Source organism: Loxodonta africana, chromosome 16 (assembly GCF_030014295.1).
Source record: "Loxodonta africana isolate mLoxAfr1 chromosome 16, mLoxAfr1.hap2, whole genome shotgun sequence".
Taxonomy (NCBI): domain Eukaryota; kingdom Metazoa; phylum Chordata; class Mammalia; order Proboscidea; family Elephantidae; genus Loxodonta; species Loxodonta africana.
In genome coordinates, this window is record NC_087357.1 from 18,656,601 (window position 1) to 18,728,689 (window position 72,089).

The following is a 72,089-nucleotide window of genomic DNA, read 5'->3' on the forward strand; positions in this document are numbered from 1 at the left end:
ATACTGAACCCTCACTTTTTTCTGAAGTTTAATTCATATGGCTCCTGATTCCATTATTGAATATTTAAATCTAGATATTCTATATAACACACACATGAAATAACAGTTGTATCCATAATAGTTTATTCTCCATGTAAGCCATCGGGTGTTAGTTATGCAAATAAGCAGACAGATCTCTAGTTCACGTTAATATTTTATCTATAAAACCAGTAATGAACAACAATTAATGGTAAGTGGAAAAAGGCTTTATGTGTAAACTCAATCTGCATATTCATAACAAGATACACACATAATAGATATTCATAAAACTTAGAATGTGATGGATAAACAGACTAATATAAGATAGAATTAAAGTCATGACTGATCCCAATAATCATCCCACTCCCTATTTGCAAATAATAGAGACTGTGATTCCCTGGTACCATTAATTTTTTTTCTTCTTAAGCAAAAATAATTTACTATTAATTCAAATATTTTAAAAATCAAAATAGAAATCCCTTCTAAGAATACAAATTATTTAAACAGATGGCAACTGCTACACATCCCAAGGAAGAGTGTTTTAACTTTGCTAATTAAAAAAAATAAGTGTGGAGAGCATGTACAAAAAAGCTATGGTAAAATAAGACTTGCTCTGAAAATTACATGTAAGTCCTGTACTCAGTAAATATAAGACATTTGCAAACACTTCATATTTAATGTTAATAAGCTAATTCAATTACAACCACAAAGGAAAACATAGCTCTAACATTCTCACTCAGTGCTTTGAAATATATCCCAAATGAGTTTTCTTCTCCTCTGTATACCTCCCCCATCAAGGACTTTGAGGGTCACTGAAAAGTTTAAACATACTTTTAGAAACTACTGAAAATCTTCCTAGTCAGGAGTGCTAACAGCAGAAAGAAATTGTAGGCAATACTAAGTTTGATCCAACCCGTCCTCAGTTGCACTGTTTCAGGTCACCAGGTAAAATGAGTCCCAATGGTCATAAGAAGATTATGAACCTCCCCAAGTGGATAACTTATTTCACTGGAAACAACACTGGCATTAGAAAGTAAACTGGCAGGCATGAACTGCTAGAAAATGGCTGCAGGTGTCCCAGACTTTATAGTCTGATGAGACACTTCAGAGAAAAATGGAGAAAACCAGCTTTGGCAGATAAAGGCCTCAGGGAACTTCTGTCAACAGACATCTTATGATTAGTGGAGGATTAAAACAAAAGTAACCACCTTTATTGGCAGAAACAGCACCAACAAAATTGGGTCAATAATCTGAGCACTTCTTCCTATGTGTGTTTGATTTGACCCAAGTTAAGCTGCAACAAAGAATGAAAAGTATAGATCAGAAAGTATAGATCACCTTAAGGGTCATGGGGATATAAGCAGCCCAGGAACAAAATATCTCTTATCGTTTCTCTTCCTCTAAAAACAAAATCAAACCATGCATGAAACCTTAAAGATCCAGTACATGACAGGAGAAAAAAAAAACAAAAAACATTATTTTAAAGTGACAATAAAACAACTCTAGATATCAACAATATCTCTGAACATCTGGATCACATGGTTTACACAAGAATCTGTCGTAATGGAGACCATTTATGTATCTATAACAAAGGTTTGGTTCTAAGATGCTTTGATCAATTCTCAGATGGCCAATCAATTCTCTACACATCATTTTCCTGAAGTCCTTTCTGTGCCAAAGTCTAAAAAGAAAAAATATAATAATTATTCATAGATACAACTAAATTCTTTATGAAAGAATTACATAAAATTTGCCTAAATTTAGAACAAATAATAACTCTAGGCTTTTCTGAACTGTATTTTTTGAAAGTTTTTTGAAAAAATATAAACCCTGACATATGCTACTAGAACATTTTTGAACAAGCAAATATTTACAGAAAATAAACATGAAACAAAATGTAATACATCAAATTAAAACTGTATTTTAACTTACATTAAATTTATGTATGTCTTCTATTAAAATTGTTGTTAGGTGCCGTCAAGTCGGTTCTGACTCATAACGATGCTATGTACAACAGAAGGAAACACTACTCAGTTCCGTGCCATCCTCATGATCGTTGTTATGTTTGAGCCCACTGTTGTAGCCACTGTGTCCATCCATTTCATTGAGGGTCTTCCTCTCACGCTGACCCTCTACTTTACCAAGCATGATGCCCTTCTCCAGGGACTGATCCCTCCTGATAATATGTCCAAAGTACGTGAAATGAAGTCTCTCCATCCTTGCTTCTAAGGAGCATTCTGACTGTACTTCCAAGATATATTCTTTCGTTCCTTTGAAAGTCAATAGTATATTCAATATTCTTCACCAACACCACAATTCAAAGGTGCCAATTCTTCTTCGGTCTTCCTTATTCATCATCCAGCTTTCACATACATATGATACGACTGAAAACACCATGGCTTGGGTCAGGCACACCTTAGTCGTCAAGGTGCTATCTTTGGTTTTCAACACTTCAAAGAGGTCTTTTGCAGCAGATTTGCCCAATGCAACGTGTCTTCTGATTTCTTTGACTGCTGCTTCCATGGGTGTTGATTGTGGATCCAAGTAAAATGAAATCCTTGACAATTTCAATATTTTCTCCATTTATCATGATGTTGCTCATTGGTCCAGTTGTGAGGATTTTTGCTTTCTTTATGATGAGGTGTAATTCATATTGAAGGCTTTGGTTCTTTATCAGTAAGTGCTTCAAGGCCTCTTCACTTTCAGCAAGCAAGGTTGTGACATTTGCATAAAGCAGGTTGTTAACGAGTCTTCCTCCAATCCTGATGCTCCCTTCTTCTTCATATAGTCCAGCTTCTTGGATTATTTGCTCAGCATACTGATTGAATAGGTATGGCAAAATGATACAACCCTAACACGCACCTTTCCTGACTTTAAGCCACGAAGTATCCCCTTGTTCTGTTCGAACAACTGCCTCTTGATCTATGTACAGGTTCCTCATGAGCACAATTAAGTGCACTGGAATTCCCGTTTTTCGCAGTGCTATCCATAATTTGTTATGATCCACACAGTCAAATGCATTTGCATAGTCAGTAAAACACAGGTAAACGTTTTTCTGGTATTCCCCACTTCCAGGCAGGATTCATATGACATCAGCAACGACATCCTTTGTTCCACGTTCTCTTCTGAATTCAGCTTGAATTTCTGGCAGTTCCCTGTCGATGTACTGCTGCAACTGCTTTTGAATGACCTTCAGGAAAATTTTACTTGCGTGCGATATTAATGATATTGTTCGATAATTTCTGCATTCAGTTGGATCACCTTTCTTTGGAACAGGTGTAACTATGGATTTCTTCCAGTCAGTTGGCCAGGTAGCTGTCTTCCAAATTTCTTGGCATAGGTGAGTGAATTCTTTCAAAGCTTCATTCATTTTTTCAAACATCTCAATTGTTATTCCATCAGTTTCTGAAGCCTTATTTTTCACCAATGTCTTCAGTGCAGCTTGGACTTCTTCCTTCAGTAACGTTGGTTCTTGATCTTGTGCTACCTTCTGAAATGACTGAACATCAACCAGTTCTTTTTGGTACAGTGACTCTGTATATTCCTTCCATCTTCTTTTGATGCTTCCTGCATCATTCAGCATTTTGCACATAGAATCCTTCACTGTTGCAACTCAAGGCTTGAGGTTTTTTTTTTTTTTTCCTAGTTCTTTCAGCTTGAGAAATGCTGAGTGTGTTCTTTCTCTTTTGGTTTTCTAATGCCAGGTCTTTGCACATGCCATTATAATACTTTGCCTTCTCAAGCCGCCCTTTGAAATCTTCTGTTCAGCTCTTTTCCTTCATCATTTCTTCCTTTCACTTTAGCTACTCTAAGTTCAAGAGCAAGTTTCAGAATCTCTTCTGGCATCCATTTTTGTTCTTTTCTTTCTGGTCTTTTTAATGACCTATTGCTTTCTTCGTGTATGATGTCCTTGATGTCACTCCACAACTCGTCTGGTTTTTGGTCATTAGTGTTGAATATGTCAAATGTATTATTGAGATGGTCTCTAAATTCAGGTGGGATATACTCAAGGTCATACTTGGCTCTCGTGGACTTTTTTTCCTAATTTCCTTCAGCTTCAACTTGAATTTGCGTATGAGCAATTGATAGTTCTGCAATTGGCCCCTGGCCTTGTTCTGACTGATGATATTGAACTTCTCTGTCGTCTCTTTTCACAGATGTAGTCAATTTGATTCTTGTGTATTCCATCCAGCAAGGTCCATGTGTATAGTTACTGTTTATGTTGAAAAAAGTATTTGCAATGAATAAGTCATTATTAAAATAGAGCATGGCAAATATCCTGTTCATTTTACAAACACCCAAAGTATGAGGTGAAGAGCAATTTAAAGTGCTCCCACACAATCTGAAAATACATTTCCAATAATTGAATCCAAACTTTTTGAGATCATAGAGATCTGTAATAAAGAAAGCTTTAGAATCAAATACAGTAAAAGTATATTATGCCTATTCAAAACCAAAAAGCTCTGAAGCATTATGATAGTTAACCTCCTTCAGTGTATGGATCCTCTAACAACAGCTTGAAGCAGGCAATGTTGTGAGGTCACATTTGAATATTTTCTAACTTGTTTGAAACTGAACATATTCTCTTTGAATACATTTTGGTTTATGTAGCATCTAACTCTCCAGAAACACAAAACACATCACAGATTTACACTCTGATCGTAGTTTTATTTTTGTTGCTATCTTGTTTTTTGTATTAATAGTAATCCACACGAAGGGCAAACACCAGTTCAATGATATGTATACCAGTAAAACCACTCTTACCAGTAGGTAAAATAATGCTGAACTGAAGTAAAAGAACTGATGACGGCTTACCAACTCCAAAAATTCTATTTCTGTTTGGAGAGCTTCGTAAATACTTTCCACGTCGTCTTCTTCATAAAGTTGTAATTCTTTTTTAAGTCTGTTTTCAAAGAAAAATTCACCTTATCAGTTTAGCAGAAAGCCATGTATTATAATACTTCTTTGTTACATAGAAAGTGCCATGTTTGCAACTTCTGTAATTAGAATCTCAAGTTAAAAATAATTTGGTAAGAAAATTTAATTCTCTGTAATTCTATACGGTATAAAATTTTGGGGAAAAAACTCCCATAAAAAATAAGCTAAACAACTAGATGGTGCCCTGCTACCAGCACCGACTGCTCTGACAAGGATCGCGGTGGAGGGTCCCAGACAGAGCTGGAGAAAAATGTAGAACAAAATTCGAACTCACAAAAAAAGACCAGATTAACTGGCCTGACGGAGACTGGAGAAAGCCTGAGGGTATGGCCCCCGGACAACCTTTTAGCTCAGTAATGAAGTCACTCCTGAAGTTCACCCTTCAGCCAGGGATTGGATGGGCCCATGATAGAAAACAAGACTAAAGGGGAACACCAGCCCAGAGGCAAGGACTAGAAGGCAGGAGGGGACAGGAAGGCTGGTGATTGGGAACCCAAGGTTGAGAAGAAGGAGTGTTGACATGTTGGAAGGTTGGTAACCAATGTCACAAAACAGTATGTGTACCAATTGTTTAATGAGAAGCTATTTTTTTCTGTAAACCTTCATCTGAAGTACAATTAAAAAAAAAAAGCTAAACTGAATAAATAATAGACATTTAATAATTTCATGGTAAACGCTACATGATAAAAAATTTGATTTCTTCAACAAATAAATTGCAAGTTAAAAAAAAGGAGAGTGCGATGGGGCATGTCTTCAAGCACAAAAGAGATTTAAAGATATATCAGCTAATTGTTAAGTGTGGACCATATCTGGAGCCTAATTCAGATAAACAAACTGTAATAGAAAAAAGATGACATTTATAGATAATTGGAAATTTGAATACTGACTAGTTATTTGATGGTATTAGTTCACTGCTGTTAAATATTTTAGGTGTAATAGTTGTACTGTGGTTATGATTTTTTTACAGTTCTTAATTTACAAAAACATAATAAAATAATGACATGATGTCTATTATTTGCTTCAAAGGAATACAGAAAGGGAGAGGTGAGTGGAGATATAGACAAAACAAGATTAGCATGAATAACTGTTAAAACTGGGTGATGGGTGCAAAAATTAATAAGTCTGAAATCACAAAGTGTTGAAGAGGATGGAGATCAACGGGAATTTTTATAATGTGCTAATGGGAGTAAGAATTGGTTTAATCACTATGGAAAACAGTTTGATATCTTGTAAAGTTCAACATTCATACACCCAATGAACCAGCAATTCCAACAGGCTTATATCCTAAGGAAACTCTTACAACACACGAGCACCATGATGTTCACACCGGCACTGTCTGTGATGGCAAAAACTTGGAAACAACTCAAATGTCCATCAAAAGAGGAAAAAAAAAAACTGGTACATTCACACATCTTCACTCAACAACATGGGTAAATCTTAGAAACAATGTTGAACTAAAAAACAAGCCCTTGACAGTATGATAGCATTTTTACATAACTCAAATGAGCAAAAATAACCAATACATTGTTGGAACATGCATATATATGATAAATGCATCATATATAAATATACCATATAAATTTAAATAAATCATCTAGTGTAACAAAATTATAAGAATGAATAAGTCGTTTCACACAAACATGGAAATGAAACATAGAGCAGGACATTAATTATATCTAGGATAAAAAAGGGAGTATGGGATAGGGATGAGCCCACAGCTAATGAAAGTTACTGGTAATGTTTTAGTTTGGTTCACAGGTGTTCATTATATTAAACCTACTCCCACTTACGGCTATCTCAGTATCTGACATTTCGCATTTATGATAACAGTAAAAAATCTACTACCTGACTATTTTGTGCATTAACAATGTATGTCTGGTGGTAACAAACACCGAGGTGTGAGGCAAAAGTAACACTGGCTGTGACAGTCAAGGTTATGTGTCAAATTGGGTGGACCATGATTCTCAGTGGTTTGGCAGTTATGTAATAATGAAATTTGGCATTAAGTACTGATGTAGTCATCCTCCATTTTGTGACTGGATGTGGTCAGCCTCCATTTTTGCAAAGTGCCAATTTTCACTTAATGACCTGTTCTTTGGAACCTAACCATGTTGATAAGTGAGGAGTGGGTGTATTATACTCTACAACATATACATAAAAAAATAGGTTATATATATTATTATTTTTTTTTAATAACTTTTATTAAGCTTCAAGTGAACGTTTACAAAACCAATCAGTCTGTCACATATAAGTTTACATACATCTCACTCCCTACTCCCACTTGCTCTCCCCCTCTTGAGTCAGCCCTTTCAGTCTCTCCTTTCTTGACAATTTTGCCGGCTTCCCTCTCTCTCTATCCTCCCATCCCCCCCCAGACAAGAGTTGCCAACACAATCTCAAGTGTCCACCTGATATAATTAGCTCACTCTTCATCAGCGTCTCTCTCCCACCTGCTGACCAGTCCCTTTCATGTCTGATGAGTTGTCTTCGGGGATGGTTCCTGTCCTGTGTCAACTGAAGGTCTGGGGAGCATGGCCGCCGGGATTCCTCCAGTCTCAGTCAGACCATTAAGTTTGGTCTTTTTATGAGAATTTGGGGTCTGTATCCCACTGATCTCCTGCTCCCTCAGGGGTCCTCTGCTGTGCTCCCTGTCAGGGCAGTCATCGATTGTGGCCGGGCACCAACTAGTTCTTCTGGTCTCAGGAAGATGTAGGTCTCTGGTTCATGTGGCCCTTTCTGTCTCTTGGGCTCTTAGTTGTCGTGTGGCCTTGGTGTTCTTCATTTTCCTTTGCTCCAGGTGGGTTGAGACCAATTGCTGCATCTTAGATGGCCGCTTGTTAGCATTTAAGACCCCAGACGCCACATTTCAAAGTGGGATGCAGAATGATTTCATAATAGAATTATTTTGCCAATTGACTTAGAAGTCCCCGCAAACCGTGTTCCCCAGACCCCCGCACTTGCTCCGCTGACCTTTGAAACATTCATTTTATCCCGGAAACTTCTTTGCTTTTGGTCCAGTCCAATTGAGCTGACCTCCCATGTATTGAGTGTTGTCTTTCCCTTCACCTAAAGCAGTTCTTATCTACTGATTAATCAATAAAAAACCCTCTCCCACCCTCCCTCCCTCCCCCCCTCGTAACCACAAAAGTATGTGTTCTTCTTAGGTTTACTATTTCTCAAGATCTTATAATAGTGGTCTTATACAATATTTGTCCTTTTGCCTCTGACTCATTTCGCTCAGCATAATGCCTTCCAGGTTCCTCCATGTTATGAAATGTTTCAGAGATTCGTCACTGTTCTTTATCGATGCGTAGTATTCCATTGTGTGAATATACCACAATTTATTTACCCATTCATCCGATATATATATTATTTTAAGAACCTACTCATTGCCATTGAGTCAATTCAGACTTATAGTGACCCTACAGACAGAGGAGAACTGCCCCATAGGGTTTCCAAGGAACAGCTGGTATATTCAAACTGCCAACCTTTTGGTTAGCAGCCATAGCTCTTAACCACTCTGCCAGCATAACATTTATATTGGGGATATATGGGGAAACAATACATTTATATATGTGAGGTACACTGTGTTCTGAACTTTTAGGAATTTAACAGTAAACATGAATTCCGAAGAAATGTTCAATCAGGAATGATATAACAAGTTACTAATTTTGAGCATTAGATTACATGAGCATAAAAACCCATGTAATAAATATTTTTAAAGAGAAAGTGGAAGATTAAACAGACAGTTACAAACTACTGTGGATGCTGCTATGTTTACACTTAAGGCTTCATTTTAATATATTAATTTTTCAAATGAAATGACAAGGATTTTTCTTCCCCCCATATCAGCGACAATACATGTCCCTCCTCTTTTCAGTTGAGATGGACCACAAATTGTTTAAGATCTTTCGTGCCCACCCGAATTGGGTGGTGACCATGCTCCCTTTTAGTTAGTTAATAATAAGAATGAGAGACTACTGAAATTAAGGAGGGCATTTGAAGCAAATTATAGAAAGTATTTCTCTATTCAGCATATAATCAAGCTGTATAATTTAGATTTGCACTTAAAGAAAAGATTGCTGTTGCTAGCTTTAAAAGAGATAGGATGATAATGGTATGAATACTAATATATTTGCATCTAGGCAAAGCAATATAATGGTAAGCAGATCTCATGCTTCAGTGCATGGACTGATTACCCGCTGGAGTCAAGAAGGACTTCCCTCGCCCACTGCACAAGAAGTGAAGGCAGCTTACACTGGCTACTGTCACCTTTTCCTCAATCATCAAATAATGACCAGGATGGCCAACATTGCTAATCTAGCAAAACTTATGTTCCATGTATTTTTATCACTACCTGCACCATTCTAAAACTTTTTTCAGTTACTTCTCAGTGTCATAGAAAAGCATTAACACTATTTTAAGCTATAAAAAAAAAAAAAAAAATAGAACTATACAAAACTACTATTTAAGTAGAAAGAAAGAAAAATTTTACCCAAAGTCCTATTAACCCAGCTCAAATACTGTTAAAATTTAGGTGTACTTCATTTCAGTCTTTTGTTTCCATATATTGTGATTATACAGTCTGGACAGTTTTGCCTTCTATTTTTTCTTGTGGTTAATGCTATCATATACATTTCCCCTGTAAACTACACATGCCACATTAAATACAATTTAAAATAAATATTAATCCAAGTGGCTACATCACTGTTAACTTATTCATTTGTGGTAGGATATTTGTTTCTATTTTTTTCTATCAAAAATAACATTAATATGAACATCTTTATGCATAAAATATTCTGTATTTAGAATTATTTTCCTTGGGATAGAGCTCATAGTGGACTTAGGTCAACAGCATAAATACTTTTAATACATTTACAATAATTTCTATACAACAAATTGCATTCCAAATATATGCAATGTATACTACCACCAGCAATGAAGGAGTCAACTCTTATAACACACCCTTGTCAATTTTGATTATGGTCATTTAAACAGTCTTTCATAATCTGATAGAAAAAATAATAATCAGTAGTTTTAAATTTGCATTTCATTGATAAGCAGTGTACCTATTCCTTGTTATCCGACATTTCATATTTACGACAACAGCAAAAAATCTACTATTCGACTGTTTTTTGCTTTAACGATGTATGTCTGGCAGTAATGAACACAGGTGTGAGGCAAGAATGCTGGCTGTGATGGTTAAGGTTATGTGTCAACTTGTCTGGGCCATGATTCTCAGTGGTTTGGCAGTTGTGTAATGAAATCTAGCAGTTATGTAATGATAAAATTTGGCAGTTATGTAATGATGTAATTAGGCAGTTATGGAATGTAGTCATCCTCTATTTTTGCATAATGACTATTTTGCTTAACGACCTGGTCTTTGGAACCTAACCATGTCAGTAAGTGATGTGAGAGTGTATAACTGAAATTTTCTTCCACTGTTTATTAAATGAGTTACATCTCTTTGTTAGTGACTTCTCTGTTTAAACATTTCATTTTATCTATTTCCATTATCACAAGCTTTCTGGGAACAAGAAAACCTTGTCTTATTCATCTTGGTATTCTCAGCAACTAGCATACTGTACGGTACAAAGTAGGCGTTTAACACGTTTGTTCGAAAAATATGAATGAAAAACTATTGATTTTAGTATTTTCTTATTTTTATCAGTTCATTATTTAATAAACTTGTTTGTTATAATTACTACAATTTTCCCCTAGTTTACTATTCATGTTCTTTACTTATTTTTCTGACACATTGAATTTTTAATTATGTATCTATTCATCTTGTCCTTTTTGGTTTCCTTAATGACTCCAAAGGTTTAATAAGTACTCATTTCTACTTTTGTCCAGTTTTCCAATGGATTAACTTTTTTATACCATTGCTTTATATTAATTAACATGGAAATTATTTCAGTGCCATTTAAACACAAAACTGTTTTTAAAATTACATGTGGTCCTCTTTCATATATAGTTTATTTCTGATCATGAGTTTGAAAGCTGAATTATGGAAGCAGAAATACCAATTTTCTAATTATGCCTTCCTCAGCCCAGGCCAAGAGCCCCAGTGGCACAGTGATTAAGTGCTTGGCTGCTAACCCACCAGCTGACACAGGTAAACTTTCATAGGCACCCTGGGCTGAACCAGAGGCAATTGCTGAGTAGGAAGAGGTGGAGAAAGGGGTCTTGCCAGCATCTTCTTTACTCTAAAACCTGGGTTGGTTTTGTTAGACATTTCCATTTACCATATATTTTTTGTCTTCCCTTCCCAGCCCTCAGACCAAGAGATGTTTCTCTATGAAAATAAAGAAAAACCCATAAATGGTATTATGGTATCAAAGGTACCAATAAATTTGGAACATGGTCATTGAAATACTGTATTTAGGTTGTACAACAAGCAAAATTATTTCAGTTTGGGGTCAAATAGGCACATTTATATCAAAATATACCCTTTAAAATAATCAATTGGTTCTAACATCAAAATTTTCACTGTATATACTTAGAAGCTTTAATAAACTATATATGTGCCAAGAATTCACAAAACAAGCGATCTCTATTAGCTAGAAGGCAACATAATCAATGCTGTAGAGACACTTCTGTTAGTGAATAAATGATGAAGTTTTCCCAGAAAAGATGCAGAGTCAACAGAAACATTCAACATAATACACAGCTAAGAATGATCCTGGAATTAAATGAGGATTTTTATATTTTATAACTGTTAAAAAATGAGAGCGGTGATATGGATTGGGTACAGATATATAATTATTTGATTATTATTTTTCAGAAACTTTAGAACTGAGTGAGACCTGTTGCACTTGTTCACTTTGAGTTCATTCTTGTTGATAATAGGACTTCGAGTAAAATTTTTCATTCTTATTAAATAAAATGCTTATTCTAAGCAATGTTATAGAAACACTTCCACAGCTATTTAAGGATATACTTATAAGACTTTTTTACTGTGACTAGTCAGGAACTGTCCTGGATATTTGTCACTGGGAGACTGGTAATATAAACAGTGCTTTCCATAAAATGGCAGTAATAAGAACGAAGTTGATCAGTACAAACTGACATGAAAAATGTCTATAATATTTTGGCAAGTAATAAAGCAAACTGGAGACCAGTGAGTGTGATCACACAATCCCATCTTTGTTGAATGCACAAGCACAGGGACATATAAACTCTGAAAGGACATACGTCAAACTTCTAACAATGGATCTACCTAGGATGTGGGAGTGAGGTGATGAAAAGGGAGGCTTCGACATTTCACATTTTTGTACTGTCTGAATTCTAATTCAATCAACATAACCTACTCTCATAATTTAGAAAACACATATGTACATACTTAGTAAAATAAATATATGGATAAAACCAAAAACCAGACCCACTGCTGTCAAATCAATTCTGACTTATACATATTTATCCGTGTATCTTTTAGAGAGGTTGAAAGTATTTTAATACCATAATCTGCTTATGCTGTCTTATAAATTGAACGACTATCAATGTGACCTCTATGACCAACTTAACTGGATGGCTTTTTCACTGAAAAGGCAACAGCATCGATTTACTACTTCATGTAAATGCATTAAGAGTCTCTCAGTACCAGGTGTATATTAACTTTTGTGGAGTTTCCATTGCAAATATGCTCTTCACAAAACCACACTATCTTCAGGTGGTCAGAGGGAAAACCCCATGCCGTTGACTTTGCAGCTTTATTTCTGAAACAAGCTTCCTGGTATATTAAATAAGTACAAATATTGGTTATAAGAAATGTAAATCATTTCAGAAAGAAGTTTGTGGGTGAAGAAAATGCCTGAAATGTTTAGTCTGTTACATTACTGTTTGGAGTAAACTAAAATCATATTTAAGAACTATATCCCCTGATTTTGGGTAATAATGAAAATAATAGCTATTGGGAGTTTGAGGGGGCCTATTATATAACACACTCCTGTCCTGCCTGAGTTCTGCCCAATTAAGATATAAGGAAGGCAGAAGGGTAGCCAAAATGTCACATTTATTACTGATACAGCAAATACTGGAAGGTGCAGCTTATATCTCTTATCACTGACATAAAGATATTGGAGAATGTGGCTTATATCTGCAGGCAAGGGGCTTTCAAATATTGAACCCCAGAATTAGACTAACTTAACTCACAGCATTAAAGGCAGCATTGGACCCCACAAACTTTCTCCCATAGAGTCCAACCACTGTAGAATGCAAGGGATGGAGGAGCAGAATGGAACACAAGCTCTCCAGAGCAGCAGCCCAACTTTCAAAGAGATAGGGAAAAGGAAGGACTGGGCTCCACATGACCTAGTTTACCCTTCCAAACTCACCAATCAGACTGAGTCACTCCTCCCCAATTCAGGAGAAAAGAGCAAGGAGTTGGAGGGAGGCAAAAAGAGTTAAACTAGTAAAGCCTTTTCCACATGGAACAAAAAATCAGGGGTGAAAAAGAAGCATTCCATTCTAAAATGGGGATACTTTGGTGGGTAAACACACCATACCTTTCCAAGTACCACTGAAAATATATGCAGAACTTTTATCTTCTTTGTAGTGAAAATTCAACTGCATGTAGATCCAACCACCGGAATAAATATTTACTGAACATAAACTATATGCCCTGACTGTGATAGATAGGAAGACTAATAGAAAAATGAGTAAGAAGTGGTGAGAGTGCCCAGTTCCATGGGATAGACTGATACACAGATAAATATCACAAAATGTGACTACTGATATAACAGAACCACAAACAAGTTCTCTGTGAACACAGAGAAAGGAATGAGGGGGAAAATTTTTCATACTTTTATTACATTCATTTATTCCTCCATTTATTTATTCAACACCTACTATATATGTCAAGCTGTCTACCAAGGTAGTAGATAATGAGTGTAAGATGGTGAATAAAATAGATAAGATCACTCCTCCTATTGCTCACATAGTGGCAACAGATGTTAACAAACTAAGCATACAAATACGTAATTACAAAATAGAATATGTGTTATAAAGGGAAAAATACAGGCCACTATTAGGGAAAATAACAGAGGTTACATAATTTAGATCAAAGGGTAAGGGAGAGTTTCTCTGAGGAAAAAATTCCACTGAGACCTAAAGGTTGGGGGTATTGTTCCACCAGGCAGGAGACAGCAGAGAAAGCAGCAGACAGATAATTTCAGGAGAAAGAAGGGCATATGCAAAGGTCCAGAGGTGAGAGAAAGTTTGGAGAGAGCAGAGAGAGAAGGGATCATGGATGAAGGTAACATCAGGAGGGAGGTCAAAACGTCATATTGTGAAGAGCCACTTAGGCCACCTTAAGAGTTTCATTCTAAGGTCATTATGAAGCCACTGAATGATTTTAAGGGGAGTGACATGATTCAATTTACAATGGACTGAAGGGTATAAGAGAGGGTGAGTGGAGAGCAGGAAAGAAATTGTTACAGTCATCCAGGTAAGAGAGGGTGCTGGCTAGAGCTAGGGTGGGAGCAAGGGACATGAAGAAGTAGAAGGACTCAAGAAATATTTTGGAGGTAAAAGCAACAAGACTTAGTGATGAATTGGGGCAGGGTAAGGATGGTGAGATTTGTGAACATATTGAAATGTCTGGTACCTTTCTAACTTGTGCAATACACAGAAAAAAATAGCATCTGAGCTGGGCCTTGAGGACTGAGTTGGGCTCCGCTGACAGAAAAGGAGAGAAGGATACATAGATGTGAAAGCCTACGGCATATCTGGGATAACACAAATAGTATTCTGATGTACTAGCAGTATAAAGTATGTGATAAAAATACAAGGAGATGATGCGTAGGCAAAGATTATGAAGGGCCTTGAACTTTAGATAAGGTTGTTTTTATTTGTGCTTAATTCAGGACAGCATCACTTCAGATCTACGTCTATGTTTATTTTAGACTATTGTCAATTTAGGACTGGAGGTTAAGGAAGTGGAATTATGGACAAAGATTTGGAAATTATCTATAGATGATGACTAAAGTCATTGGACCAGATGAGGTAGCCCATGTAAAGTACAAAGTAAGAAGAGTACCAATGATTAAACCTTGGGGAGCATCTACATAAAGAACATTCAGGGGAAGAAATGACAAAGAAAGGGCATGAAATCTACCTGGACAGTATGAAATAAAAATGAAACCCTAGGTGATAACAGTTAAGACTTATAGAGTACTTACTACATGCCAAGTACTGTTCTAAGGGCTTCATACATATTAAGTCATTTATTTTTTACTATACCCTTGTGAGGTATGTTATTATAATTACCCCTATTTTATAGGTGTGATGACTGAGGCACAGACAAGTTAAATGGCTTGTTCAAGGTCACTAACCTAGTAAGTAGCAAAGCTGGGATTCGAAAGAGTCTGTGATCTTCACCACTACACTTACCACTTCTCAAGACCCTGAGCTTTATTATTTCTGTGCTCCTAAAAAAGAAAAAACAAACAAAACAGAAAAACAAACCCATTGCCAAGGAGTCGATTCTGACACATAGCAGCCCTCAGGCTATATGCTGCTCCTCAGGCTATATGAAAAAACTAGCTCAGTCAAGGTCATACAACCCTTTCAGAAGTTTATGAGGAACTAACACAACCCCTAGCTTATATGCTAATGACAGCCATATTCTACAAGTTAGCGGTTACCCCCTCCCCGCAGGGACATTTGGCGATGTCTGGAAACATATTTGTTGTCACAACTCGGAAGGGAAATGCTACTGGTATCTAGTAGGGTAGAGGCTAGGAATGCTGCTAAACATCCTACAATGCATAAGACAGCCCCCCACAAAATGTCAATAGTGCTGAGTTTGAGAAACTCTGCTATAAAAGCATCTATTACCTCCCCTGCAAAAAAACGAACCCGCTGCCATCCAGTGGATTCCGACTCATAGTGACCCTACAGGACAGAGCAGAGCTGCCTCATACGGTTTCCAAGGAGCAGGTGGTGGATTCAAACTGTTGAGCTTTTGGTTAGCAGCCGAGTTCTTCACCACTGCACCACTAGGGCTCCACATCCATACCAGTAGGAGGTAAGCCTGAATACTTAGTTAAAATGTAACTATTATATATTTCAGTATATGTGTGAACACACAAATGAGAAAGACTATTCAATTCCAAACTTTAAGGATAAAACTAACTTGATTTTGGCCTTCATGATTTTGTATGATAACGTAATATCATTTGTTGCCATCATCAGTTTCTTGTTATTGCATTAATTATAAGGCTGATGGCTGTCTTCCTAAAAGCTTCACACTTACTAGTTTGCTCTTCACACTTAGGATAACTTTTATGGAACATATTGATAGGGAAACTAAGCTAAGCTACACATATCTAATAATTTAAAGTGAGACTGGATAAATATTGACATTTAATTTATAAGTGCTAAAATGCAATGAATTGACTATGTATATGGACTGATGGTTTTTCTATCCAAATGTCCTCTGCCAACATTTGTGAAAGTAAAAGCACTCTCTAACATAATTCGTGTGTTTAATTTTAACCAAGAGAGAATTCTTATGACTAAGTGATGAACCCACAAAATTGGAGTTCACGTTGGACGCCCTTCCTCTACTAACTATAATGATACCAGTGGGCACTGCCATTTTCAAAAGCGTAAAAAAATCAATGAGCAGCTTGTCATTACAGAAACTCATTGTGCATCAAACATATCACTCAAGAGATTGATATTTTATGCTTATAAAACTTTACATAAAACTAAATTGCAAATCTTTTTTCACAATCTACTAAATTATGGCCTATGGCAATACACTGCTAATATGAAGCATTTGTTCAGCTCTAGTGGACATATTTCCTATATGATTTATGTGAAAGAAGGCTTCATTTGCTTCTTCATAGATTCAGTAACGTTTCTTTTCTTACGTTAAGCTAGGAAGTATAGCAAAGTCTTTAAAATTGAGCCAACAAACATAACACCAAATTATTAATAAATAGTAGTCAAATTAGTAAATGTGAGGCCTTATCTCCATGTGTTTATGAGCATGTCATTTCAAACATCAGCCATTCTTTCATTATCCAAATGTGTAAGAAGCATCTAAATATTCCATTAAGAAAATATTTTTTCATTTTTTAGGCACATAATCAGAGTAATAAATTTGAAGTAAGACAGTAGGTTGTGATTTTTTTTTTTTTCCTGGAATCTAGACTTTTTTTTTTTTAGTCATTTCTCAAAAAAGTTAAGACTAACAGAAGCGGGAGTTGAAGAATCAATACTTTGTCTTATCTACTGTGATGTCAGTAACACTGGGGCCACAGGGTACAAGAAAAGATAAAACTGATTTTAACGTTATCAACTCTGTGTATTCTGAAACTCAGAAGTAGCAATTTTTCAACCAGGAAAGTGTTTGCTTATTAGCATGTTTCAGAGTACTCACAGAAAGAAACAATGTCTCCATCTGGAACTTGAAAGCAAAAAAAAATCTACCCACTGAGCTTTAGTCTGAAATCTACTTGACAACTCGAAAAATTACCAGATTTTATACCAAAGTATAACAAGTAACACTTACCTTAAGCATTCGGCATCATTTTGAGGCTTTTCATTGATTTTAATTTTTTCTGCCTCTAGGTATTTGGTAGTGCAAATGGCTTCATTCTCCTTATCTTCAAAAACTGAACAATTAAAAAAATTCTTACAATCTTTTCAAACTAAGCATAAAAATTACCTTTATTCACTCATAAGAACGTTACTTTAATTTTCGGTGCTTGCATGTAAAGACAATACCAGTGATTTTAACAAAAGTTGTGATACTATAAACACGAGATGTAACGCTGATTTAGTGCTTTATTTCTTTTTAATGTGAATAATAGCACTATATCCCAAAAGGCTAATAAATATTTAAAGCATAATATTACTCTATCACGTGGGTATAACTAGTATTTTCATCAGCAAAATAAACTAATTCATAAAGGTAATACCTTTAAGTTTTCTCTGGAGAGTAAATAATTCTTGTACTAATTCATTCTTTTGCTTATGAAGTTCATTTAACAGGCCACTATCATGTTCCATTGACTTCATTTCTAGAAACAAAGAAAAATCGTATGTTAAGTATTTAGGCTTTGCCTTATACATGACAGCAAATATGTCAGTTACTTGTTACTAACTTTCTCTTATACAGGAAATATTTAAGCAGCATCTGGTCAATTTTAAGCCCGTCTTCCCTTGACCACCTAGGAACTCTTTTTAATAAATTAACCAGGATTCATTGTGCACCAACTAGATAAAAAGAGGAAATTAATTGATGGTTAGGCTACCAAAGGAGAACTGAAAACAATGTCATTAACACTAAGTAAAAGGAGCTTCCCAATTAGACAAGAAAACGCTATCCTCCCTAACTAAAAAAAAAAAAGAAAAAAAATTTTAAAGCATGTTTAAAAAGGCTTTGCCTAGTACTCAAATGGGTACAAGCTTCTGCAGTATTGTTGATATCCGTTCCTCTCTCTAGAATGTCCATCCTTCCTTTCTTCCTACAACAAACTCCAGTTCATTCTTTAAGACTCATCTCCTTAAGAAAGCTGTCCATGACCACTGTTCCTAGCAATGGCTCAGATGGCTAGGACATCCACTTCTATATTGAATAGAAGTGGTAATAATGAACATCCTTCTCCTATTCTTATTCTTTGGGGAAAAGTATTCAACATTCCACCATTAAGTATGATGTTAGTAATCAATATTTCACCATTAAATATGATGTTAGATGTAGGCTTTTCAGACAGGCTTTTTTATCAGATTGAGGACGTTCCCTTCTATTCCTAATTTGCTGAGCATTTTGATTATGTATGAAATGGGTGTTGAATTTTGTCAGATGCTTTTTCTATATTTATTAAAATTATAATTTCTTGTTCATTATGTTATTATGAAATATTGCATTGATTGCTTTAAAAATGTTAAATCAGCCTTATATTCCTGTAATGCATGCCACTATATCATTATGTATTATATTAGAATATTGTTGGATTATATTTGCTAACATTGTTACAATTTTTATGTCTATGCTTACGAATGACATGTCTCTGTAGTTTTCTTATATCAGGGTAATTCTGGCCTCACGAAATGAGTTGAGAAGTATTCATTATCTTCTATTTTCTGAACCAGCTTGTGTAGAATTGGCATTATTTCTTTTTCAAATTTTTTTTTTAGAATTTACCAGTGAAGCTATCTGGGCCCTGGAGTTTTCTGTGAAGGAGTATTTTTAACTACCAATTCAATTTCTTAAGAGATACAGGGCTATCTATTTCTTCTTGAGTGGGCTTTTTATAGCTAACTCTTCCAAGAAATTTACCCATTCTATTTAAGTTAATTTGGTGGTCTTGGGTTTGATATCCTAAGATTTTCTTTTGAGACTGGATCACATGTTCCTGGTTCTTCACAGGTGAAGTAATTTTGGATTATATACTGAACACTGTGTGTATCATGTTGTGGAGACTTTGGGTTCCACTACTTTGCTCAAGGAGTATTGACTTCTTTTTTTTTTATAAGCAAGCAATTAACTTGGTTGAATTTATACTGCACGCTGTCACACCTATGGTGGGCATTAGCTCAGGTCTCAGTTCTGGGAGGGTTTCAGTTTGTTCCACACATGCGTGGTTCAGGGGTCAACCAGAGACTCGGACTAAGTTTAAACACAGAATTTGGGATTCTTTCTCTGGCTGTCTCCCTTCCAGGGTCCTCCTCCCCTTCACTCTCCTATAGTACTGATGGCCAGAACTTCTTCCTCTGGACCTGTGGCAAGAATGATGGAGCTTTCTATCAGTGTTTAGCAATTCCTGTACAGCCACCCCTTTGACTGCATCTGCCCCCTCTGACTGTGCAATGTCACACACACAAAAAAAAAAAACACGCAGAATTCACTCCTTTCTAGTCTCTTGCTCCAAGTTTTACTCACTTGTCTGTTTTTGGTTCAGAGTTTATAGCTATAATTTGTGGGATGATTTGGTTGTTAGGTATCCTCTCTCCTTTCCTCCGTATCAGAAGCAGAACTCCCATCCATGACTTTTGAAAGAAAGTTAGTTCCAGAGTATCTTCTAAGCTTAATATCTATTTAACTCTGTTACACATCTCTGTTATTAAATAGGGGTACGCATCACATCAACAACAACAAAAACACATTCAATGGCCCTCAACCACAGAGATTCTGGTTCGATAGGTTGGGAATGAGACTTCAAAAGTTACAAACTTTTTAAAATCTTCCCAGGTTTTTGTAAGTATTTCTGGTTAAGAATCTCTGTCTTATACTCCTTGTCCAAAATAATTTTTCTCTGTGAACCTCATTTCCTTCATGTACAAATTGAAACTAATGAAGAACTATAATCTCAGTAACATTGAGGGCTTAATCATATGCCAAAGAGCCCTGGTGGCACAATAGTTAAGTGCTCGAAAGGTCAGTGGTTTGAACCCACCAGCAGCTCCACAGGAAGAAAGACCTGGCAATCTGCTCTCGTAAAGATTACAGCCAAGGAACCCTATAGGGCAGTTCTACTCTGTTATATACGGTCAGAATCAACTCGAAGGCACACAACATCAACAAATCATGTGCCAGGCAGTATTCTAGGAACTTAAATATTATTTCAATGAATCCTCACAACAATCTTATAAGGCCATTATTGTTTCTCCATTTTCATAGATGAGAAAACTGAGGCACAGAAAAGGTAAGCATCGTGCTCAAAGTAACACAGCTATTGAGGGGGAAAGTCAAGATTAAATTCAGTAAGTCTGACTTTTAGCATTTGTAATATTCTAGATGGTGGTTGTTACATGGTATAAAGCTAATAAATGTTACCTACAATAATAATCGTTATACTTAAAGCACAACAATGAATGATTTATAATAACAGCTACTGGTCAATAAAAAAGCTAAATGTGTTTATAATTCTCCATTTACTAAAGGCATAATATAAGTAACAGTACATTTTGTATAGGCTTCCCCTAAAAACTTGTTTTCCATTTAATATCATTTGTATTTGTACTCTCTACTTCCTCAACTCCCATTCACTCCTCACTCCGTTACTCTCTGCCTTCTGTTCCCACTGCAATCCATGATAATGCTCTTGAATAGTATAATAGTTATCTCTGTTTGCCAAATTAATACCCCACTTTTGATTTCCATTGATTTGAGGAAAACCTTTTGAACATCTGGTTTCCAAAATATTACACTGTGCTGGTCTTCCTCTTGCCCTCTTTTACTACTCTGTCTCAATCTTCTCATTTCCTTAACCACTGTGATTTCCCAGGTTTCTGGTCCTCATCCATGTTCCCTACATATGTTCCCTTTGAATGATGCCACCAACTCCTTTGCATTCACCCCCAAATCTAATCTCTATCTCTTCAGCTTCACAACCAAATTTCTACTTGCCCATTAGGCATCGCCACCTATATATCCTATTAGGCATGGCCAACTAAAAATACCTGAAACAACACTCAACCCTTCTGTCTGGATAAGGCTATAACTCAGACAGGTCTACCCCACCATTGTTTTTTTTAACTCCTGGTACCATCATTCTGTCTAATTTCTGAAGTTTGAAAACTGAGATTAATCTTTGACTTTCCCTATTTCTGTCCACATCTAATCAGTTGCAAAGTCCAGTCATTCTTCCTAAATGTCTCTTGAATTCATTCCCTCCTCACTTCGTGTATCCATCACATTGCACTCTGAATATCTACTTACACATATCCCTTCTCCAGTTTTTACTTCTATATCCCCAGGAGCCAGAACAGTGCCTATCACATAACAGGTCATAAATAAATACTTACTGAATGAATGACTAAACGCTCGTGTTACACCTACTTTTAAAGAAACTGAAACTGCTTACAACAAAGATACATAATGATTAGGACAATTAAGATAAAAATAAAAGAATAGCTATGCAATAAATCAATCTGCTTATGAAAAAAGTTCAATTTCTAGAAAATTAATTGATTCAAAATAAATAATTTCTCATTAATGCCAGACAAATGAGGTGCAATCATACCTTTTTTCAAAATGTTTGCCTGGTTTTCCAAGTCAGATATTTCAATCTTGACATTTTCTTTCATCAAAAGTTCTCTTTCCTTTGTTATTTCATATTTATTATTGAAGTCTGTAATTTCCTTAATAAATTTTTCCTCCTCCTCTTCCGCTTTTTTCTTTGTAGCCTCCTGAAAAACAAAAATGAAAGATCAAATGTAGGTATTAGGTACAATTGTATTATTCCTTAGTGATTTAAAATGCAACAATTTGGAATTAACAAAAGCATAAATTATACTTTCTAGTATTATCACAAAAGTGCTTCACTCCTCTAGTACTATTAATCAAAACCTGAAGCTGGGACCAAAATATTACTGTGTTTTTATAAGAAATGTCAACTAATTATAAGCAATATTCAGAAATTGGCCCTATCATTCAAAACTATTCCTTCTGTTGGCTCTGACTTCAGATAAAAAGATAAACAAATTCCATCTTTTCACCCACACCCATAAATATACCTCAAGCGTGAACTCTCTGCCTTTGAAAAGTATTAAAACCAAGTTCTGAAAGCCTGAGCAACTCCAATCAGTTTCATCATTTCTTTTATACTTACTACAATTATAAATAACTCCTATATAATTCTTTCTAACTATATTACCCTATCAATTGGTTTCAAATAGCTCTTAATACTTTTCCACATCTGAACAAGACTATCTGCCAATGTACATATGGATAATTTTCTAAAAGTACACAAAAAAAGTTCAACTTTCTGATAAAATTAGTGAAACAGATTTTTTAAGTGGCTGTCAACTTACAAAGGTTTGAAGAAGTATATTCCTTTGCTTTGTAATTTCACTATACTGTCTATTTATCGCATTTTCATGAGTTTTCAAAAGCTGTAAGAGGAAGGATTTTTCAGAACACTGTTGAACCTTCAAAGCAAAAAAAACACAGAAATTAGAATGAAACACTTAGACATTTTCAGGTACCTTAGTTAATAGTTTTTTTTTTTTTTTTAGTTAATAGAACAGATCTGCATAGTATAAAACGTTTTTTGTATTAGTCTTTAAAATGCAAAGTAAAATTCACTTAAAATACATTATTTTATATGCATTCTCTTGTGTTATTTCATAAGAGCTCCATGATTTTAATTTTATAATCCCTCCCCCCAATAAGCCTATAGGCTGCTGAAGAGCAGAGAATGTGTTCTCCTTTTCCCCTCTAATACTTAAGACAGTTCTTAGCTTTTGTACTCAAGTTTTTTGACTGTTTTTGGGTTGGTTGCTACTGAGTCAATTTTGACCTATGGTGACCCCACGTGTCACAGAACAGAAGAAACGCTCCTAGGGTTTTCTTGGCTTTAATCTTACTGAAAGGACCACCAGACCTTTTATTCCATGGTACCACTGGGTGGGTTCAAACTAGTTGAACGTGAACATTTAGACCACCTAGGGACCCTCTTCTTTGGACTACACACATTGAAATCAGCTTCAAGATAGTTTGTTTTAAAGAATGGGCTTTTGTTTTCACATGTTGTAAGGAAGATACAGATAAATAAATCGTGTCCATAATATGACTAATAAAAATGAGATAAAATGTATAAACCACGGGCAAAAAATCAGTCCCATGACTATAGTCCATATATTATATAAATAAAACATAAATCTGCTTAAGTCCTCAAATGGGCTTGAGAATTCATTTTTATCTTTGTAATTCATTTGGTTCCAAATAGCATAAGATATAATAAATATTAATATTAGACATACAACTGTTTTATTTCATTTGGGCCTTAAAGAATGGTATCACCTGAGACCATGAATATTGAAATGCAAGTCAGAAAGCTCTAAAATAAATGTTAAAATAAGTATGATGTTAGCCTGGAAATAATCTTCCTACTATGTTCAGTGTTAGCCCTCACAAGAAAGCATCACTTTCAGTTTAGGACTGTTCCCATCTCCAGAGAGAGAAGAAAAGGGAACAAATTCAACTTAAATTGCAGGATGCAAGATTTATGTTAGCTATAAGAACTTCCTCAAGGTGAGAGACAGGTTGTGAAATCTCTGTCCCGGAAGAAATTGAAGAGTAAAATGCTTAGGGATAGTCTAGTCCAGAGGCAAAGCGTTGGCCTAAAAGAGATTTTGAAATGTTATGGCTGAAAAGTCCAAAAAATATTGGCATTTAAAAAAAAAAGTAGCAGAAATAAACAAGATCGTGGCACATCTACGCACACCTCGGTACTTGGTGCTATTCTCATCAACCACATCTTAAGAAAGACATCGACAGAGAAAGAGTAGAGACATGCAATTTATACGATCAAAGGAACTGGGAAAATAATTTTAAAATTCAGCATAAAGGGAATGGTGCAGTTAGTATTTTATTGTCTGATAAGATAGAAATTAGAAAACTTACAGCCAAATCTATTAAATCAAATAGAAATTCGCAACAAGGGCAAATAAGCATATGATCATGAGTTCTTTCACGTGTATTTAGAATAAGGAAACGCTTCACGGCTTAGAACTTATTATATAAATGAGAATAAAACCAGGTCCAGAGAGGTTAAATGCCTTAACAAAGTTTATATAATCAGTTAGCGGCAAACCCAGGACAAAAATCCAGGTCTTCTGACTTCCCTTCTTCTGAATCATGACATTAACGCAAAAATAGGAGAACTATTTCAAAGTAGTAAAAAGGTAATTTTGGTGCTAAAAAAGACTTTGGTCTCTCACCACAGTAAAAATTGAAAGTATGTAAATTAAGAAACATTTTGAAAAATTATTGAATACTAGATCCATCAGAGGTTACTGAGAGAAGGTTGCTTGCAGTATATACCTAATTCTCATAGTTGCTATTTTGGACAGTAACCATGAGCCCCCACAAAAGTGCTCTAGAGACTAAGCACTGGGCTGGATAAACTTCGGTTTGATTCAGTAAGGTATGCGAGGTATTAGGCATTTCTGAATCAAAATTCCAGAGTTCTGATTCTGTTTCTGCCACTGATCTGTAGTAAAAGGCCTGTGTCAAAACCCTAAAATGAAGAAAATACTACTTATCAAACTAAGAAATTTTTAATAATTTAAGACCTAAGCAAGTTAATTATTCAAATTCAGAAAAGCCTTATGTTAAGGACTTGGAAGCGAAGGTGTTCTGCTCCATCGATCACCTACTAAATTCTATAAAAAAAAAAAAAAAATGCTAAAATAACCAAAATTTCCACTGAGCTCATTATCCTCTTTCTTAAAATGGAAAATAACTAATGTTAAAAAGACAGCTGTTAATGGCATATTGACACTTAATTGGTATATTTTTCCATAAGCTGAAAAAATAAAGCTACATACCAAAGACTGAAAAGTAGACAGCTGTTCAAAAGATGGAAACCCTGGTGGCACAGTGGTTAAGAGCTACAGCTGCTAACCAAAAGGCTGGCAGTTCAAATCCACCAGCCGCTCCTTGGAAACTCTATGTGGCAGTTCCACTCTGTCCTATAGGGTCGCTATGAGTCAGAATCAACTCAACAGCTACGGGTTTGGTTTGGTTCAAAAGATTTTATAAGAAGGGTATTATCTACAATCTTCTCTTCCCTAAAATTCTACGTTAATTATCCATTTTGAGGTCTTCTCTGCTTCTGTTTTTATTTTATTACATTTATTATTAATCTTCCTTCTTTATTCCTACTTTATCTCTCATCCTTTCACATTTTGCTTCCACATCTTCCTCTTTTAATCAAGACCTAAGAAGTGCCAGAGTCAACAACTACAAAAAGGTTAAAAACAAAAGCTGCTGTCGAGTTGATTCCGATGGCGACCCGTGTGTGTCAAAGCACAACTGTGCTCCACAGGGTTTGCAATGGCTAATTTTTCAGAAGCAGATCACCAGGCCTTTCTTCTGAGGTGTCTCTGGATGGACTTGAATCTCCAACCTTTCAGTTGGCAGCTGAGTGTATTGACCGTTTGCACCACCCAGGGACTCCACAGAAAGGTTACAGTGACATTAAGTTTTAAATTTACTCAGGACTTATCATGAAAACATTTAATATAAAAAGGTCTTAGCAAGTAAGGGAAATAACCACAACAGAGAAAGTCAAGAGTCTGGGAAAGCTGAAGTAGGAAGGTCAAGCAAGAAAAGATGCCCACAGGTTCACAACACTGAGGACATCAGTAAGTTAAGGTTGCAGAATTACGTAAGGCTTCGTATTATTCATACAGACCTATCATATTTTAATGGAACTGCAGATACAAAAAAACTTCTGAACTAAAATAGTTCTTCATGGCCACCTACTTGCAGAATGAATTTCTGGTTGTTCCTTTTGTTCTTTCTATTGTCTCAACTAACTTCTTGTTTATTCACATTCCTGTGTTTGGAAGCCAGATCTACAGATGTGTAAGATTTAGGTAAATATTCGAGATACAACCCTGAACATACTGATGGGATCAAAAGATGAAGCGATTTCACAGAACAAATTATCAGAAGCTCTCTTTCTGATCATTTTGTAATGCAAAGGTGATAGGTGGAGATCAGGATGAAACTAGAAAATACACAGTATTATGGCTTAGAAAATATATCTGAATATATCTCTCTCAGTCAGGTTTGAATTCAGGCACTATCATATCTGTGGTAGTTGAACATCTTCTGATAAATAAGAACTTAAAAACTACTGACTTTGCCTCCTAAGGTATCCAGTGACCCCAAAGGGCTACAAACAATGAAAGAAGAGAGCGGATGATTTTCTATTTGCAGGGATACAATTTTCTTTTTCTCATCTCTCTCTCTCTCCTCTGACCTGAAATAAAGAAAAAAATATTTGCATGCAGCCTTAAAGTTACCTTCTAGAATCAAGTAGCCATGCTTTGTCAGAAAATATTACTGTTTTGGAAAATTTTAATGTATAGCAGTGCCAACTCCCCAGTTCATTCTGCTTCTCTCAGCAGTAAAGATTCTTTTTTCCTTTCTCTGTTTTATTCCTCTTGGGATATTTGATTTTTTTAACTGAGCTTATAGTTTTCCCAGTGAGTCGATAACCTGGTCAACTAGGTCAGCCTCCAGCATAGCCATGATTTGTGACTCTTCACTACTCTAGCTGCTGGTGTGCCTTTAGGTATTTCTGTACCAGAAGAAGCTGAAAACTGAATATGACTGAAGCTTTTAAATTAACGTTTTGGTCCAAATAAGCAAAGCACAATGCTACTCTTTGTTGTGATTACTGTTGTTGAAAATAATCTTAGTCTTGAGGAACTGACATTTTGCTGATTAAATGCTTTGCCTAAAAAAAAAAAAAAAAAAAACAGAATAGGCAACTTTACATAAGAAAACATAAAGAGCGTTATAGAGAAGGTTTCACATTCCTAGATTCATAGTAGTTAGGGGGGAAATTCATTTGTTAGAGCTATGATAAAGAGACGTTTCAAACACTGGAGTAGATCAGTGACTATAGTATTAATAAAAAATGTTACATTTTTTAGAAAGCTATTTTTATAAATACTCTTTCTAAAACACATGTAATGCTTAAAAAATTACTCACTATGACACAGCAATCCTAATACAGTAAGCAAGGAAGCAATCCTAATATTAGGAAATATTAGTCCTTACAATGGCTTTCAAAGCTTTCCATGGTTGTATTCACTCACTACTTCTCTAGCCTAATATCCTACCAGTCTCCTCCTCGCTTACTCCCCTCCAGCCACACTGGACTTCTTAAAACAAAAAAACCAAACCCGTTGGCACCAAGTCAATTCTGACAGACTAGAACTGCTCCACAGGGTTTACCAAGGAGTGGTAGGTGGATTCGAACAGCAAGCTTTTAGTTACCAGCCAGGCTCCTAACCACTGCACCACCAGGGTTCCTCTGGCCTCCTTGCTGTTCCTTAAACACACTAGTTACATTCCCTCCTCACTAGCTCCCCCTGCCTGAAATCTCTTTCCTCAGATTCCCCAGGGTTCATTCCCTCACCTCTGTCAAGTCTTTTTGCTCTAATCTCACTTTTTCGTTACGGATTATCAAGAGACCTGAAACTACCACTGCTTTTAAGATTTTTTTCTGGAAGTTCTTGTCAATAAAATGTGGCAAAAAAAGAAGAAGAGATATAATTATCAAAAAGTTGAGACACAATTCTCTGTTTGTTGGGGCAGATGCCATTTTTATATACCTAATAAAAAATCTGAGAAATGGTTAGAAATAAAAAAGAGTTCAGTAAAGAGACTACCAAATACTAAAAACCAAATATATTTTCTAGTTACCAACAATAAATAGAAAAAAGCATAGAAAATATTCCATTTACTATAGCAAAAATACAACCAAAAAAATCAATTAAAAAAAGAACGATCTGAGACCATTATGAAAAAAAAAATTAGGGACATAAGAGAAGATTTGAATAAATAGAAGGATATACTTGAATGTGAAGATTCAGAGTTGTAAATACATCAATTCTTCCCAAATCATCATTATCAATTCAGTGCAACCTCAAAATTCCAATTTTTTAATTTTGTTTTGTTAGAATTTAACAAAATACTTCTCAAATTTTTCTAGAAAAAAAAAAAAAGGTACTGTGAAAAGAATCAGGAAAATTCAGAAAAAGAACTGTCCTTCAGAAGAGCCAAAAATACTTTATAGCTAACATAATTAAGGCAATATGATACGAGTGCCAAAAAAAAAAAGAAAATCTAGACACACACACACACACACACACACACACACACGTTGCTGTTGTTAGGTGCCATTGAGTCAATTTTCGACTCATAGCCCATGTGACAGAGCAGGACAGCCCCATAGGGTTTCCTAGGCTGTAATCTTTACAAAATCAGATTGCCAGGCCCTTCTCCCTCAGAGTCTCTGGGTGGGTAAGAGCTGCCAAACTTTCGGCTGGCAACCGAGTTCTTAATTGTTGTGCCACCAGGGCTCCTTACACATATACTTATGCATTAGTATATCACACAGGTAGTGCTTCAAATCAATAGGAAACATGACATTACGCAGGGGACAATGAGTTACTATTTTTAAATCCAACAATAGTAAAGAAAAAAAAATAACCGCGAAAGTACCAGAAAAAGACATCGTTTACAATCTTGGAGTGAGGAAAGTAACATATCAGCTGTGTTCCCACATCCAGCTTAAGAAATTAAGAAATAAAACTTTACACGTACAGCTCCAGTGCTCTGTATACCCTTCCTTGATTGCATTAATCCTCCACCCCATCAGAGATAATCATGTCTGGTGATATTTATCATTCCCATGCATGTCATTATACCTTCACTATTTACATATCCCTCACAAATTACAGTATTGTATGTTTTCTTTTTTTAAGGAACCTATCCTATTTTATGTATCCTTTCATAGTTTGTTTTTTCTCACATAGGATATTTTAGAAATTTGCAAATTGTTAAGCTACCCTTAAATGGCTTTTGTACAATGACACCTAGCACTTGGAAATCTGAAGTCATACTCCCAGGAATAATAATTAAATCTGTTAAATGTCTTTGTCTCCTTTTTATCAATTCAATCTGGTGATCTCTTCATAACCAAAACCATTATTAACTGACCACTTGTTCAAAATAAAAGAATTTAGAGAGCATTTCATAATAGGAAAGCTTTTAAAGATTCCAATATAAATAACTCCTTGACTAAGGGATAATTTAGAAAGGAAAATAACTTTATGTCACAAACAATAAACAATCATTTAATGAATTTTACCTGTTATTTTTAGTTTTTACAACAGAAGAGATATTTATCCTTGACTTAGTCATTTGTATTGCTATAACAGAAATATCACAAGTAGACAGATAGCTTTAACAAAGAGAAATTTATTTTCTCACATTTTAGGAGGCTAGCAGTCCAAACTCAGGGCACTGGATCTAGGGGGAGGCTTTCTCTGTCAGCCCTGGAAGAAGGTCATTGTCTCCTCTGAGCTTCTGCTTCTAGGCAATCTTCATGTGTCTTGGCATCTCTCCTCCCCCATATGTGCTTCTTTTGCTTACTTGTCTAAGCTTTGTATCTCAAAAGACACTGACTCAAGACACACCCTACACTAATCCTACCATTAACATAACAAAGACAACCCATTCCCAAAGGGGATTATAACCACAGGCATAGAGGTTAGGATTCACAACACATATTTTGGGGGGACACAATTCAATCCGTAACATTTCACCCATCTCCTCCCCCAAATTCATGTCGCCGCATGCAAAACACATTCACCCCATCACATCATCCCAAAAGTCTTATATCAACTCCAAGTCAAAAATCTTGTCTTCTGAATAATCTATATCAAATATGGGTGAGACCCTTAGGGGTATTCAATCCTGGGGCAAAATTCTCTTCATCTGTGAACCTGCAATCTCTGGACAACAAGTTATGTTTCGAAAGTACAATGGGGGAACACACACAAGGCAGACATTCCCACTACAAATACGAAAAACTGGAGGGAAAGAACGGTTAGTAGGTACCAAACAAGTCCAAAACCCAGCAGAACAATTTACATTAACTCTCAAGCCTTGAAAATAATCCTCTGTTCACTGAGACCATTTGGGCAATGGCCTGCCCTCCAGACTCTGAGTGTTAACCACCTCCTCTGGGTTCTAGGGAGATCTCTCAGCCCCGGGCTTCAGCGCTGCCTTCCTGGCCCTCTGGGCAGGCAACTCTGCTTTAGGCAGCCACATTCTCCTGGCCCATTTGAGTGGTGACCCACCCACCTTGGCCCAGCAGGCTCGTTCTTCTGCCTCGGGCATGGAAGCCCTGCTCCTCAGCTTTGGGTAGTGGCCCCATGCCCCTGGTACACCTTAATGGCAGCCCCACACTCTGGAACAGAGTTGGTGAAAATCCGACTCTTTGAAACCTAGGAAGTTATCTTCCCATCCTTTGAGATCCAGGAGATCATAGCTCCACCCTTTGAAGCCAAGAAGTTTCTGCAATCCCTGTTCCTTCCAACAGTTCTACTGGTCTCCAAGCTGCTCCAAGGATGATTCTTTTCTTGAAGGACAACAGATAAAGCTCCTTTGGTCTGTTTCCTGTCTGTAGAATTCCACGAGGCAGACAGCATTCTTTCCTTTTGTTCTTTCTGTCCCCTTTAGTCTAAGCTGATGGGTTTTCTGCTGTGGCAGTTGGTTAGATCCATCAGTCACAGGCTTCACCTTTTTAAACAAAAAATTGTGCAGCCATGTCCTTTGTGAACATATGAACATTCTAATACATGTGTCCTTAGTTTGTACAACAGAATTTTGTAATCTTTAAGTTCTATTTTCCCTTTCCACAGTTATTTTTAAATTCATCTCTTTCCTCTTGCATTTTACTATAAGCCACAAGGAGAAATCACGTGGCCCTTTCAAGATGTTGCTTAGAAATCTCACTAACCAGATATCCAAGTTCATCACTTACAAGTTCTACCTTCCACCAAACATTTGAACATAATTCAGACAAGTTCTCTGCCACTGTATAAGAAGCATCATCTTTCCTCTATTGTCCAATCACATGCTCACCATTTTCTTAAACACCTCGCCAGGTGCATATTTAACACCCACATTTCTATCAGCATTCTCCTGCTGGCACTCTATGCGTTCTCTAAGACAGAAGAGACTTTCTTTATAGCTCTTACTGCTTTCCGAGCTCTCACCAGAATTGCCTTTGACATGCATAATTCTACAAACAGTCTCTTCAAAGATTTTATTATTATGCACCTTAAACTACTCCAGCCTCTACTCATTACCCAAATCCAAAACCGCTTCCACATTTTTCTATCTGTTAGAGCAGCACCCCACTCTTACAGCACCAAATTCTTATTGTCAGGGATTGAATTATGTCCCCCAGAACTATGTGTCAACTTGGCTAGGCCATGATTCCCGGTATTGTGTGATGGTCCACCATTTTGTCTTCTGATGTGATTATTCCACCTGTTGTAAATCCTACCTCTATTACGTTAATGAGGCAGGATTAGAGGCAGTTATGATAATGAGGCAGGACTCAATCTACAAGATTAGGTTGTGTCTTAAGCCAATCTCTCCTGAGATATAAAAGAGAGAAGTGAGCAGAGACGCATGGGGACCTCATGTTCTTATGTTGTTCTTAGGTGCCATCGAGTTGGTTCCGACTCATAGTGACCCTATGCACAACAGAACGAAACACTGCCCGGTCTTGCACCATCGTTCTTATGCTTGAGGTCATTGTTGCAGCCACTGTGTCAATCCACCTCGTTGAGGGTCTTCCTCTTTGCCACTGACCCTGTACTCTGCCAAGCATGATGTCCTTCTCCAGGGACTCATCCCTCCTGGCAACATGTCCAAAGTATGTAAGACACAGTCTCAACATCCTTGCCTCTAAGGAGCATTCTGGTGGCACTTCTTCCAAGACAGATCTGTTCGTTCTTTTGGCAGTCCATGGTATATTCAATATTCTTCGCCAACACCACAATTCAAAGGCTGTCAACTCTTCTTCGGTCTTCCTTATTCATTGTCCAGCTTTCACATGTATATGATGCGATTGATAAATACCATGGCTTGGGTCAGGCATACCTTGGTCTTCAGGGTAACATCTCTGCTCTTCAACACTTTGAAGAGGTCCTTTGCAGGAGATTTGCCCAATGCGATGCGTCTTTTGATTTCTTGACTGCTGCTTCCATGGCTGTTGATTGTGGATCCAAAAGTAAAATGAAATCCTTGACAACTTCAATCTTTTCTCCGTTTATCATGATGTTGCTCATTGGTCCAGTTGTGAGGATTTTTGTTTTCTTTATGTTGAGAAGTAATCCATACTGAAGGCTGTGGTCTTTGATCTTCATTAGTAAGTGCTTCAAGTCCTTTTCACTTTCAGCAAGCAAGGTTGTGATAGCTGCATAACGCAGGTTGTTCATGAGTCTTCCTCCAATTCTGATGCACCGTTCTTCATATAGTCCAGCTTCTCATATTATTTGTTCAGCATACAGATTAAATAGGTATGCTGAAAGAATACAACCCTAACGCACACCTTTCCTGACTTTAAACCAATCAGTATCCCCTTGTTCTGTATTAACAACTCCCTCTTGATCCATGTAAAGGTTCCTCATAAGCACAATTAAGTGTTCTGGAATTCCCATTCTTCACAATGTCATCCATAGTTTGTTATGATCCACACAGTCGAATGCCTTTGCATAGTGAATAAAACACAGGTAAACATCCTTCTGGTATTCTCTGCTTTCAGCCAGGATCCATTTGACATCAGCCATGATATCCCTGGTTCCACGTCCTCTTCTGAAATCAGCCTGAATTTCTGGCAGTTCCCTGTTGATATACTGCTGCAGCAGTTTTTGAATGATCTTCAGCAAAATTTTGCTTCCGTGTGATATTAATGATATTGTTCTATAATTTCCACATTCAGTTGGATCACCTGTCTTGGGAATAGGCATAAATATGGATCTCTTCCAGTCAGTTGGCCAGGAAGCTGTCTTCCATATTTCTTGGCATAGACAAGTGAGCACCTCCAGCGCTGCATCTGTTTGTTGAAACATCTCAATTGATATTCCATCAATTCCTGGAGCCTTGTTTCTCACCAATGCCTTCAGAGCAGCTTGGACTTCTTCCTTCAGTACCATCGGCTCCTGGTCATATGCCACCTCTTGAAATGGTTGAATATCGACTAATTCTTTTTGGTACAATGACTCTGTGTATTCCTTCCATCTTCTTTTGATGCTTCCTGCGTCATTTAATATTTTCCCCATGGAATCCTTCACTATTGCAACTCGAGGCTTGAATTTTTCTTTGGTTCTTTCAGCTTGAGAAGCGCCGAGCGTGTTCTTCCCTTTTTGCTTTCCATCTCCACCTCTTTGCACATGTCATTATAATACTTTGTCTTCTCGAGAGGCCCTTTGAAACCTTCTGTTCAGTTCTTTTACTTCATCAATTCTTCCTTTTGCTTTATGGGGACCTCACACGACCCAAAAAGTAGAGCCAGGAGAACACTGCTTACTTTAGACCTGGGGTCCCTGCCCTGAAAAGCTCCTACAGCAGGGAAAGATGATGACAAGCACCTTCCCCCAGAACCCACAGAGAAAGAAAGCCTTCCCCTAGAACCTGCACCCTGAATTCAGACTTCTAGCCTCCTAGACCGTGAAAGAATAAATCTGTTAAAGCCATTCACTTGTGGTATTTTTGTTATAATAGTTGTAGTGCTGCTATAACAGAAATGACCCAAGTAAATGGTTTAACAGAGATTTATTCTCTCATGGTCTAGGAGGCTAGAAGTCCAAATTCAGGGTACATTCTAGGGGGAGGGTTTCTCTCCATGTCGGCTGTGGAGGAAGGTCCTTGTCTTTTCTGAGCTTCTGCTCCTGAGCAATCTTCATGTGGCTTAGCATCTCTCTTCCTTCATCTTTTCATCTCTGCTTCTTTCACTTGCTTATCTAATCTCTTTTATATCTTAAAAAAGATTGACTCAAGACACACCCTACACTAATTGAGTCTTATTAACACAGCAAATACAACCCATTTCCAATGGGGACTGTAGCTACAGGCACAGAGGTTAGAATTTATAACATATATTTTGGGGGAACACACTTCAATCCATAACACTCCTCTTGTCTAAAGCTAATTCTTACTTTACATTCTGCAAAGTATCTTCCTTCTGTCTCCTCAGGGAAGTTTAACTATTATTTTCCTCTCTAACCTTCAACGTCTTTCCATAGGACCCTTCCCACTGATAATTAAACATTAATAATAATTCAGAAAGTGATAGGATTTGAATCACAGGTAGATGAATTGTCCTTTGTCAAGAGAAAGGGCACTTTCTCCATAAAAGAAAGTAAAAGATCCTCACTTATGCAGATGTGGAGATCTGTAGATGGGAAAGTTCCTGTTGGATGGTTTCTATCTTCCCTCTGAAATAAAAGGCAAGGTTATTTCCTGAGGATAAGTAGTTCAGAAGGGCGGATAAGGTTTACAATAATCATTGCAGAGTGCTAGAGAGAAATGTAACAACACTTCCAAGTAGTGTGGAGGTCCTACTTGAGGCTAAAGTCCATGAATATATGCTGAAATCTTGTCTCTCCTAGAATTGCCTGAAGTGTTGTCAGAGCAGCAGATAACTGATTCGCCCAGAGTTGGAGTCTGGTCAGATGAGTGCAAAGAAAGGAGAGAGGAGTCAAGGCGTTAGAGTGGACTGGTCAACCATGAAAACTAAGAATAAGGAAATGAATACATGGGCAGGTGCTAATGGAGAGAAAGAGACAGAAACGGGTTCAAGGTCCTGATGAAAGTAAGGAACAAATACAGTGGGAGAAAACAAAATGCTTGGAAACCCTGTGGAGTAGTGGTTAAGAACTATAGCTGCTAATCAAAAAGGTCAGCAATTCAAATTCACCAGGTACTCCTTGGAAACCCTACCAGGAAGTTCCACTCTGACCTATATGGCTGCTATGAGTCAGCGATGGGTTTTTTTTTTTTTTTTTGGTATTGATTTTGAAAGTGAAGTACATTTAGGTGATGACAATGTTCAGGGTATAATTATGGAAGTAGGTGGCTGAGGTAGAATGTTGATAAGGTCATGGAAAATGTGGAGACAAAGGCCAGGGTGGTAACTGAGTAGTCCTTATAGACAATATCATCCAGGATCAGATGGCATGAGTTCAAAGTGCACTTTGGGAGTCAGGTGAAAGTCTAAATAACATGAGGGAGTAGATAGGGAGTTAGCAGAATGACAGAAATAGGGCGGCGGGGGGGAGGATAGAGTCTAGAATGCTGCATGAGCTACCAAAAGCATATGCAGAAATAATGTCCTGGAAATGGCACTGGGGAGTGAGGAAGACAGCAACCAAACCTCCAACAATAAGGTATCTCATGTGAAGGAATAATCAACTAACAAAGAAAGGACTCCAGACTCAGAAATCTCTTGACAAGCTATGGAAATAGTCTAGATGAACAAGATGAAATCTAAAAGAAACGATATATTTAAAGTTCTATATTACAACTTTAAAAATACAGTTGTACAGATTCAAGACGTGATCAGGAACCGATGGTATTGAAGGAAGAAGTCCAAGCTGCTCTGAAGGCATTGGTGAAAAACAAGGCTCCAGGCATTGATGGAATATCAATTGAGATGTTTCAACAAACAGATGCAGCGCTGGAGGTGCTCACTTGTCTATGCCAAGAAATATGGAAGACAGCTTCCTGGCCAACTGACTGGAAGGGATCCATATTTATGCCTATTCCCAAGAAAGGTGATCCAACTGAATGTGGAAATTATAGAACAATATCACTAATATCACACAGAAGCAAAATTTTGCTGAAGATCATTCAAAAACTGCTGCAGCAGTATATCGACAGGGAACTGCCAGAAATTCAGGCTGATTTCAGAAGAGGACGTGGAACCAGGGATATCAATGCTCATGTCTGGCTGAAAGCAGAGAACACCAGAAGGATGTTTACCTGTGTTTTATTCACTATGCAAAGGCATTCTACTGTGTGGATCATAACAAACTATGGATGACATTGAGAAGAAAGGGAGTTCCAGAACACTTAATTGTGCTCATGAGGAACCTTTACATGGATCAAGAGGCAGTTGTTCAGGCAGAACAAGGGCATACTGATTGGTTCAAAGTCAGGAAAGGTGTACGTCAGGGTTATATTCTTTCACCATACCTATTCAATCTGTATGCTGAGCAAATAATACAAGAACTATATGAAGAAGAAAGGGGCATCAGAATTGGAGGAAGACTTGTGAACAACCTGTGTTATGCAGATGACACAACCTTGCTTGCTGAAAGTGAAGAGGACTTGAAGTACTTACTAATGAAGATCAAAGACCACAGCCTTCAGTATGGATTACACCTCAACATAAAGAAAACAAAAATCCTCACAACTGGACCATCATGATAAACGGAGAAAAGATTGAAGTTGTCAAGGATTTCATTTTACTTTTGGATCCACAATCAACAGCCATGGAAGCAGCAGTCAAGAAATCAAAAGACGCATTGCATTGGGCAAATCTCCTGCAAAGGACCTCTTCAAAGTGTTGAAGAGCAAAGATGTTACCCTGAAAACTAAGGTGCGCCTGACCCAAGCCATGGTATTTATCAATCGCATCATATACATGTGAAAGCTGGACAATGAATAAGGAAGACCGAAGAAGAGTTGACGCCTTTGAATTGTGGTGTTGGCGAAGAATATTGAATATGCCATGGACTGCCAAAAGAACGAACAGATCTGTCTTGGAAGAAGTGCCACCAGAATGCTCCTTAGAGGCAAGGATGGCGAGATTGTGTCTTACATTCTTTGGACATGTTGCCAGGAGGGATGAGTCCCTGGAGAAGGACATCATGCTTGGCAGAGTACAGGGTCAGTGGCAAAGAGGAAGACCCTCAACGAGGTGGATTGACACAGTGGCTGCAACAATGAGCTCAAGCATGACGACGACTGTAAGGATGGCTCAGGACTGGGCACTATTTTGTTCTGTTGTGCATAGGGTTACTATGAGTCGGAACTGACTCGATGGCACCTAACAACAACAGGAAACCCTTTGGGGCAGTTCTGTCCTGTAATATAGTGTTGCTATGAGTTGGAATCAACTCAATGGCACATACCAACAACCATGACATAGGATGTTGACCATCTATTCATATGCTTATTTGCCATAAGAGGTATCTTTTCAAATCTTTTACCTCTTTTTGATTGACACAGTGGCTGCAACAATGAGCTCAAGCATAACAACGATTTTAAGGATGGCTCAGGACTGGACAATGTTTCCTTCTGTTGTGCATAGGGTTGCTATGAGTTGGAACCAACTCAACGGCACCGAACACCACCACCACAGAGTCAAGACAGGGAGATATGGCTTAAAAGAATTTCACATGAAAAATACATAGGAACCATAAGTAACATATGTGGTGACTGTGTAACTTCTCCTGAAGATTATCTTGGTAACCATCAAAAGAAATGGGTTTAAGTATTAAATTTCGATAAGCAGTTTTTTTTCTTCCTAAAATTAAGGTTAATGTTAACATAAACTCATTGCCCCTTAATCTTTCAAGTTGCTGCTGTCAATTTGATCCCATAAAGATAGTTCTTAAAAGAGCATAATGCTAAAGGCAGACATTCTTTACTAGTTAAGCTAAACAAATATTTGGTTTAAGAAGACTTCAAGGAATATTTTTCATTCGTTTAAAGATAATGTCACAGTAATAGTCTCAGGGGTTCATCCACCTTCCATGGCTCTAGAAAGTCTGGAGTCCATGAGAATTTGAAACTCTATGTTCTGCATTTTCTCCTTTTGATCAGGATTCTTCTATGGAATCTTTGATCAAAACGTTCAGTAATGGTATCCTGGCACCATCTAGTTCATCTAATTTCATGGCAGAGGAGACAGTTGTTCATTGAAGCAATTAGCCACATATTTCCTATCATCCTCCTATCCCTGACTCTCCTTTCTCTGTTGCTGCAGGTGAATAGAGATGAACCATCATGCCTCGAATGGCTGCTTGCAAGCTTTTAAGATACCACGCACTATGCAATGAACTAGGAGACAGAAGCGCTAAACACATTTATTAGGCCAACTAACTGGGGTGACCCATGAAGCCAAGACCCTAAACCTCCAAATCAAGGGACCAAATCCCATGAGGTGTTTGGTTGCCCATAAGTAGACTAAGCAGCCTTTTTTTTTTTTTTTTGGTCATTGTTGTAAATGTATCTATCACAGAACTTCTGCCAATTCAACTTTCTAAGGTGTACAACTTACTGACATCAATGACAATAATCAGCTATGCAACTGACCCTACCCTTAATCAATGTGATTTTTCCATCACATTTATACCACTTTTCCTTCTTTCTTGCCCCTGGGTAACCACTAACAAACTTTGGTCTCCATACACTCGCCTTTTCTTGTCTTTTTATGTATGTGAGGTCATACAGTATTTGCCCTTTTGTGATTGACTTATTTCACTCAGCAGGATGTCTTCCAGCTCCATCCATATTGTAGTATGTATCAAGACTTCATTTATCCTACTGGCTGAGTAGTATTCCATTGTATATATAAAAAAAATTTTTTTTTTTTTAGGTACCACATTTTGTTTATGCACTCATCTGCTGATGGGTATTTAGGTTGTTTCTACTTTTTGGCTATTGTGAAGAGTGCTGCAATGAGCATTGGTGTACAAGTCTCTTTTTAAGTCTGCTTTCAAGTCTTCTGGGTACAGACCTAGGAGTGGAATTGTTGGATCATATGGTAGTTCTATTTTTATTTTTTTGAGGAACCACCACACTGTTTTCCACAATGTCTGTACCATTTTGCATTCCACCAACAATGGATAGGGTTCCAATTTCCCACATCCTTGCCAACATTTTTTTTTTTTTCGTTTTAGCCATCCTAGTGGAAGGGAAATGGTATCTCATTGTGGTTTTCATTTGCATCTCTCTGATGGCTAATGACGCTGAGCAACTTTTCATGTATTTGGTGGCCATTTGAATGTCCTCTTTGATGAAATGCCTGCTCAAGTCCTTTGCTTATTTTATGATTCAGTTATTTGTCCTTTTGTTGTTACATTGTCAAAGTTCTATATATATTTTGGTTATTAGACTCTCATCGGAGATGTGGTTTCTGAAGATTCATTCCAGTCGTCAGCTTGTCTTTTAACTTTTTTGGTTAAGTCTTTTGACGAACGAAAGTTTTTACTTTTTATAAGATCCCATTTATTTTGTCTTTTGCTGTTTTTGCTTTTGTTATTACATAGACCATTGTTAAAACCTAAATTATGGTATTCATGAAGAATACTGACTATACCATGGACTGCCAGAGGAACAAGCAAATCTGTCTTAGAAGATATACAGCCAGAATGTTTCTTAGAAGGATGGGGAGACTTCATCTCACATGCTTTGGACATGTTATTAGGAGAAACCAGTCTCTGAAGCAGGACATCATGCTTGGTAAAGTACAGGGTCAATGAAAAAGAGGAAGAACTGACAGTGGCTCCAACAACGGGCTCAAGCTTAACGATTGTGAGGATGGTGCAGGACCTGGTTGTGTTTCGTTCTGTTACACCCTGGGTTGCTATGAGTCAGAACTACCTCGACAGCACCTAACAACAACAATTGTAATTGTTAAAAGTTAGGCCTGACACTGTTGCCCTACATTTTCTTAGAATTTTATGGTTTTAGTTTGCACATTTAGGTTCTCTAAATTTCTTTGATAAAATGTAAAAAAAAAAAAAAAAAGCCTTAATTTCAAAACTCCATTTCAATGTTATAAATGATAATAATCTGTGATTTTGTTCTTTCCCTATTAGGTAATAAAAGTGTGAAAGGATATGACTTTGCCTGCTGTTCTGGGAGGATTCCTAACTTTACCAATAAAAAAAAGGAGTGTGTACATTTTGAAGATTAGGGAAAGAAGTAAAAGAAACCAACCTTAAATTACTTATTTCAATATAATTTTCCTTTAAAAATTCATGAAAAATTCTATTATTATGTTTGTGAAATAAGTTAAAATTGGGAGATGAAAACATAAACAAAATACTTACAAAACAGCCTCAAACTTTCCTCCATTTAATCCCTCCTGAGGGAGTATGGCATGATGTTGGGTTTTATGTAATATGTTTATGAAGATTAAATGTCCAAATCTTAACTATATGCCCATTTTAAAATAGAGGAACCTCTTTCAGATGCTTAAAAGAAACTACAATTATTCCGTGAGTCTGTCATTTCTCTGTCATCAATACTATAAACCTTTCCTCGACTATCAGAAGCTTCAGGACTACTGGTAAGCTTCAAGGCAAATCCTGGGCATGCTCATCTTTCTGTTTTCATATTACTGAGCTTAACCAGGCACACTGCCGCTGTCCAATACTCCCACTACATAAGCTGAGACTTTTGCAATCATGTATTTTAAAGGACTCATCGAGCCCTGAAAGGCAAAGGCTATCATTCAAGTTCTAATTACATGCTACCTGGGTTTTATAGAACAGAGGAGAAAAAATTCTGTACTTCCTAAACACATATTTTGACCACAAACAACCTCCAAAATAAAAGGCCCCAATTTTTTCTGAATGTATCACTGTATAAAGAGCTCAAGCACTGCCCTATTCAAATTATGTTCTAGTTTTTCCTTATGCTGCTTCCACTTGATAAATTAGTCAATAAACGCCAAGTCAAATATTCAAGTAAATACATTTTCATTATTATTGGTAGACATATAATTAACTCTGAGAATAAAAGAAATAAAAAATCAATTTATGATTACTTCTTCAGTTCTTCTCATTAGTCATTTACATCATAATTGTGGTTCCTCTTTTAAAATCTTTATCCACACACATACATATCATTTTGACTCTAATTAAAAATCAAATCATCTCAATTACAAATTACTATTGTATGAACTGTGAACCTCACATGTTAATTTTATTAGTAAGATACAATTGTGTTATTATCCACATATATATGAGCTGATTAAAAAGCAATGCACATATATGAGCCTATATTAATTAGTATTTTCAGCAAATGTTTCTAAATAATGTTAGGCATTTGCTCTGTCATCTCTCCAGCACAAACACTGGAATCAACATTTTTTATGTGTATATAAATATCAACAAATTACATTTCCATTTTCAGGCAAAAGAGACTACTACAAAGAAAATATTACAAAGAGTAAACCTTTCCTTTTTTAACATTAGTTATCTGTCAGGTCAGTATCTTCACCATTACAGGGAAAAATAAATTTTGTACAAAAACTTACCTAAGTGACCTTTTCAAAATATTGCCCACAACTTGATTAGAAAGCTTCAGATACACTACTATATGTAAATTTCATGACGAGAAATGCTTTAAGGTGAGCTCCAGAAATCAGTTTTAATAACATATACTGTCATTACTCAATTGTTACTTTCATTATGGTACTTGGATCATTTTTAAATTATATGCCACGGGCAAGTCATTTAACCTCTCTGTTCCTCAGCTTTCTCACCTGTAAAGGGGAGATAATTATGGTGCCTCATCATGGGCACACAGCAAGTGCTCAATAAATGTTTGCTATGCATTATCTAGTTCTGATTGATTACGTTTTGCCTACTACATTTATTAGCTTCTAGTTGTCAATTCTGAAAGCATCTCAATTCTTTTTTAGGAAAAAGATAAGTCTATATCATGACATTCTTAATGTTTTGCCCATCGCACCAGTTTTAGTATTGCTGGTAGCAGCTAGCGTATCTGCTATTCACAAGCAAAGCAAGAGCTAGGGTCTCACTGAACAATAGTTCCAACTCCTATTTTTAAAAACAACACTGTCCCTATTATCGCACTATTGGTACTCATTCATTCATTCAAAACATTAATGTAGACTATGTGCTAGGCATTAGATACAGGCACCATCCTATAACCAATAAAAATATGAGTAAGAAAAATAATTTCAGATATTTTGTTCACAAAACAGTAAGGGAAACAGACACAAACACAAGTATGTAATATTATTTAGTTGTAAGGTAATGCAGTAAAATATTAAAAAAAAAATTTGTGGTGCAATGGATCACTTTTCTGCCATCTTTCTTGCCTTGGCTTGTAACGCCCACCCAAGTGATTGAGTGGGACTGTACAAATAGTGTAACTGTGGCCCACCAAGGGGACTGGTCAGTTTTGCCATCCCACTGAGCTTAAAATGAGCCATCCCAGAGGTGGGATCTCACCACAACCAAGAAAGAAGGGCCAAGATCACAGCATGTCCTTTGGACCCGTAATCCCTGCACTGAGAAGCTCCTGGAATCTAGAGACTGAGAGGGCTTTTACACTGAAGATGGTGAGAAGCAGTGGCAGAGAAACAGCAGCAGCAGAGACCTGCAGCAGGAAAACAGTGTGCTGAGCTTCCCAGCCCACAAAGCAAGAAAGCTGAGTGCCTTTGGGCAGGAGGCTTGCTGGAACAGTAAGGTGCCTCCAGGCAGTTGGTGACGCTAGGCTTGGCAATCCAGGAGACAGCATGGTGGGCTTCCTCCACCCACAGAGCTAGAGCTGAGTGCCTTTGGGCTGAGGCTTACTGGCAGAGTGGCATACCTCTGGGCACTTAACAGCAGAGCTAAAAGAGCTCTGTGACACTAGCCCATGCAGGGCAGGGGCCAAAGGCCAGAAGAGGCATGCCTGCAAGCACGACTGGGAAGAGCCTGTCCTGACGGAAGAACTGTATCCTGAGCATTCCTGAACCTGGACTGTAACCTGTTACTTTCCTAATAAACCCCAAAATCATGAGTATTGTCTGTAAGTTCTCTGTGGCCACTGCAATGAATTATCGAACCTGGCACAGAAGTACAGAATGCATGGGAGGGACAGTTGGTGTCAGAATTGGTAAAGACGGCAGAAAGAGGTGGTATGTCTGACCTCCGCCTCATAGGACTCAGCCTTGGGCTGTTGATCTTGATTCTCCTTCTCCCTTGTGAGTAAGAAGAGGTCAGACACTGCCCCCATGCCATCTGTACATTTTCCAAAATGTTCATGGAATGGCTTCACAGGTAATGTCTGAGCTAGATTTAGAAAGGAAGAGAAGAACCTCATCAGGTGGAGAAGGATTCTGTGATTACTTTACTCACAAAGAAAAATGGAAATTATTCACAGTGGTAAGTTAAAATAGATATGTTTATCTTAAGCACACAGACTTTCTCAAACAGACTTCCCATGGCATACTGCTTGCTTAGTTCATCATTAGGTGCCAAATTTGTATTTCTGTATGGCTGTCTGTCCCCACCCATAGCCAGGCCTTCACTGTGATATATTTAGATGATGTCCTTAGCTTCCTAACTATATGCTGCTCCCATCCTCCTTATCGCAGCTGGGAGAGATTCTCCTAAAACTGCTTTTATCATACCTTCCCTGATAAAAACCAATGGGTTCCTCTAATCCCAGATATCAGCCTTGCTTTGACTAGCTTTCTCTCCCAATATGCCTCAGGCATTTCTACTTTCTCCCTTTTGTTCATATCCTCTTAACCCAATGTTTTTCTCCTATTTTCTTTGCCTCTCCAATATTCTTCCCACACTTCAAAATCCTCCTTCAAGAAGCTACCAGGTTCTTTTACTTCCAGTTCAAAAAACACACTTACAAAAGCTGCAGAAAAGTGAGACATGTTAGTTGAAAAATTACCCTTTTTGGATGACAAATGGTATCCAAAATTGGCAGAGAATTGAAAAACAAAAGGCAGAAACTCATTTGAAAGTTACATTCAACAGTTGTATCAATACAGCATGCTTCTTAAGTTATTTATTATTCAAAGTTTATATATTATGCCAACTACTTATTGAACAATTATTTTTCCAATGACATTACACTTTAAAAATCTTAACCAGTCTTCAAAATGGACGATGAACTCTTCATTATTTACATCATTACTTGAACTGTTTCTTTAAAGCAAGTTCATATTAGAACTGAAGGTACACTGGATTCGGACTTTTAAATATTACCAGACAACATGGAGCTACATCAACCAGCACAGAAATAGTGTGCTTCTTACTTGAAGGACAAGCAGTTAATAAGTGAAACACTCCTAAAAGGTCAAGTTAAACCTGATTTTTTTTCAAGTGCTAATTAGCATGCTTTCCATGGTCAATACCTTAGATTCCAACTTGATCTTCTCTTCATTCAGCTCCACCGTTGCTTTCTTAATTTTTTCACGACATCTGATTGTTTCGGCCCTGACTGTAATAGAAATTAAATCCTTAAACACATCAACCCAAAACCAAACCAAACTCATTGCAGTCAGTTCGATTCTGACTCACATACAGATCAATCTTTCTAAAAATCCCCTTTTTTGGGTAGCATTTGGTAAGGCAAATCTCAGCTTTATTTCCCAAGGTGGAAAACGAACTCCCCTAACTGCTGTGTGGAAACCCTGGTGTTGTAGTGGTTAAGTGCTACACCTGCTAACCAAAAGGTAAGCAGTTCGAATCCACCAGGCACTCCTTGGAAACTCTATGGGGCAGATCTACTCTGTCCTTATATGGTCACAATGAGTCAAAATCAACTCGACAGCAACGGGTTTGGTTTTTTTGGGGTTTTAACTGCTCTGACCACTGCTTTCAGGATTTCCTTCGGCTCCAAGCACCCAACTCAAGGAGACAATAAGGCTTCGTGCACAATGACAGCAATCCCCCGACCTTCTCGCATCAAGCGACGGCTCTCCTCAGCCTGATGCTCGGTGAAGATGATGTGTTGAAACAAGGACTCTAAACTCATCTCAGGCCCAGGCTCCTGTGAATCCTTTTTTCACCGTTCAGTATTTTATAACCAAGGCGGAGGATCCTGGAAAGCACAATAAAGCAGAAAGATTATTCTTGAGCTATTCCCAGATCGGCCTCCACTACCCTGACTGCCTCCCCACGCCCAGGCAGGAGCCCGACATAGGATGGAGTCGGCCTGGGGGTCTTGGGGCACCGCCGGGGCCCGGGGAGGGGCCGCGACCCCAATCCCGCTCGGGGCAGCCTCCTGGCTCCTCACCCTCTGCTCGCAGTCCATTCTCGCTGCCTTTGTTTCCCCTGTTATAGTCCACAAACCCGTTTTTTTCTCCCTCAAATCCTCGGTTCATCTAGGACAATAGTTTGAACTCTGCCTTTTTCCCCTCAGAGAAGGCCTCTCCCCACTCCAGGTTTGGCTTTTTGTCCCAGGACAAAATAAAAATGGAAGCCCTGGGCCTTGGCTTCCTAGTGGGTCTCGACAGCGGCCCTTTCTGTGGTAAGCCTTTTCCTCTCAATCCTTCTCTTTTTAGGGATGAAATCTTTGGAGACTTCCTTCTCTCAGCAATATGTGTACTTACCAAAAACTGCCAAGAAAGAAACCTTCGCTAAGGCCAGAGCTGGTGCCTCGGCAGATAAGACTCTGCCAGGAGAGAGCTTACACTACGGTGTCTCCTTGGGCCCATTCTACCTCAGAGGCGGTTTCCTGTGGGCTACGTAACTCCCTGAAGTCTTAGGCCTTACATGCAGTTGAGGTGATCTGTCTCTGTTAGTCAAACGCGCAGTATTATAAAGTACAATGTACCCGTGATTCTAAATATAAACTTTTGCAAAGTCTTATCCTTTGAATATGGCAAAGACTGCTATAAATGTGCAATGTCTGACATTCCACCTTAATCATTCCTTTGTAATCAGGGCATATCTTTTTTGTCTGCTTTAAAATTAATCATTGCCTTTTGTAATCAAGCTGCGGTTATATTAACACTTCAATATCTGTGCAATATGTGTCAGAGACCAAAGTGGTTGCTAATTAAAGCTTAAACATGAAAGGCACCTTTGGGACTTTTGCATGAGATTTTTAAAATTAAAAAATAAAATATTTTTACTTATAGTAGGTCAAAATATTGAGATTTGAATAAACAATTGACTCCACTTCTGAATGTTAAATTGACATTGGTTAAACTTTAAAAAGTATTTTCTAGTTAGAATGTATTTAGAATTAAGTAAAATAAGGTAGATGTAAATTCTGCCCCACCATCTATATATTTCCTTAATGCTGTAGTATAATTGATTATAACTTTTAATCTATTCCAGATTTCCACCTTAATTTCCATCAAGCCGTGTATGCATAATTTGATTTTTAAACTTTATTATAAAGGAATACATACTGAAAAGTATAATGATGCTGAAAAGAATTACCCATAAGTTGACAAATCAGAAGCAAATATTAATGGCATTTTGGCTATTGCCAGCTAATCCCCTGCACCTTGCCATTTTTCCTTTGTAAACTTAAAACTACTGTGAGTATATGATGACAATGATGGTAACAATAGTATTTACTGAGTATTTTCCAGGCACTATTCCAAACACTTTACATCCTTTTGAGAATGATTTTAGTATTGCTTTCATTGCTTAGCGGGGGAAACCGAGGTACAGAACAGTTAAGTATCTTGCCAAGGTTGCATATCTACTATATGGCAGAGTGAGCTCTGAACCCAAGAAATCTGTGATCAGAGGCCATGATTTTAATTTTTGTTTCCGCTCTTTTTTCCTTGTATTATATCACAAGTATTTTACTATTTCATTGAAAGCTTCATAAAAGCATTTTTACAACTTCATAATTCCCCATCATATAGACACGTGTAAAATTTAGATATATAGGAATAAATTTGACTCTTTTATTTGCTCAAGGATGAAAAACAAAGCTGAAATTGTGGTTTGAACCATTTTCTTTGAGCACTCGTTTGGAGGCTTATGAACTGTACCACGGCTGCCATCAAAGGAAAGGGCTTCCAGAAGATAAATTATATTACTAATTAATATCACTCCCTTCAGAATTATTTCCTATGGACTTGCACAGGGAGCATCCTCACAAGGAGGCTGGTTTTCAAAAGCATGCTGCTATTTAACATTCCAATTTTATTAGTTACACTCAAACTCACATATATTATTTAACATTCTCTTTCTGTTCTGAAACTTGGCAGAGTGAGATTTGGGCAGCCTTTAGGGAGTCTAGTTGCCTCACTCACACAGGAGTGTCGAAGGGAGCTGTTGGAATTTCAGGAAAGGACATGTGGGGTGAGATGGTTTGCTTCTTCATCTTCTGTGGTCTTCTTCACACACCCAGAATATTTGGTGCTTTTAAACACTAAGCTAGAGTATTCTAGAAGTACCACAACTATAGACAACAGCAGGGTTTTTTATTTTGTTTTGTTGATATAACATTATTATGCAAGCCCACGATTCCAACTTCAAGTGTTTCACAATAATGAATAAAAGAACCATAATTAAGATATTAAAATGCCATTATCATATTTAGTGTTCTTCATATATTTTCTATAGCATTAAGATATTTTTCTTGTAGACCTACTTGCTGATTACATTCTATAATGTTCAGAGAAAGCATGGCATTTCTTAAATTTATGCCAAATAAAAATGGTATATGATGTGGTAAAACTTGGGCATACTGTTTTCTGGAAGTGTATCGATCTTTTAAGTCTAAAAAAAAGAAATGATTCATTCAACAACTGTTTAATGACTCTCTGCTACTCACCAACAAATATTATTGAGTATCTCTTATGTGCCATATTTGAGAAACAACAACAAGATTTAATAAAAACAGAACTACATAAAAAAGTATTTTTCTTCCCCCGGATATATCTAACCTCATTGGAGAATTATTATATTTTTCAACATTTTGGCAAGAGTATAAACAACTGCTTTCAGATGTTTCAACAGATGTTCTTATTTGCATTATGATACCCACATATGATTCTCAGATCTAAACTTTCCATCTGTACATATTTCATTGAATTGCATACCTATGGAATATAAATGTTAAGAACACTCATTGTCTCTCAACCTCAAACTTTTGTTCATAATAACTCTAGCACCTGGGTTATTGAGCAATTGGTAATTGCTTTGCTAGAAGGCCTTATATAAGGCTGTATTGTTCTTGTAATTTAAAATGCATTTCCTCTCCATTCTTAGATTGATAACATCCGTAAGTTCTAAACCAGGCTTGCAAATACCCACTAACCCAGGGCATATATATTGCAATGGAAAGAGGAAAAGTAATTCATTTATTTTATGTTTTACTCACGGCATCTGCCAAAAAGAAAAAAAAAAATTATGTGGGTTCAACCAAGTTTTACAACCATTTATTGAGTATCTACTAAGTGTAAAACTGTCTGCTAGGTACTATGGGGATACAAAGTCAAAAATGATACAGGCCCTGCCCTCCTGGAGGTCATAATCTGTCAAATGGGACACAGCATATATAATAACTCCCAGGCAGGCTATGTACAATAGAGCTTCACTCTTGTGCTATGAGAATATGGCAGAGGGAGAGAATAAGCCTTACAAGTGTGATCTGGGAAGACTTATCAGGAGAGTATAACTTATGCGATTGGTTTTTAAGGAGGACGGGACTTCAAAAGATAGAGAATAAGGGAGAAAAGGGGATAGAGTGTTAGGCGAGGCCAATATTTAGAAGGTGTTGAACATTTTCATGTATATGATGGAAGATCATATGTTTTCAAGCAGGTGAGTGACATGTAAGAGTTGTTTTATGCAGTCAGTTCTTGGCAGTGGATTAGAAACACTAAAAAGGAAGATATTGACAGCCTATGCATTGAATAGCTTGGTATTTGCCAATCACCATCTGAGACCGTGGCAAACATTAACTCATTTAATCTACACAACAACTCTACGAGATTGATGCTTTTCTTATTTCCACTTTCTGGTTGGGAGACTGAGGCAGAGAGAGGTTAAGTAACTTGTCCAAGGCCAAAACAGTAGCCAGGAAGCAGCAGAATCACAATCTGAACCCTGATAGTCTGATTCTAGAAGGCGCATCCTTAACTACATCACTTGGTCGCCCCTAAAAGCTAGGAAAAAAAGGAAATGAAAGTGTTTTGGCAGCTCAGTTTCATTTCAAGGCAGATGAATTTCCTAAACAATGCTCGTCACCAACAAATTATTATCTTTTCTGAAGACACTTGGAAACCTCTCAGACTTCTAGGGCTTGGATTAGTAATGCAAAGCGTCTGTAACAAATTAAGACCAAATGTGATCCAAGGGTAAAGAATCGAGAGTGCTTATTTAACTAGCTACATATCTAATATGTAAAACTAAAAATGAAATCTGTGTATAAAGACCTTAAAAGGTAAGATGTGGAAAATAAATTCTGATTTTAAGAAAAAAAAGTGAATCAAGACTTTGATTTACTTCTATTATAATCAAAGATTTTTGGTGGTTTAAGTGACTTTAGAAAGCATCCTGCACAATTCTTTTATTAGGTATGTGTTAATATACCTCAGGCCAGGGATATGTTGGATTTTCCCAACAATGCAGAAGCAGTTAACATCAGAGCTTTGTCTAGAACCTTCTCCTAATTCCTTCCTACTCCAACGGAAGATCCTTTTGTTCGCCAGTGGTTTTCAACCACTTCAGCTAAAACAACTCCTCTTTGATTTGTTTTCTATTTTGAACTTTGTTATAAGAATTTGAAGGAAGGGTCTGACAGCCAGAATGCAGGGCTGGTCTGGAGCAATTCATCTACTGCAGAAATCCTTCCTATTAAGAAGATACATATTTATGTAGATGTCATTATTGTCAGTTGCCATTGTGTCGGTTCTGACTCGTGGTGACCCCACGTAAACCAGAACAAAAAAAAGGTCTTGTGCCATCTTCACTCAAGTCCATGATTATAGCCGCTGTGCATTTTGAGTGACTTTCAACCAAGGGTTCTCGTCTTCCAGCACTATGTTGGGCAATATTATGTTGTGATTCATAAGATTCTCATTGGCTAATTTTTAGAAGTATAATTCTAGGCCTTCCTTCCTAGTCTGTCTTAGTTTGCAAGCTCCAATGAAACCTGTGTATCATGGGTCACCCTGCTGGTATTTAAAATACCAGTGGCATAGCTTCCAGCATCATAACAACATGAAAGCAACCACAGTAGGACAAACTGACAGATGGGTGGTGGATTTAGATAGATAGATAGATAGATAGATAGATAGATAGATAGATAGATAGATAGATAGATAGATAGATAGATAGATAGATAGAGGTAGATAAGAGAGAGAGAGAGATAGGTAGGTAGGTAGATAGGTAGGTAGTTGAGTAGGTAGGTAGGTACGTTCTCATGTACATATGTACATAGGTACATAGATGCATAGACACATACATATATACATACACACACATATGATAAAACCATATATGTAAAAGTATAAATCCTTAAAAGTGTCAACTTTATTTTCAAACAGGTTCACACTTGTACAGCAGAAATGAAGGTAAACTCTTCATTCTTAATTACTGATTAAAAAAGCTACCTTTTTTTCTTGGTTGTGAAATATGTTGGATGAAGAAACTCCATGAACACATTAAAAAACATTAGTAGTCATTAAATATTAAAATCTTCAGGGAAAAAAAAGCTGCAGTGTGGCTTGTGAACCTGGATTTTCATATTTTTCACAGTCCAGAACCCAAGCACAGGACCCAGGAAGGCTGCCCCAGGTATCCTACCCAAGAGATTAGCCTGCCAGCTCCAGAAAACACAAGAAAAGCAAAATGTGGAAGCCACTGCTCACTGTGTGTCTTAGCTATCTAATGCTATTACAACGGAAATACTACAAGCTGATGGCTTTAACAAAGAAAAGTTTACTCTCTCACAATCCAGGAAGCTAGGAGTCCGAATTCAGGGTGCTAGCTCCAAAAGAAGCCTTTCTCTCTCTGTTGGCTCTGGAGGAAGGTCCTTGTCATCAATCCTCCATGGTCGAGGAACTTCTAAGCACAGGGATCCTGGGTTCGAAGGACGTGCCATTCTCCTGGCTCTTGTTTCTTGGTGGTAGGAGGTCCCCATGTCTCTCCACTTGCAAAAAAGATTGGTTTAAGATGTGATCTAATCTTGTAGATTGAGTTCTGCCTCATTAACATAACTGCTGCTAATCCCATTTCATCAACATCACAGAGACAGGATTTACCAGACACAGGAAAATCACATCAGGTGACAAAATGGTGGACAATCACACAATACTGGGAATCATGGCCTAGTCAAGTTGACAGATATTTTAGGGGACACAATTCAATCCATGACATCATGTATAATTCATTTGTTTATTCAGTAAATATTTATTGCATATTTTTTACATGTAAGGCAATTAGAACTTGGGGATGCAAAGGTGAATAAGACAAGGGGCCTGAACTCTAGTTGTGCCAAGTTGTAATTTCAATGACAGTATGTTCGGTGGTATGGGCCTATGTAGAAATAATTAACAGAAAAATTTAAGAAATTTTAATTTAAACTTAAAAAAATTTAAGTTTTTTTTTTCCTTACCAGTTACCTGTTTTAGTCATTAATTTATTCTTTGCCTACCTAATAAGTACATGGTTACTTACCCACTAAATAATTGACTCTTCAGTTATGAGTAGGCCTAAACCCAAACCAACAATTAACATATTCTGCTCCATCTAGTCTTTTATTAGAATTTCTATGAAAATTTCTGTTAACTTCCGTGAGTTATTCATAGTGATTATTTGGAAATTTGCAGGAAATTTCAATATGTATGTAATTTTCTATGAATTATTTACAATGACTATTTGAAAAGTTTGAAAAAACACACACATAAGTGTGTATTAATTTTTATATTAATATTACTTATAATGTAAAGTGTATTATATATAAATGCACAGTGAAACATAAATCCTTGTTTCTTACAGCAATTAGCTAAATTTTTCAATTATCAAGATAAAATTGCATTATGCTTTCAATGTTTAACATGACTTTAGTGGCCTTAGGCAATAGTATTACATTTTAAAAGCCAGACACTTCCATTATTTTCCCTCCATGATGCCACAGACAGTTTGAAATGTTTTATCACAGTTTACATGGCTCATAAACCTTCTCTTTTATTTGACATTGCAGGTGTGTTGATAATAGAATATAGAAAGCCCTGTGTAATGGTTAAAGGAAACAATTAATTAGCATTTAAATAAAAGATCTCACGAAGAAACATTTTAAACAGAAAACAAAGTGGTTACTTCATAGGTAATAGTAAGCAGTTCTGGAACTGAATTGAATGGAATGAGTAAAGAGAGTGAGAGGAATTTAAATGTCTGGAAACATTTAAGGAAATACTGCAAAATATTAGAATTACAAAAGAAGTTGTATATCTGTCATCCTTTAAAAATGTCAAGACTAAACCAATGTTCTGTCTTTTGACAGCCTTATAATTCCATGCCTGTTATATCTCTACTTTACTTAAAAAATGTGAACATGCACAGATTCCCTAGACCTTTTGGTAATTTCCCATTTCCTTTCTCAAGGCATTAACACAGAGAAAAACAGGAAACAGCTGAGATCCCTGCACTGTATTGTGTCTCAGCCTCTAGTGAAAAAATGCAAGGGCTGTGCACCCAGGATCCGAACACTCATAAAAAAGATTCATAGTGATATTCTTAGAAGAAATTAATAAAACCTAAGAGAACTTGTCAGAAGAAGGTCCTAAAGATGATTTTATTCTAGTAATTGTTATATTTGAAACACTTTCATTTTCTTTTGTGGTGTCTTTTATCTTACTTACGGATGCTATTACTCATAGAATATGATATTTCAGTCCAGAAGGCTGTAACTGTAAATGAGACATAATAGTCTCATCCAGAAGTAGATAAGGGGGTCCAAATCTGCTGCTTCATTGTGTAAACTGATTACCATAGAGGTCAGAAAGCTAGTTTCAACTTCCCTTAAATTAAGTGCTGGCTATGATATTTTTACCTAACTGGTCAGAGACCTTTTCTTTCCTTTATTCACTTATTGTTGCTGTTGTTGGGTACCACTGATTCCATTCCAACTCAAAGTGACCCTATGTGACAGAGTAGAACTGCCTTATAGGGTTTCCTAGGCTGTAATCTTTACGGGATCAGATAGCTAGGTCTTTCTCCCATGGAGCTTCTGGGTTGGTTCGAACTCCTGACCTTGCAGTTGGCAGCCTGGTGCTTAACTGTTGCACCACTAGTACCAGCCTCTAATTGGCAAGCTGTCTCCATGGTTTCCAAGATGGCCTGGGAACTCTGTGCATTGGGAGTGACATTATAGCTTTATGTTGAGGCCATGAGGAATGACCACAAGTGGCATTCGGTAAGTGTTCACTGAAGACCTCCTGTGCACCAGGCCCTATGCCACAACAGTGGACGTGATGAATGAGCTCTCTGAGCTCATGGCACCTACAGGGCCCAGGGGGCAACATGAAACAAAGAACACAAATTCATTAATTCAATACAAATAGAATAAGTGTAGGTGTAAAAACTAATAGTGTAGGGTTGTTGTTGTTAGTTAATTTTGACTTATGGCTACCCCATGTGTGTAGAATAGAACAGCTCCAGAGGGCTTTCAAGTCTGCGACCTTTCAGAGGCTGATCACCAGGCCTGTCTTCTGAGGCACCTCTGAGCGGGTTTGAACTGCCAACCTTTTGTCTAGTAGTTGAGCACTTAACTGTTCATGTCGCCCAGGGACTTTTACAGCGTGGGGTAGAAACCTGGTGAAGACATGTGGACAAAGAGTTTGCAGTTCAATAAAGTCCCTCAAGTTGGGCAGAGCCTGGCATCTTAGGAACTGAGAGGAAACCAGTGTGACTGGAGCATTGGTGAAGCAGTGGGCCCGATCACGCAGGGCCTTGAAGGCTGTGTAAGGAGTTTGGGTTTTATTCTAAATGCAGTGACAGACCACAGAAAGGTATTGCAGGGGAATAATTGCATTGTAAGAATAAGAAGATGACTGATAAGTGCTGTTCCCTTGATGGCGGGATTACTAAACACCACAGTATATGGGGATGAAGAGTGGCTACCCTGGTCCTGGGCTCAGTTTGGCTGACAACTAGCTGTGTGACCTGGAGCAAGTCATTGACTCTTTTCCTTTTATTGCCCTTGTTTTAAAAATGGGGATAGAAAAGGTAGAGAAAAAGAAGGGAGGAAATACAAGAGAGAAAATAAATAAATACTCAGTAGCCTTTATGGTTAGAAATAGTTGGAAATCGGAAATATTAAATTGGAAAAAAAAAAAAACCTAAAAATTCAGTAATAAAAGTCCTTAAGCAAGAAGGATCATTCTAACCCACATATAGATGTCAAAGCAAAAGTGCCACTTCGAGGACTAGGGTACACCTGACCCAAGCTATGGTACTTTTAGTCGCCTCAAACACATGCAAAAGCTAGACAATGAGTATGGAAAACCAAAGAAGAATTGATGCCTTTGAATTATGGTGTTGGCGAAGAACATGGAATATACCATTGACTGCCAGCAGAGCAAACAAATCTGTCTTGGAAGAAGTACAACTAGAACGCTCCTTGGAAGTGAGGATAGTGACACTTAGTCTCATGTACTTTGGACATGTTATCAGAAGGGACAAGTTCCTGGAGAAGGATCATGCTCGGTAAAGTACAGGATGAGCGAAAAAGAGACAGCAACTCTACGAGATGGATGGACACAGTGTCTACAACAATGGGATCAAACATAGCAATGATTGTGAGGATGGAGCAGGACAGGGCAATGTTTCATTCTGTTGTACACAGGGTCATAATAAGTTGGAACTGACTTCATGGCACCTAAAAACAACAAAGGTCATGTAGGAAAAAATCTAGAAATCTATTAGAATCATTGCATTGGCCACCTTGGCTTAGGGTTATTGTTAGAGTCTTAGGGAAAAAATTCAAGAGTGATGCTAGAATCCAGTCTACATCCTTTATATTTAGTTGTACATAAGCATGTACAACTAAATATAAAGGATATACAAGAGAAACTCACACTGGTACATTTACATTATGTTGTGTTGTTCTGTGCCATTGAGTGGATTCCAACTCATAGCGGCCCTATAGAATAGAGTAGAACTTCCGTGTAAGGTTTCCTAGGCTGTGATCTTTATGTGAGCAGATTGCCAGGTCTTTTCTCCCATGCAGCTGCTGGGTGGATTTGAACCACCGACCTTTCAGTTAGCAGCCAAGCACTTAACCATTGTGCCACCAGAGATACTTGGTACATTCATACTAACTACAAAAGTACTCTATACTGGTTGGTAACTACTGTCCAGTCCTCTGTATACCAATATCCATCACCAGGGACAGATTACCCAACAAGCAAGGTAAATACAGGTTTAATTGTGCTTATTTACTAATCTGTAGTGCACAATTTCACCTGGGTTTCACCACATCGAATCTCTCCTGGCCCCACCTCCACAACCATATACCAAAAGCTGTTGCCATAGAGTCGATTCGACTCATAGCAACCCTGTAGGACAGAGAAGAACTGCCCCGTAGGGTTTCCAAGGAATAGTTGGTGGATTCAAACCACCAACCTTTTTTTGGTTAGCAGCCATAGCTCTTAACCACTGTACCACCAGGGCTCCCCATGACCATATAGCTCTCCCTCAAATTTGACAACTATATGGTTAACACCTTCCTTACCAAAGGGCCTCAAAGACCCTTCTCAGTGTCAGTTCTGGTTGCCTGGTGCCTGCATCCTGCAGGTGGTTGTATTAGTTTCCCATGGCTGCTGTAACAATTTACTATCAACTTGGTGGCTTAAAATAACAATAAATTTATTATCCTATAGTTCTGGAAGTTTATAGTTCTGGAGGTGAGAAGTGGGTCTTACTGGGCTAAAATAAAATGTCGGAAGGGCTGCATTCCTTCTGGAGGCTCTAGGGGAGAATTCGTTTCCTGGCCTCCCTGTATTCCTTGGCTCTGGTCCCTTTCTCCATTTTCAAGCCAGTAGCATAGAATCTTCAAATCTCTCTCTTGCTCTGATTCTCCTGTCTCCCTCTTAGAAGAACACTTGTGATTACATCGGGACCATCCTGATAATCCAGGATAACCTTCCCATCTCAAGATTCTTAGCTTGATTATACCTGCAAAAACCCTTTTTGCCATATGTCATGGATTGAATTGTGTCCTCCAAAAAATATCTGTCCGTTTGGCTAGGCCATGATTCCCAGGATTGTGTGATTGTCCACCATTTTGTCATCTGGTGTTATTCTCTTATGTGTTGTAAATCCTAACCTCTGCCTGTGGTCAATAAGGCAAGATTAGATTATGTTAAAGAGGATTAGAGTGGAACGTAACACCGTTTCTCAGGTCCAATGTACAGGGGGTTTTTCTGGGGTATGGACTGCATCACCTTTTATCTAACAAGAGACAGAGAGTTGGGGACCTCATACCCCCAAGAAAGAGCATAGATGTCCTTTGGACCTGGGGTCCCTGCACTGAGAAGCTCTTCGACCAGGGAAGATTGATGACAAGGATCTTCCTCCAGAACTGACAAAGAGAGAAAGCCTTCCTCTGGAGCTGACACCCTGAATTTGGACTTCTAGCCTACTTGACTGTAAGAGAATAAACTTTGGTTTGTGGAAGCCATCCATTTACAGTATTTCTGTTACAGCAGCACTAGATAACTAAGACGCCATGTAAAGCTACATATTCATAGGTCTCAGGATTAGAATGCAGACATTTGGGGGGTATTATTCTACCTACCACAGCAGTTATATATTTTAAATATCATACCTTAGTATATACAACAATAAACATACAGTTCTCATCAAAGAAAACTGAGTGTTCCACAGTCAGAAGGTAAGATATGAGGGGGAAACCTCTGAGGCATACATGAAAAACTTAAAAGTAGACCTGTATCCCCAGAACTTTCTAGGATACTACACAAACGTCATTTCCCTCTCTGCTTTAGTAGTGACCAGTACCAATAGACGAAATAATTAAAAAGAGGGAAGAGTTGAGGCGATATCGCAAAAAGGAGTGAGGAAGAGGGGAGAGAATGAAAATATCACTTGTACATCTAAATATCCTGTTAGGGCTCAAGAAGAGAGGGGGACAGAATGGCAAACCCTCCAGAGGATGTATCTCAGCAAAGACAAGACTCCAGAAACTGATGGCAGGGTTGCCAGCTAATCCCCAAGCCTTCCAGGATCAGTTGTCTCCTAATCTGGGATACTGCGGGACAACGAACACGAAAAAAATGGACCAAGGAAGAGAATGACAGTTTGAATGTCCCCTGCAATTTAATGTCCAAGGAAATACCTGGGATTGGTTTGTGGCGGTTTGGGGGAGATATTAAGATGTATAAGGGGCAATTTGAAGTACTGGTGGTCCAGTGGTAGAATTCTTGCCTTCCGTGCAAGAGACCCAGGTTTAATTCCCAGCCAGTGCAGCTCATGTGCAGCCACCACCTGTCAGTGGAGACTTTCGTACTGCTGTGATGCTGAACAGGTTTTAGCAGCACTTCCAGACTAGGACAGACTAGGAAGAAAGGCCTGGCAATCTACTTCCTAAAATCAGTCAAGGAAAACCTGATGGATCACAATGACCTGATCTGTTACCAGGCAGCGTTTAGTTCCATTGTGCATAGGGTCACCATGAGTTGGGGGCCAACTCAACAGCAGCTATCAACAATAACAAGGGACAATTCATCTGCTCTGGTAGGGCAGGAATCATATCTGATCGGTCTTTATATACCAAACATTTCCTGTACACAGTGGGAGTAAATGTCCCAAAACAAAAAGCCAGGAGCAACAGTGAACTGTGAACTCCAGGAGGGAGGCCCTGTTGGTCTTAGTGCCTCCAACTCCCCGCTCCTGGAACAGTGTCAGGCAAACAGCAGATGTCCAATAACTTTGTGTTCAATAAATAAAGGCAAATGAATATATGTAAACGCTTGGTGTAAACAACAGTCTTACATTGAAGTGATAATTTTAATAGCCAGGAAATGCTAGAAGCCAATACTGGCATTTTCATATGATGTATCAATGTTTAAGTGATCCAATGAATTTACTCCTGTCTACAAATAGGATTGCCAGATATAGCAAATAAAAATACAGGACACTAAGTTAAATTTGAATGTCAGATAAACAACAAGATTTTTTTTTTTATATAAGTATATCCCAAATATTACACGGTACCAGGTTTATAAAGTCACATTGTATTATATCTTAGATATGTTATAACTTTGTAAGGATGATACACTCTTAATGACGGCATTATGAAGGAAGTAAAGGGAAATGCTGCCATTAGATTGTGTACAAAATGGGGGTAGGGGGAGGTGGAGACCAGCTCTGTTGTATTGTTCTGTTTTAAAAACCTGCTTTTCTGAGAGTGGGTGCCCACGGAGAAGAACTGAAATTCAAACACTCCTAATTTCTGCAAAGCTACCAAGGAACAGTAATCAGTAAGGATAAAATCTGAAAGGAAGGTCAGGGAGGCAGGTAAGAGTGGCTGTGTTCATGTTACCTAAAGCACACAGAACTCCACAAGGCGGGCCCAGGAAAGGGAGCAAGAGAGGAAGGAGAGAACCATCCCACGGGGCACTGATACAGTGTCTTTTAGGAACAAGCCCTGTATCCGCCTCAACAGCTACTTCTAATGTATGTGCATGTTGCTCTTGTTTAGTCCATAAAATAGAGTTTGCATGTTTTCTGTACTTAGCGATCTATCTTCATAAGCCTCTGTTGCTGGTAAAGTGAGTCACTGTTTTTCTTAGAAAGGGCACAGTGTTGCTGCATTCATTTCAGCCTGATCCAAAGACTATAGATGCCTTTTTTTCCATTAGGCATTTAGATGCTACCTGGCTGTTAGGCCTGAAAATACCAGATGGAGCTTGGGAGAAGAGCAGACACTGTTGTCATAGAAACGAGATGCTATCCCAGCTCTATGCAGCTGCCTTTTTTTTTTTTCTTTTCAACGTGTGGAGTTCTGATAGGAACAAGTACCGATAAAATACAGAGATTTCCCGCACACGCACACTCGCCCACCTTGGAAAATAGAGCTACGTTTTCAAATGTTGCATAAATAATCCATTAATATGTCCCTCAGCTAACTGAGAGCCTAAAACTATGGACAATCATCTGATTTCCAGATCTTCTAATCAGAGTATATAGTGCAGGCTTTGACATCATCTTCTTCCCCTAAACTGCGATGATGCCAGTTATCCTGTCCCCAAATGAGACAATATCCTTCATAGCCAAGAGAGCCTTAGCTTTGACATTCCTGGAAAATAAATGGAACCTAAGTGTTTGTAATCACCCTGCAAAGTCTGTGCTCAGCAGGAGAATGGGGAGTGACCTCTCCGATTCTCTGAATTCCCCACAGTGGTTCACAGAATGCTGAGCACACGGGAGGGGAAAGATGAATCCTTGTGGCGGGGTAAGATGAATTGAATTCTTGTGGCTTGATGTCCAAATTTGAAGGAAGGAACTATTGGCCGTGGTCACTCAGGCTGCTTCGTCTTTTTCTGGCAGCGATGTGCCCTCAAGGGAATATGACTATTGGAGAATTGCTGAACACAGATGGGAAGAGGGGGCAGCAGAATTTTCTACAGGGATGGTTGCTCTTGTTTCCTCCAGAGTTGGGGAACCGGACAAATGCAAGGGCCTGAAAGCTCTGGCTTGAAGGGTTGTGTTTAGCAATAAAAGAACATTAAAACAGAGGTCATTTTAGGGTAATGGTTCCTGTACTCGCTTCCTATAGTTGCTATAATAAATTACTGCAAATTCGGTGGCTTAAAGCCAACACAAATTTATTCTCTTACAGTTCTAAAGGTTAGAAGTCCAAAATCAGTTTCACTGGGCTAAAGGCAAGGTGTGAGCAGGGTGGGTGCCTTCTGGAGGCTGTAAGGGAGAATCCTTTTCCTTGCCTTTTCCCACTTCTAGAGGCCACAAATGTTCCTTGGCTGGTGGTCCCTTCCTCCATCTTCAAAGGCAGCAGTAGAGCATCTTGCTTCCAAGGTCACATTGCCTTCTTCTTCTGTAGTCAAGTCTACCTATGCCTCACTTTTTCCCTTATGATTACATTTAGGGCCTACTGGATAATCCCAGATAATCTCGCCATCTCAAGGGCCTTAATTCAATCACATTTGCAAACTCTCTTTTTGCCATAGAAGGTAACATTCACAGGTTCCAAGCATGAGGACATGGATATCCTCCTGAGCCATTATTCAACCGATCCCATTTCCCAAATCTAGATAATTATCAGAATTACCTGGGAAGCTTTTCAAAAATAAAGATTCCCAGGCCCTGCACTAGACCACCCTGTCAGAATTTCTTAGGGTGCAGGCCTGGCAATCGCTATTTGTAAAATACCCTCCAGGTGATTCTGTTGAAAACCTCTGTTAAGAGCTTCGTCAGGCTCTTTGCCAAACGCACGCAGCGAGGATTTAGTAACACCGTCAGAGACTGAGTTCTCTAGATTATTGTTCGGGGGCAATGAGTATGTGGGCGAGGGCTTTTATTTTGTTGTTTTTGAAGCATGGAAGGTCCAACTATCCTCTAAGATCCAAAACATTCTCACAAAAAAGTTCTGGCATATAACTGTGCCAGGGGAACTGGGCCCGGCAACTCTTCAGTGTAATGGTAAAAAAAAAATGGTAAAGACACCAAAATTGTTTGCTAATGTCTCCTTAGGTCTTCCACCATAAGAAATATGTATTTTGATACCTGGGATTAGCTATTGTTTCTTTTCCTTATGGAGACTTATCCACTTACTACCTCAGAACAATCTCTTCCTTCATAGGTGCTTCCATGGTGTTCTTGGAGCTCAAGTTGCCTATTTCATCTGCTTCAGGAAAAAGAGCCATGGCAGAGGGAAAAACCCATACAGTATCTTTAGAAAAATCGTAAATATTTCCTCGTTTCTTACTAAACATACATTATTTACTCTGCAATGTAAATATTTTATGGCTTGCAACTGGCAATTTTGGAATATATTGGTATATTTGGAGAATTGCGGTTCAGTTAAAAATCCTACACTGCACACCCAGCTCATATTTAACTTACACAACTCTTTAAAAAGCATTTAACTCTCAGAATTAAAGGAGTAATAGAATCTATTTTTCAAAGGGGCCTTAAGGACCAAACTCAGAACCTGAGACAGCAGAGTTGAAAGCAGACAGTTGGAAGGCATAACAGCCCAAGACGGCCCTGACCTGCGGGATGACAGCACGATATAGTTACCGAGGCCTGAGAGGGTCTAATTTCATCCAGGGCAGGGAAGGGGGAGATCCACAACCAGTTCATCAGAATGTCGGTAATCGGGTTGGGAGGAGAATCCGAGAAGAGCTTTACCACACACAAAAAGGCAGAAAATCTTCCCCAGCTTTGGGGTAAGCGTTTGGAGCTGTGCCTAAACCCGTTGCGGTCCAGTTGATGCCGACTCATTGCGACAGAGTAGGACTGCTCCATGAGTTTTCCAAGGAGCAACTGGCCGATTTGAACTGCCGAACCTTTGGTTAGCAGCCATTACTCTTCCCCCCCGGGGCTTCCAGAGCTGTGCATAGGGCAAGAAAATCCTTTCATTGAATAAAATGGCGGAACATCAGAACATTTAAGCCAGGTTTTCAAATATAGACCTTAATTTTTTGGAGAATTTTTATTTTTTATTCCAGTGACTCTCCAATGTAGAGGTCATAGAAGCTGCCATCACTCTAAATCATAACCCATTTCAGAGGTTGGCTGTAATCCAGAAGGTTGCATTATTCCAAATTGCCTGTCAAAAGCTGTCAAAACACTGCCATTATTAAAAAGTAGTCCTTTTAAATAATTTTCTCACTCTTTACTCTGAAACTTTACTGGCATCGAGCCTTAATATCATAAGCGTAGTAAATGAAAGCCTTTCAAACGAGAGTGGCAAAAAAAAAAGTATACATACATATCTATTATTATATGTGTATATGTTCTAGGCAGACAACAACAACATACAAATCTCTAGGCAGAAAATTGAGCCAAGTTTACAGATGTATCCCCCAAAGCAATAGCCATTGGTAATCTACATTTGAAATGGTAACCAAAGGATACAGAAATGATGAGTCTTAGTAACATGACTTTCTTTCCATGTATTACAATGAATTCTCTAGTTAGTTGCTAGATTACACATTATTCCTTTTTTTCTCCTTCATACTAAGTTTCTAAAGAAAAAGGTTATTTTTTATAGTTACTGATAGCTATTCATTCCTCGCAGCTCATAAGTACCGAAATTAACACTCAGCTGTTTGATTTACTCAGGCCTTAGTAATAGACCCAGACTTGAACCCTGTACTCATTCTAATACACATGCCGGCTCTCCTTTTGTCTTGGAAATTCACTTTCTTTATCTTCTCTTCTTTACTTTAGACCTGACTTTGCAGAATTCCACTCCTTGGATTAGAAAAACCTACCTCTGATGGTTAATTTTATGTGTCTGCTCGACTAGGATATAGTACCCAATTCTATGGTCAAACACTAGACTAGATGCTGCTATGAGGTAGTTACATGTGATGAGATCAGGTGGCCTTAAATAAAGCAGTTTACCCTCCATAATATGGGTGGGCCTTATCTTATCAGTTGAAGACCTTAAGAGCAAAAAATAGCAGTTTTCCTTAGGGTGTATTCTGTCTCCAGACTAAAAATAGATGTCTTGTCAGAACTGCTCCACTCTTTAGTGGCCTGACCTATCTCCAGCCTGTTGCCTGACCTACAGATTTTGGACTCACTAGCCCCCACAGCTGGGTGAGCCAATTCCTTAAAATAAGTATCTGTCTGTCTATCTGTCTGTATCTCTATCTAGCTGTCTGTCTATCTGTCTGTCTATCTATATTACTAGTTCTATTTTTCTACAGAACCCCGACTAAGACACTATGCTAAAAAGAGAAATTCCTGTCCCCTAGATTCTCTTGCCTAGAGACCTGATGTTAAAGCTTCAGTTCTAGCAAAGAATTTCAGCAGCTATTCTGTTTAAGACCATTTATCTTTCAAAGAGCATAAGATGACAAAATATTTTAGAGAGGCTGCTCTTATTTTGAGGCATTACAATTTAAGCAACAAATTAGGAAATCAACAGGGTAATTCAGTCCTACAATCATTGTGACAGTCGTATTTGTCAACAACTAGTTTTCAGAAGAAACAGAACTCAAGGAAAACACATAGCTTCCACAGTCAGACAAAAAGATACACAGAAATACCTCTTCAAACTCTCTGTAGTACATTACAGAGAAAATTTAATGTGCAGGTGAATTCTTGTAACAGAAAGACAATGCTTTGAACAAATGTAGCATAAAGATATTTCAAAATAGATCTGCAGCTTCTGAGATTGCCAGTAATATATGTAATGGTGCTTGATCTCATTAACAAGCAGCTCAAACTCTTCGGCTACCATAAAATAAAAATTGTAATCAGCACATTCTCTGGAGCAGTATTTCTGTCTGACCTGACTTCTGCTCTGCAGTTAACAATTTTGTTTTAATCCATAAAAAAGTAATTCTCATCGTCTCTCCATTTTGCAAACAGGTTCCCAAAAGATCACACTTTGGTCTGGCTTTCATGTTGCACGTTGTTCCATGTTCAACAGCAATCTCTAGGGCTTGAGGAATTTTCTTTTTAAAACCACCGACAAGACTTAATTAACTCATTACCAACAGAGATAACCCCAGGATCTTTCCTATGGAGGACGCAGGATTCCAAGGAGCCCCCCAAAAGAGCATTTTATTGGGTCTTTTTGGTTCTTTGTTACTGGGTGCCGTCAAGTTGGTTTCAACTCATATTGACCCTACGTGACAGAATAGAGCTGCCTTATAAGGTTTTCTAGACTGTAATCTTTATAGGAGCAGATCACTAGATCCTCCTCCCACATTGCTGCTGGGCGGATCTGAGCCGCCAACCTTTTGGTTACAGCCTAGTGCTTAACCATTGCGCCACCACGGCTCCCTTTTGGTTCTTTACTCTCCTGTTATTAAAAATGTACTAGCTGAAAATATCTGAACTCAAGAAGAAATTACATGAAAAAGTGTTTTCTAAACTGTGCCTTAAGGAACACCTAATACTGCTCAAGATTTCTCTAAAAAACAGTAATTCTGTGGGGTTTTTTTATATGAAAATAAGTTGGGAAATTGCATTCTGTAGTCAGTCCTCTTGGAGACTCACATGCATATTTGTTTGTTAAAGGTTCTGAGATATTCTGCAATAAAGAAATCCAACTTTCGTTGTTTAACATAGTGTTCCCGAACTTATTTTGACCATGAAACCCTTTTTTTCAGGACGCGTACTTAGCCATTTTAAGGGCCAATGATGTTCTGCAAAACACAGCTTATGGCTCAAGCCCGGATAGGGTATTCTGTTTAGGAAGCTATAGAGGCCTTGGTCAAAAGGCACTCAGCTTCCTTCTGCCAGGAGCTGTAAAAGCTCCTGGCCAAGGCCAGAGGGCATAAGTGTATGTTTTGAATAGAGTAAATCGCCACTGATAATTTTGCTGCTAACACATAGGTCCTCCTGATGATAAAAACAATTAACATTTTTTTTAACTGTACTTTAGATGAAGGTTTACAGAACAAACTAGCTTCTCATTAAATAGTACTCATATTGTTTTATGACATTGGTTAACAACCCAGTGACATGTCAACACTCTCCCTTCTCAACCTTGGGTTCCCTATTACCAGCTTTCCTGTCCCCTCCTGCCTTCTAGTCCTTGCCCCTGGGTTGGTGCGCCCCTTTAGTCTTGTTTTGTTTTATGGGCCTGTCTAATCTTTGGCTGAAGGGTGAACCTCAGGAGTGACTTCATTACTGAGCTAAAAGGGTGTCCGGGGGCCATACTCTCGGGGTTTCTCCAGTCTCTGTCAGGCCAGTAAATCTGGTCTTTTTTTGAGAGTTAGAATTTTTGTTCTACATTTTTCTCCAGCTCTGTCCGGGACCCTCTGTTGTGATCCCTGTCAGAGCAGTCAGTGGTGGTAGCCAGGCACCATTTGTTTGTACTGGATTCAGACTGGTGGAGGCCGTGGTAGTTGTGGTCCATTAGTCCTTTGGACTAATCTTTCTCTTGTGTGTTTAGTTTTATTTATTCTCCCTTGCTCCTAAAGGCGTGAGATCAGTGGAGTATCTTAGATGGCTGCTCACAGGCTTTTAAGACCCCAGATGCTACTTACCAAAGTAGAATGTAGAACACTTTCTTTAACAACTATGTTATGCCAGTTGAACTGGACGTTCCCCGAGACCATGGTCCCCACAGCCCCCAGCCCAGTAATTCAGTCCCTCAGGGAGTTTGGATGTGTCTATAGAGCTTGCGGAAACCCTGGTGGTGTAGTGGTTAGAGCTACCTCTGCTAACCGAAAGGTTGGCAGTTCGAATCCACCAGCCATCCCTTGGAAACTCTATGGGGCAGTTCTGCTCTGTCCTATAGGGTTGCTATGTCAGAATCAACTCGATGGCAATGGGTTTTTTATGGAGCTTCCATGACCTTGCCTTGTACAAGTTGTGCTGTCTTCCGCAATATTGACTACTGTCTTACCCTTCACCAAAGTTACCACTTGTCTATTAAAAACAATTAACATTGGGCACTAACAACAAGTAGAGACAACATTCTCAGTGCTTTGGGTGTAAACTCATTTAACCTACATGAACAAACCTATAATTTTTCACGGCTTTCAGATGGGGAAACTGAGATACTGAGAGTCTAAGTTACTGTATTTTTACACAAATAACTCAGTGCCTTCTGCGTTTGTTTCCTGGCCATGCCCCCTCCCCCATGAGGTATTTTCAAAGTGCACTTTGCTAATTTTTTTTACAGCAATGTGTGGAAGAGGATTGGAATGGCTGTGCTTGTGAAGGTGTCTCACGGGGACATGACTTCTGTTCACACATAAATTCATAATTTAGCTCCTCTGTAAGAAATCAATTCAAAGTCAAAAGCCCAATAGGTAAATATATTTTAAAGATTTGCAGCACTGAATTCCGAACCTACTTCTCAAGTGTAACATAAAGGGAACGTTCATACTTGTTTTTGAACCATAGAACATGCTACACTTCAGTAAAGAGCGTCTGCATCCTTCCACATCATAGACAGAGTACGCAGCTCGAACCAAAAATGAAACAAATATTAACAAAACCTAAGACCTAATGCTCACAAAGTGACATGTGTTGTTTCTGAAGTATATTTTCAGATAACAGGAAGAAGTTCTGCTATGAGAAGGGCTGTGTGTCGTGGTCTTTTGGAACCATTGTGTTAGGACCTTCCCTCCTATCTCTACAGCCAAACTCTTGTGGTGCCAACTAGCCAAAGCTTTCAGTGAGGGAGTCCAAAGACCTTCCCTTTTCTCTGTTCAAATAACTGAAGGGCAAAAAGTATTGAAGGTTGTCCATTGGTCTGCTCTTGATATCCGACATAGATCAATGTCATAATAACAGTCCCCAAATTGTGTTAATGTCAACACCTTGATGGAGAAACAAACAGATGAAATAAATGGACCAGATTAGGCTCTTGGTTATAAGGTCTGCTCTTCTGGTTAGTACCATTTCTGGGACTTTTTTTTTTTTTGGTAATTCCTTTTCTCTGTTGACCTCAAGATAATGCTATGTGCCAGGCACTATGTTAAACATTTTTTTTATCATGGATTATCCCTTTTTATCCTCAAAACCAATTCCACAGTGTACGTACTGTTATTACTCCCAGTTTAAAACTGAGGTTTCAAGACGTTGAGAAATTTGCCCAAAGTCACACAGGTAATGATTGGTGGTGGCAGAACGCACACTAAAGTCTATTCCATTTCTGTTCATAGGCAGTACGTTTCCTTCAAATGAAGCCAGATTTTCCCCTTCCAGATTGCTGCATACGTTTCTACTAAAATCTTGTTTTCACATAAATTCATAATCTCTTTCCTTGCAAGGCAAGAATTTAATGCTATTTAATCTTCAAAGGAAGTGTTGAATGTTAACAAGCTACCCAGGCATTTGAGAAGATGGAATAATGAAGGAGAGGGCACAGGAATCAGTTCCTGGAGTTGTACTTGATTTTAATTTTGATGTTAGTAAATTCTTGAAAAAATTACTTGAACAATTACCATTATCCTACTACAAGCATCTGTTAAGCCCCTACAGTATACAAAATGCATTTGTATGCATAGTTCGTGCTCAATGGATTTGATGTCAGAAGAAATCTCAAAGAAAGAAAGAGAAAGGGAGAGAAACAGAGCTTTCAGTTTTCCCTTCTTATAAAATCTAGCTTTTCCCAGTTGAATTCAGGTGCTGTGGTTTTTCTCTGTTCTGTCTAAAAAATAATTTTTCCATCACTTACCATTGTGTGGTCTCTGGAATCAAGACTCTTACAGAAAAATGCAGCAATGGCCAAATTTCCACTGCCAGGAGAAAAGGAAAGATTGAGACAGTTTTCTCAATAATTGCTTCAATCCTCCCCCTTGTGCTGGCGGTGGAAACTTGGCCAGCGACTATTAAAGAGATGTTGGATTGATTTTCCCCCCTTCCTCCTATAACTGTTTCCTCTGCCTGAAATGTTCTTCTACCCCTTCTAGGTTATCACACTCCCTCTCATTCTTCAGGTCAGATGCCGCCACCCCTGGGAAGCCTACACTGACATCCCTCCATCCCCTCTTCCCTGATTACTGCCTGCCCCCTCTGTCCCAGCAAGATTAATCACCCCTTCCTCTTTGCTCCTCTAGTGCTTTGTTTATACCATTCTCATAGCACTAATCACATTGTGTTAAAGTTAGCTATTTATTTTTCTGTCTTCTCCTAAAATGTGTGAATTTTTTGAAGGCAGGGTTTTGTTTTTTTTTTTTAATTACTCACCAGTATGTCCCGTGTAATGCCTGCTACCTAAGAGGTGCTCAAACCAACTAGTTGCTTTTGATTCATGGAGACCCCCATGTGTTGCAGAGTAGAACTGTGCTCCATAGGGTTCTCAATGGCTGGGACCTTTTGGAAGCAGCTCATTGGCCTTTCTTCCAAGGCATCTCTGGATGGGTTTGAAATACCAGTCTTTGGGTTAGTAGCCAAGCATTTAGGCATTTGTGCCACCCGGGAACTCCAAAATATGCTCAGTACAAGCCTATTTGGCCAGGTTTGCACCAGAAATGATATCATCACCACCTGAACCAAAACTAGGGAAAGAGAATGTTCCCCATGTCAGTGCCTACCCTCATTTCCTGCAGTAAACACCAGCTCCACTACTACATGGCCCTACCCCATGTCCAGAATTTGCAGTCTATGTACACATGGACAAGTCTGAGCAATGCCAGTTGTCGTAGATTGAGAGACAAAGCCTTCCCTAGAAGTTGACACCCTGAATTTGGACTTGTAGCCTACTAGACTGTGAGAAAATAAATTTCTCTTTGTTAAAGCCATCCGCTTATGGTATTTTTGTTATAGAAGCACTAAATGACTAAGACAGAATTTGGTACTGAGAGAGTGGAGTGCTGTTCTAACAGATACCTAAAATGTGGAAGCAGTTTTGAAACTGTAAATGGGTAGAAGACTCAGAAGGAAGTGAGGAGAACTGTCAACACTGGAGAAGGCACAAACGGTGAGAAACAGTAGCAGAGGACTGGCAGCAGCAGTACACCGGAAGCAGCAGAACCAGGAGACTAGCACCAGACACTGCTGGACCTGACCCACAGAGTGAGATTGCTGAATGCCTGTGTTCAGGAAGCTTCCTGGGGAGCTGGATACCTCTGGGAACTTATCAGTGGGACTAGGCTTGCTAACTCACAGAGATAGAGCTGAGTGCCTGTGCATGGAAGGCTTCTTGGCTGAGTGGGGTGCCTCCAGGCACTTATCAGTGGAGCTACTGGTTTTGGAACACTCACCACAGCAAGGCAGATATGGGCATGAGGCCCGAGGGCCTAGATACCAAGAAACCAGGAAGCAAAAGCTAAAGGGATAAGGAACCCAGGAAGGCGAGCTGCCTCAGTCTCAAAAGGTATGGTCTCGGCCTCTGGGGTTTCAAAGGGTGGAGTGGCCACTCAGACAGACTAGAAGAATGTTGCACCTAAGGCAAGGGAGCAGAGTTGCCATCCCAGTGGGCCTGGAAGGCAGAGCTGAAGCCCAGGGCCAAGGGGCCTCCGCTCATAGTACTTAGAGTCTGGAGGGCAGGGCCTTTGTGTAAATGGTCTCAGAGAACAGAGGATTATTTTCAAGCCCTGAGGGCTAATGTAATGCCTTCTGCTGACTTGCGTGGTGCCTGCTATGCCTTCTTTTCCTCCAATTTCTCCTATTTGTAATGGAAATGTCTAGCTTGTGCCTGTTCTGCCATTGTACTTTGGAAGCAGATAACTTGTATTCTAGATCTCACGGCTGAAGAGGAATTTTTGGATTTTGGACTTGGAGTTGGTTTAAGACTTTTGCTATGGTATGATGGGGTGAATATGTTTTACGTGTGGCAAGGACATGAATTTTGGAGGGCCAAAGAGTGGAATGTCATGGATTGAATCGTATCCCCCCAAAATATGTGTCAACTTGGTTAAGCCATGATACCCAGTATTGTGTGGTTTTCCTCCATTTTGTGATTTTCCTATGTGGTATAAATCATAATCTCTGCCTGTGGTTAAAGAAGATCAGGGTGGGATGTAGCACACTTGCTCAGGTCACATCCTTGATCCAATGTAAAGGGAGTTTCCCTGGGGTGTGACCTGCCCCACCTTTTATCTTACAAGAGATAAAAGGAAAGGGAAACAAGCAGAGAGTTGGGGACCTTGTACCACTGAGAAAGCAGTGCCAGGAGCAGAGTGTGTCCTTTGAACCTAGGGTCCCTGCACTGAGAAGCTCCTCCACCAGGGGAAGATTGAAGACAAGGCCCTTTCTCCAGAGCCAACAGAGAGAGAAAGCCTTCCGCTGGAGCTGACACCCTGAATTTGGACTTGTAGCCTGCTAGGCTGTGATAAAAGAAATTTGTCTTTGTTAAAGCCATCCACTTGTGGTATTTCTGTTACAGCAGCAGTAGGTGATTAAGACACCAGTCTTTGGTGAGGACAGAATCAACATTATGGCATGAAGGAGGAACAAGCTTTCCTCTCCACACTGAGCTCCTGGATTCGACTTAGTTCTCCAGATTTGACTTAGTTCAACTGGCTTTATGGGTCTCAGCTGAGTTGGAAAATTGGGCTCCGGGTAAACCTTGTAAAACAGCAAACACTGATTCCTCATGGTGGTTTCAGATTGAGGTGGGGGTTGAGTCTATTTCTTGTTTGTGCGCAATAGAACACTTCCTCTGAAGGACTGTTTCCTCTAGCTCAACAGCACGTTATTGGTGGGGCTGCCCATCAACACATCCTCCACTTCCAACAGGGATGGGCAGTTCATAGGCCAACTAGAATACTCCATCTCAGTGGGGAAAGTGATTGATCAGGGCTGAGGGTATTATCCAAGCATGACCAATGGTGTCCAGTTTTGTAACATGATATGGCTGGGGGTAGGGGGAGGGAAGAAAGACAGATACAGAGAGAGAAGAGAGGAGGGGAGGGGAAAGAAGGAAAGGGAGGGAATAGACTGTTGTGAAATTATAAATAAAATTATAAGCATATAAAACTGGGCCAATGAGAGAGGGAGAGTTGGGGTGGGGGGGTCGGGAAAAAGGTAGTACATATTACTGGGGCCAGTATCCAGAAGAATGCTCTGGGCCCCAATGTACAGATCAATACAAATACAGTGTCAAGATTATAAAACTGTCTATTCTGGTTATAAGGTACCTGGCTGTTATGGATTGAATTGTATCCCCTCAAAATATCTGTCAACTTGGCTAGACCATGATTCCCAGTATTGTGTGATTGTCCACCATTTTGTCACCTGGTGTGATTCTCCTATGCGTTGTAAATCCTGCCTCTATGATGTTAACGAGGAAGGAGTAGAGGCAGTTATGTTAATAAGGCAGTACTCAATCTACAAGATTAGGTTGTATCTTGAGTCAATCTCTTTTGAGATATAAAAGGGAGAAGCGTGCAGAGAGACGGGGAGACCTCATACCACCAAGCAAGGAGTGCCAGGAATGCGTGCATCCTTTGGACCTGGGGTCCTTGCGCTGAGAAGCTCCTAGATCGAGGGAAGATTGATGACAAGCACCTTCCCCCAGAGCTGATAGAGAAAGCCTTCTCCTGGTGCTGGCACCTTGAATTTGGACTTCTAGCCTTCCAGACTGTGAGGGAATAAATTTCTCTTTGTAAAAGCCATCCACTTGTGGTATTTCTGTTATGGCAGCACTAGATAACTAAGACACTGGCTATAAGGGTAATGCAAAGGGTTTGTGCTGGACTACAAACCTAAATGTTGGCGGTTCAAACCCACCTTATGGTGCTGAAGAAGAAAGTCTTGGTGATCTGCTCCCATAAGGATTACAGCCAAAAAAAAAAAAACACCTTATGGAGCTGTTCTACTCTGTAACACCTGAAATTTTCATGAGTCAGAATCAGCTCTACGGCAATGAGGTTTTTCTTTCTGTTGTTGTTGTTTTATCCTGGCTATTTAGCCTGGAAAAAAATTTCCTCAGACCTGAACCCCCTCTCAGTAACTGTGAGGGTTAGCTCATCTTTGCTTCCACCTGGATACAGCTTGGGAACGAAGCAATCATAAAGGAAGCACAGCTGAAAGGTAGAGAAAAACAGACACGTTCCTGATGACATCATCTGAACCCTGGATCCTGCTTTACTGGACTTTCCAATAACATGTCGCAATAAATCCTCTTTTTGGCCTCAGCTGGTTTGAGTTTGGTTTCTGTCACTTGCGACTGAAAGCGTCCTGAGTAATAGCCTTTGCTAATACTCAAACCTGCTTCCCGTTTGCAGGTTACAGAAAGAGCACTCCAAGCACAATAAAGCAGGACCATTGACTTAATTTCAGTGCTGTACTTGACTGTTGCTTTTGGGAAGGTGTTTCCTAATGATTCTAAAAGAGTGTGCAGCTTGAGAGAGTCCAAATTCAGACTCTATTAGAGCACACATCTCACCTATACATCAGAAGTTAGTCCCTGAGAAAGTTTCCTACTTACATAGATATATTTTCAGCCCCTCAAGAATGATTGCGTTGGC

The 72,089-nt window shown here is 38.5% G+C and overlaps 1 protein-coding gene across 1 annotated transcript; it reads right to left on the bottom strand.

The window, feature by feature from the left end:
* Positions 1-1,660: 1,660 nt before the first annotated feature.
* Positions 1,661-45,049, bottom strand: CCDC172 (coiled-coil domain containing 172). The gene is made up of 8 exons (XM_003408939.3): positions 44,971-45,049; positions 44,427-44,512; positions 22,726-22,842; positions 21,936-22,101; positions 17,886-17,987; positions 17,477-17,579; positions 4,834-4,921; positions 1,661-1,699 (listed from the first exon to the last, which is right to left on the bottom strand). The coding sequence occupies exons 1-8, from the start codon at positions 45,047-45,049 to the stop codon at positions 1,661-1,663; spliced, it is 780 nt and encodes a 259-aa protein (XP_003408987.1).
* Between the last annotated feature and the right edge of the window lie 27,040 nt (positions 45,050-72,089).

Excerpts from the sequence above, each read along its gene's own strand:
- CCDC172 (XM_003408939.3), bottom strand. The coding sequence starts at position 45,049 with ATGAGTTTAGAGTCCTTGTTTCAACACATCATCTTCACCGAGCATCAG. Across the intron at positions 22,843-44,426 it reads AGATCAAGTTGGAATCTAAG|GTTCAACAGTGTTCTGAAAA; the intron begins GTATTGACCATG and ends TTTGCTTTGAAG. Across the intron at positions 22,102-22,725 it reads ATATACTTCTTCAAACCTTT|GAGGCTACAAAGAAAAAAGC; the intron begins GTAAGTTGACAG and ends TTTGTTTTTCAG.